General features: G+C 40.9%; 4 protein-coding genes and 2 pseudogenes across 10 annotated transcripts in view; 5 read left to right on the top strand and 1 right to left on the bottom strand.

The window, feature by feature from the left end:
* Nucleotides 1–13,999, top strand: part of RNASE12 (ribonuclease A family member 12 (inactive)) — a 22,592-nt gene extending 8,593 nt beyond the window's left edge. Inside the window, exons 2-4 of one of the 7 annotated variants that reach the window (XM_070378289.1) lie at nucleotides 1,544–1,650; nucleotides 10,829–11,141; nucleotides 13,346–13,999. In XM_070378289.1, the coding sequence (XP_070234390.1) occupies nucleotides 13,384–13,821 (438 nt within the window). In that variant the 5' untranslated portion in view covers nucleotides 1,544–1,650; nucleotides 10,829–11,141; nucleotides 13,346–13,383 and the 3' untranslated portion in view covers nucleotides 13,822–13,999. The other 6 variants (XM_070378290.1, XM_070378292.1, XM_070378293.1 and 3 more) reach the window with 6 other exon arrangements.
* Nucleotides 14,000–18,986: 4,987 nt separating this feature from the next.
* RNASE11 (ribonuclease A family member 11 (inactive)) lies at nucleotides 18,987–19,681 on the top strand. Its single transcript, XM_005901896.2, has one exon. It carries the CDS (start codon nucleotides 18,991–18,993, stop codon nucleotides 19,585–19,587), a length of 597 nt encoding a protein of 198 aa, XP_005901958.2. The 5' UTR covers nucleotides 18,987–18,990; the 3' UTR covers nucleotides 19,588–19,681.
* A 9,134-nt stretch (nucleotides 19,682–28,815) lies between these two features.
* Nucleotides 28,816–29,118, bottom strand: LOC102274025 (V-type proton ATPase subunit e 1 pseudogene; annotated as a pseudogene).
* A 7,937-nt stretch (nucleotides 29,119–37,055) lies between these two features.
* On the top strand, nucleotides 37,056–37,675 carry LOC138989588 (inactive ribonuclease-like protein 9; annotated as a pseudogene).
* An 11,331-nt stretch (nucleotides 37,676–49,006) lies between these two features.
* LOC102274310 (inactive ribonuclease-like protein 9) lies at nucleotides 49,007–49,633 on the top strand. The gene has a single exon (XM_005901897.3). The coding sequence runs from the start codon at nucleotides 49,007–49,009 to the stop codon at nucleotides 49,631–49,633; it is 627 nt and encodes a 208-aa protein (XP_005901959.2).
* Nucleotides 49,634–65,013: 15,380 nt separating this feature from the next.
* Nucleotides 65,014–65,848, top strand: LOC138989548 (inactive ribonuclease-like protein 9). The gene has a single exon (XM_070378541.1). It carries the CDS (start codon nucleotides 65,014–65,016, stop codon nucleotides 65,644–65,646), a length of 633 nt encoding a protein of 210 aa, XP_070234642.1. The 3' UTR covers nucleotides 65,647–65,848.
* Nucleotides 65,849–72,089: the final 6,241 nt, after the last annotated feature.

Genomic DNA, 72,089 nt, shown 5'->3' with positions numbered 1-72,089 from the left:
GGTGCTGTAGGGGAAGGACGGGTTAATGCTCCTTCCTCAATGTGGACTCAAGGGAAACTGTTCAGGGCTCAGCCTGGGACACACATGAGGAGTCAGGTACATTGTGCTCAAAGCTTTCTCAGAAGTAGGCATCAGAAAGGCTTACCAAGTAGCTATTAGATACAGTTAGGGCAGTCTCCCCTCAACCTGACCTCCCTTGGCCTACCACTTGGTGGCTGTCATTTCAGGAAGACAAAAAAATTATCAAAAAAAAAAAATTGGTTTGCCCCCAAGGGAGTACAGTCCCTCCCACTGCCTGTGTGCATACCCTGGGGCTGTGCCTGCAAGGGTGAGAGGTTAATAGCCTCTGATTCAGAACATGTCCTGCCCAAATCAGCAGCAGCTTGTTTTTGGACATGGGCAAGCTCCAGTCTTACTCACCTGGATGGAGACAGGTGAGGTAGTGGGAGGGCAGTTGGAAGAGGGCCCAGAGGCTTGTGAAGGTATTGAATGAATGCCTTCCTGTATTCCTACTGGCATGAATCCTGCCAGTAACAGCTTATCTAGGAAACAGCTTTGGAGTTGCCAAAGGTAGCCAATCAACCCTTCCAGAATAGGGGTGGCTTCATGCCTTTTTTTTTTTTTGGCAATAGTGTTTTCTGATTTAGGGAAATATATTTATGATCAGAATGCCAATTCCTTAAGCCATTTCACAGGCTATTCCATCTCACTCCTGAATCAGAGTTCTGCTCCCCACTTTTGGGACTGTTGCCTGGGATCTAGCCTCCTGTTTCTGCATAGCTCACCCTGACTCCTCAGGTGGCACTCATGGTAAAGAACCTGCCTGCCAATGCAGGAGACTGTAAGAGATGCAGGTTTGATCCCTGGATTGGGAAGATCCCCTGGAGAAAGGAAAGGCAACCCACTCCAGTATTCTTGCCTGGAGGAGACTCCAGACAGGAAAGAGGAGGCCCGCAGAGTCAAACACGGACCACACACGCACGTGTAGCACCCTGACTCCAGCCTGGGAGGCAGAAAACACATGGCTACTCCCCCAGCCTGGAGGGAAATAGAAGTGGTGGCCAGAGAATCCTCATCTTCAGAGGATAGCTTCCGGGGTCATTTAAACGTAGTTCAGAGCCTTTATTTGCAAAAGTAAAAGGAACACTTGGCAGCAGCGCGATTCGAACCTACGCCCCCAAAGTGACTGGAGCCTTAATCCAGCGCCTTAGACCACTCGGCCATGCTACCCCGTGGGACAGTCATTGTCCGTGGGGAGGGTGACTTGAGGAATATACTTTGTACGGTCCGCTCGCCTCCGCTTCCCTCCACAGCCTGTGGTTCATATATTTATCGTTCAGAGGAGGCTGTTCGTGTCTCTTCCACCACCCCACCCCGCTCTTTTCTTCCTGATTTATTTTGCTTGCTTTCTTCTTTGAAGTCACAGTGCTTGAGATTTATGAAAAGAGTCTTATTGCACAAGAACGTCTGGAGAGGCTGTACAACCTTTGTTTACCTTATAGTCAAATTCTTCCTTTATTTTTCTCTACCACCTCTATTTTAGAGATGAAGGAACTGTGACTCTGAGAAGTGACATAGCTGAGAAGTGACACAGAAGAAGAAAAAGATCTGAAATCTTTCATCCATTCCATAAACCTTTTTTGATCTCCTGTGAGTACCAGGCAGTGTGCTAGATAGAGCAAGCAAGTACATTGTTCTGGCTCTCCAGAAGCACACTGCATGGGGGAGAGAAAGCCGAAGACATTCTTTGCCACACCACATGGTAGTCACTACTGCTAAGCTGTGTACAGGAAGCTGGGAGGAAAGCTTTGTATGGCACTCAAGGATAAGACAAAGTGGTTAATTCAAAAAATTACTGGAGGAACTGATAAAGTCCCGTGCCCTTTGCTTGGCAGTCAAGAGATATTGATTGATAGGTGGGCTTATGTCAAATGCCTGAGAGTTGGTGGGAACCAGCAGAAATTGCAAGCTCCACTTCCAAGGTTGGAAAGAAGCTTGAGCTGTTTGACTGTTGCCCACATCAGAGTAGTAGGTGAAAATGGTTTGGGAGGGCTGCTTGGTGAAAATGAGCAGTGAAGAAAGAAAACAGATTCCAACTCAGAAGTACTTCCCACCTTCTGTCTTAAGAGTAATGCTAAAAGGTGGGCATCTGGGTGATAAAGAAATAGAGAGAGAGAGCTAGAGAATGGTGGAGGGTGGGGGTGAGGAGTACTTTCTGCTTTAAGCAAGCTTGCTAAATTCAAGGTATTCACTCTTTCTCTGCCAGTCATCCCTGCTTCCAAGGCAGACACACGTGTTCTTACTACTCCCTTCCTCCCTTCCTGATCCTGGAATCTCCCTCCCTGGTGGAACTCAGATCTCTCCAGTTTATCTTTAGGATCCCTATGAACCGTCTTGAACACAAGTAGTTAAGGACTATAACTGAGAAATACAGACTAATCCTTCTTCAGGATCAGGGAGGGAGCACTCTGAGGAGCTGGCTGCGTCATGTGATATGAGACAAGTGCCTACCCTTTGCCCTGTGGAAGCTGTGAACCCAGACATTGTGGTTTCCTATTAGGGTGTTGAGTAATCCACGTCATAATGGAAAACTCAGCTTAGTTGTGGGGTGGGTGCCACTCTACAAATTATGATGCTATTTACCAACTCGAGGCTCATCTAGTGTGGTGATCCTTAAATATCAGGGAGCATTATAATCACCGGAGATGGACTACTAATTACAAATGCAGAGTCCAGGGCCTCATCTCCAGAGATTTTGATTCTATGGGTCTAGGGTAAAGCCCAGGTTTCTGTATTTTTCATCAGTAGCCAAGGGACTCTGATGGATTTCCCTTAGAAACCACCACCTGCACCTCTTTTTTTTTTTTGAATCTGTGGGAGCCAGGTGGTGATAGACTAAGGAGTGGCTGAGGACTGACTGTGAGGTCATCAGCCCTTCCACAACATGCTCCCCACCTTCCTTCCATTCCCATTCTTTGGCATGGGCAATTTGTGCTTCCTCAGTTTTATGGTAAAGTACTCAGAAGATGCATCTTCAAGGGGGCCCCTTGCCTCTTCTTATGGAGTAATGAGCACCCCTCAGGCCGAGCTCCTCTGAAACTGTGGTCACCACTGTGGATGGGCATGGAGGCCCAGCACTTGAGGAAGAGGACATATAAAGTATGGGGTGATGAGGGGAGTAAGCATACCCCGTATCAGAGTGGCCAAGAAAAAGGACAATTTGAAAAGGATACCTGGTGAAGGGCCTGCTGATGGATGGCAGGACTAGTAGATGTACAAATCAGTGTTAAGGTATTTTTTCCCTTTTGTAATCAAAAATGTTCAGGAAGTCTGTTAGACTCCATATCCTTGTGTTTTTTGTGTATTAGTGAATATAGGGCAGGTCTGTGTCCAGGCTTTGGGAGAAGGGTGAAACAGGCCAGAAACAGCTGCAGCCCCATGGAGAAGCACTTGTGAGAAGCCAGGGATGAACCAAGAAGAAAACCGGAGCATCTGTTTTAACAAGAGATTAAAGTTCTCCCCAGAGATCTTCTTGAACATTTGTAGAAGGGAACTAGAATTCTAATAGTGATGAAGCATGGAGCTTGGATTATTGTTATACAAGGGAGGGCAATCTCCCAAATCTAAAATAGTGGGTCTATTTAGGTTACATTCCCTTTGGCTTATTATTTCCTTTGTTACCACTCAGATGCCTGGCTCCTAGTTTGCCATCTAGGTCTCCTCATCCCATGCACTTTTTCCCCAAGTGATCTTTCATAGAACCCTGTTCCTTTGACTGTTAATAGTGATGTCCTTCAAATGATGCTCCAAGCTCAAATCAATTTGAAAAATCTTGAATTAAATGAAACTAGTCAAGCTTCTCTAATGCTGAGCTTCTCAGAACCTCATGCTCTGTGAATCTTGTGACTGCAAAGGAAGGGATATAATGAACAGTGTTTCCTCTAACTTTAGAACAGGAAACTTTTTTCTTCAAGTACACTCATTAACATTTCACAGAACGACATTTGCCTGAAGGCAAGGTGGCCCTCCAGTGTTTTTTGTTTTGCTTTTTGTTCACACTAGGTGGCATGTGGGATATTGGTTTCCCAGCTAGGGATTGAACCCATGCTCCCTGCATTGTGAGCATGGAGTCTTAACCACTGAACCACCAGGAAGTCCTTCCAGTGTTTCTTCTCTCCTTCTCTCGTAGTAATAGGGAGCCAAAATTTTAGCTGGGCACATGCCCACCCAGAATAAACCCTAAGTTTCCCAGTGTCCCTTGGAGTTGGGTCTGACCAAGCTATTGCCAATGAGATATAACTGGAAATAGTGTGAGAGGCTTTGGGATGTGTCCTCAAAAGGCAGTGCATGCCCTTTCCCTACCTTTCTTCTCCCTGCCGGCTGGCTGGACTGCAGACTGGAAGGCTGTGTTCAGAGCAGCCTTCTGGACCATGACACAGAAACCACACAGTGAGAGAGAAGAAGCCAGCATCTTGGGACACTGCACTAATCCTAGGCTAACTACCTTAGGTTTTTCCCTGGTGGCTCAGAAGGTAAAGAGTCTGCCTGAAACGTGGGAGACCTAGGTTCAATCCCTGGGTCAGGAAGATCCCCTGCAGAAGGAAATTACAACCCAGTCCAGGATCTTGCCTGGAAAGTCCTGTAGGAGCTGGGCCAACTACAGTCCATGGGTCACAAAGAGTCAGACACGACTGAATGACTTCACTTTGTTTACACAAGAAATAAACATTCATTTTGTTTAGACTATTACTTTGGGCTTTCTATCATTAGCAGCCATTTGGGAAGCATGTAAAGGTGATCTTTTTAGACTTTTTTTCCCTCAAAACAAGTTGTGTATTAGAATGTACACAAAGTCTAGGGATTTACACATAAGCTAACAAAAATAATAAAAGATATTCCAAAAAGGATACTTGGAATAGGAGAGGGCCTTAGCTGATTAAATGGGCTTCCCTTGTAGTTCAGTTGGTAAAGAATCTGCCTGCAGTGCAGGAGACCTGGGTTCAATCCCTGGGTTGGAAGATCCCCTGGAGAAGGAAATGGCAACCCACTCCATATCCTTGCCTGGAAAATCTCATGGACAGAGGAGCCTGGTGGGTTGCTGTCCATGGGTTTGCAAAGAGTCAGGCACGACTGAGCGACTAACACTAACACTTAGCTGATTAAGAGTATTTAGAATCAATAAATATATTCTAACAAATATACTAATTATAATAAAAATTGTTCAAAAGTTTTCTTCTAAAGCTTACATCTCTCTCTATATATATTTCAGTTCAGTTCAGTTCAGTTCAATTCAGTCGCTCAGTCACGTCCTACTCTTTGCGTGCTGGACTGCAGCATGCCAGGCTTCCCTGTCCATCAACAGCTCCTGAAGCTTGCTCAAACTCATGTCCATTGAGTCAGTGATGCCATCCAACCAGCTCATCCTCTGTCATCCCCTTCTCCTCCTGCCTTCAATCTTTCCCAGCATCAGGGTCATTTCCAATGAGTCAGTTCTTTGTATCAGGTGGTCAAAGTATTGGAGTTTTAGCTTCAGCATCAGTCCTTCAAATGAATATTCAGGACTGATACATATATATCTTTGATCTCCTTCCCCTATCAGTAGGTCCAAGGGCTATATACAAATATGTATATATTTGAGTATAATAAACTGTTTTTCTTTCAGTAAACTTCATTTGTCAAAGACAAACACAGTACTGTAAACAGTCTCCAAGGGCATTGGCCCCAAGGCCCCACTCTTCAATCTTTCCCAGCATCAGGGTCTTTTCCAGTTAGTAGGCTCTGTACGGACAATTCCTCAGAATCCACAGGAATTCTGAGCTTCCGGAGTCCAGAATGGTTCAGAACATACACTCAGCTGCTTAAGCTCATCCAGTCAGTAAGGTGAGCAAAAAGTTCCCTCCAGTCCTCATGCCTCCTTCATCCATCATTCCGTTTCTTGGCACTCCTGAGACAAGCTTCCTGGGTTCTTAATGGGAGGGCATTTAAGCACCAGCCCTTGGTGCTACACCACAACACACTCTTAACTGTTGTGAGTCAAATCCAGGGAAGGGACCAAGGAGTTGGAAATGTTTTCCTTCCTGAAGGGAGCTTGTTCAGAGTACTGTGGACATGGAGCCTACTTGTAAGTGGCAGCAAACAGATCATAACAACAATGAAAATAAAAATGTAAATTACATAATATATTAGAAGGTATAAATGAAATAGAAAAGAAAAAAGTAGAACATGTAAGTGCGGGTCAAGCATGTGTAGGCTAGAATTTCAGGTGGGTTGGTCTGCGTGGGCCTCATTGGCAGACTTGAAGGAGGACAGTGAGCGAGCACAGCGTCTGTGAGGGACTGACATCATGCATCTGGTGGAGGGGGCGGCCAGAGCAAGCACCCCAGGCAGGAGCCCCCCGACCTATACAGAAAACACAGCTAGGACAGATATGGATGGGGTGCGAATTTGTCACTAATGTGGCTCTTATCAACTCCTGGTGATTTTGTCATTCTTTTCATATCCATTAGTCACTGTTCTTGTTTAGTCACTAAGTTGTGTCCAACTCTTTGGAATCCCATGAACTGCAGCATGTCAGAATCCCCTGTCCTTCACCATCTCCCAGAGCTTGCTCAAATTTATGTCCATTGAGTCAGTGATGCTATTTAACCATTTCATCCTCTGCTGCTCTCTTCTCCTTTTCCTTCAGTCTTTTCCAACGGGTTGGCTCTTCACATCAGGTGGCCAAAGTATTGGAGTTTCAGCTTCAGCATCAGTCCTTCCAATGAATATTCAGGACTGATTTCCTTTAGGATTGACTGGTTGGATCTCCTTGCAGTCCAAGGGACTCTCAAGAGTCTTCTCCAGCACTACAATTAGAAAGCATCCGTTCTTCAGTGCTCAACTTTCTTTATGGTCCAACTCTCATGTCCATACATGACTACTGGGAAAACCATGGCTTTGACTATATGGACCTTTGTCAGCAAAGAGATGTCTTTGGTTTTTAATAAGTTGTCTAGATTTGTATTAGTTATTATTCTTCTCTAAATAAGAACTTTCCTTTATCACATGAAAGATATTTGGCTACCCTGAAATATAATTCCTACAGGCTAGGCAGAGTAAATGTGCAGCTCTTGTATTTTAATTATCAATTTTCATATTAAGGATTGATTCAGACTCAGAGGGGAATAGTGATTTTTGTCTTTTCACTGATGTGTCCCAAGTGTCTAAAATAGTGTCTGGCACAGGTAAATAAATAACATGTGAATGATAAAATTTCCTTATGCTGCTGCTAAGTCACTTCAGTCGTGTCCGACTCTGTGCGACCCCATAGACGGCAGCCCACCAGGCTCCCCTGTCCCTGGGATTCCCCAGGCAAGAACACTGGAGTGGGTTGCCATTTCCTTCTGCAATGCATGAAAGCGAAAAGTGAAAGTGAAGTTGCTCAGTCGTGTCTGACTCCTAGCAACCGCATGGACTGCAGCCTACCAGGCTCCTCCGTCCATTGGGTTTTCCAGGCAAGAGTACAGGAGTGGGTTACCATTTCCTTCTTCCAAAATTTCCTTATAGTAGGTGACAAAAATCCCATATAAACAGTGACTGAGGAAACTAAGTCTTAGTACAACCATGAGTCAAGAATTCTGAGTGTGAAACCTGTACTCAAGGAGTTTTTTAAGGGAAGTTGATAAGAATGTTTGTCTCCTGGTTACTGCTATTGGCTAACAGATGTTTCTAAATGCCCCTGGGACCCTGGGAGGAAAAAAACCATAATAACAACCACGTTGAATTTCTCCCAGATTAGTAGGACAGAAGACCTAGAATTAGCTTTAATTTGATATAGAAACAATAAGGTGATGCAAATTTTCTTGCCTAAGTTTGTAGAATAAGATCTATACCTGTTAGGCAGCTAAATATTTGTTACTTACAATACTGCACTGATTTTTTAAGTGAATCAATTATCTGGAAGGGTCTTTTTTTTCCCCCTGATATCTTTCCAGACATTTTTGAAGAACATTCAAGAACATATTTGTTTTCACAAAAATGAAATCATACTTTGTACTTTATTATATAAATTTTCATTTAATTCATCAGACTTGATGGAAAAGAATGTAAAAAGGAATGTGTACGTATGTATAAATGAATCACTTTGCTGTACAGCAGTAACTAGAACAATATTGTAAATTATCCATGCGTGCGTGCTAAGTCGTTTCAGTCATGTCCAACTCTTTGTGACCCTATGGACTATAGCACTCGAGGCTCCTCTGTGTATGGCAAGAGTACTAGAGTGGGTTTCCATACCCTTCTTCCAGAGATGGAAACTGCATCTCTGATGTCTCCAACAGTGGTAGGTGGGTTCTTTACCACTAGCACCACCTGGGAAACCTGATTTAAAAAATATAATTTATCAGACTTACCTCAAATTTTTATTTTATTTATTTATTTAAAAAAAACTTTTAATTTTGTATTGGGGTACAGCCAATTAATAGTGTTGTGTTAGTTTTAGGTGAACAGCGAAGGGACTCAGCTATACATATACATGTATCCATTCTCCCCCAAAACCTCCTCTTGGGAGGGGTCTTGCTTTGGTTACAAGGTACTGATGGGAAGGTGGGGGCACAGAAGGACAGGTGGAATCCAGGAGACACAGAACAGCTGGCACCATGGAGAAGGGAGGCTCTCAAGTTAGAGGTGGAGAGAGATGGGGGAGTTAAAAGGGAACTTTGAGAGTTTTACAGCAGATGGAGATTTTAAAAACTAGTTTTGTATTATTGTTTGTGTGACAACTGAGGCTCTGTGCCAGGGAGGGCTCCCACACTCCCAGGGAAAGTCAAAGCAACCTCCAAACATCTGTTCCATCACATTTCCTCTGCAGGAGATAGCAAGTGAGCCTAGGTCTGTCTGGAACGTTCTTGGATCCTGTGGGGAAAACACCCTGGGCGTCTCTATACTCTCTATCCAAGAAAACTTCAGTGGTGTCTATAATACTGTTTGCTAAAAGTTGGTGCAATTGGATTTGCTTAGGGAGATTTTGGAGAATGGTGAGCTCTTTAGTCTGTCTGTTGACTGCTGCTTTACAGATCATCCCACATGGTGGCCAAAAACAACAACACTCATTCGACCCCAAATCTGGAGGTTGAACTTCACTAGGCAGTTCTTGCTTGAGGTCCTGTATGTGGTTTCATACACAGGGAACTGAAACGGGTGGAGCCGTCTGGGCATTTCCCTTGCTGTATGGCCTCCCCCCGTGTGGTGTCAAAAGTCAGACTTCTTTCTGCAGGACACCCAGAGTCAATGTCCTAGGAGAACCACAGCCCAGTGGACGCTTGTGACCTCGGCTGAGAGGTCATGTGATGCTACATGATGGAATCAGGCACAGAAGCCCACCCTTGTTCTCAGGAAAGGACAGACTCTACATCTTGCTAAGGGAGTGATAAGGTTCTGGAAGAGACTGTGGGATAGAAATATACTGTGGCCATTTTGGGGAGAAATACAATCTGCTACATGGCTTTAAGGTGAGCAAGGCGTTGGGCAACTGCAGAAGTCTTGCAAGGGTAGCCAACCACATCTGTGAGACATGAATAAGCTCCACAGTTTCCTGAGGGAGTTGGAGCAGCTGGAAGTCTCCCTCCATGTGTTCTCTCCTCTGGTGGCCTCTACACAGCCAAACGTCATACGTGGCAGCTGAAGGCATCCAGAGTAAGTGTTTGCTTACTCCACTGTCCCTTTGAGGCCATTGCCTTGTCACAGGGACAATGTGGGACATGGGTCAGTTTCTAGCCATCCTGGAGTAGAGCTCATTACTTTGACAGGATGAGTCATGAGAGGAAATACTTATGTTGTTTTACATCCTGGCACTAATATTAGTTTCCAGCAACTACCTGCCTCCTGCAGTCTTCTTCTGAGACAGACCTGAGACTTAGCAAAGGGAGAGTGGTGGGAACTTTAGGTTGAATGCAATCATCTGATAATCCCTTTCCTTCTTCCTCCCCTCCTCCTCCGTTTCCCCCTGCCCTTCCTCCCCGCTTCCTTCTTCTCCTCTTCCTCCTCCATCTCCATCCTTCCTTCTTTCCCTCTTTTCTTCTTCCCTCCCTTCCGTCTTCAGGTGCACAGAACTAAGTTGATCATATTCTGTTTACAGCCTCTCTGGTTTTATTCAATTTTATTACTTTTCCTTTTTATTCCTTATCCTTGCTTCTATTTCTCTCATTCTCATGGGCATCTGTCTTAGAGTATGTAATCCACGTTCTTCCATCCTATTTAGATATTGTATATCCTTGGAAAATATATTATTTTGGAGCATGCATGTTTTCAGTTTAAATCAACTGGCAGTGATTTTTCTTTTTTCACACAGCACCATGTTTTTGAGTTCTATACATGTTGCTATTTGTAAAACTAGTGCATTATTTGAAGCTGTTTTATACTATTTTATTTTATTTATCTAAAACATCTCTACCTGTCCATTTCTGTCATGCGGGACATTTAAGTTACCTTTAGCTCTTTTCTGCCACTTATCATGCCATGATGAACATCGTTGTACGTATTCCATCTGGAAGAACTCTGTTGGAGTCTATGCTCGGGATAAGATTACACGGTCTCATATTATACCCATTCATAATTTCACCAAATACTTCCGAATTACTTTCTAATATCACTACACCAGTTTTTCAAGCCTACTAACATTTTTTTCCAGCACTTGATGTTAGATTTTCTAGTTGTTGATAATCTGGTGGTTATAAACCACTTATCTCTTTATGTTAATTTCCATTTATTAGATTACCAACACAGTTAAGCATTGACTTCCTCTTCTGAAATCTACTTTTCATAACTGTTGACAATCTTTTCTCCTCTGGAGTGTTTGTGTCTTTTTATTGTCGATATGAAGGAAATCAGTCCTGAATATACATTGGAAGGACTGATGCTGAAACTGAAACTCCAATACTTTGGCTACCTGATGCAAAGAACTGACTCATTGGAAAAGACCCTGATGCTGGGAAAGATTGAAGGCAGATGGCATCACCGACTTGATGGACATGAGTTTGAGCAAGCTCTGGGAGTTGTTGATGGGCAGGGAAGCCTGGCATGCTGCAGTCCATGGGGTTGCAAAGAGTCAGACACGACTGAGCGACTGAACTGAACCACTGAAAGAAGGAATTCCTTATGTCTAGGTATTAATCTTTGGTTGGTTTTAGGCATTACAAATGTTTTCTCCATTTGGCTGCCAGCACTATAAAACATTTATACCCAGTCTCAACTCTATTGAGAAAGGGTAATACTCTGAAATAAGAGATAGGCCTAGTTGCTTTAGTTGAGGATAAATTTGTAACAAGAGTTGATTCCTTGCCTGTAAACTTAGTATCATATCTGTATTTTAGCAACTTGGAAATCCTGGCAGGAAACAGTGAACAAGTTACAATACATAGAGTTCTTTTTTATACAACAGAAATGTTTTTGCAAGATGTGCAAATCAAAATCTGTTAATTGAAAATTTCACCAACAATTGATTATGCCCTTATATCTTTGTGGCATTTTTGTAGTACATATGAAAACAGGACAGTTTGAATTGTGAAAGGACAGCCAAAGTGAAAATTTTGGGAAAGTAAATAAAAACCTCCTGTATGTTCATTTTCATGGTCTGGAATTATGCTTTTATTTTTATCGAATAGAAAGAGACACATTCTTTGAAGGCTTTTCCAGGACTGTCTATCTCCTAGATAAATTTTACCCCCCAAATAGCTTTCTACATGACAATCAGAAAGACATATACAGATACATATGAAGGAGACTGTGTAGCTGTCTTTCCAAAAGAGCAATCATTTCAGAGCAAAAAAGAGCAAAATTAAATCCATTTTCCCATTCCTATATCAAAGACTGTAAGATTTTGGCAACAAAAATAATTCTATTGTCTCAATACCTGAGCCACTATCTTTTACTTAACGCCCTTATCTACAAATTTTCCATGTAGGTGTCCAATGTATACTATAATTCAGTGGTTCTCAAATTTTGCTGCATATTAGAGTCACTGGGAAACTTTTAATATACTCAACACTCAGGTCTTACCCAACACTAACTGAGGCAGGATGCCTCAAGGTGGCATTTAAAAATGCCTCAGAGAGTCCTAAGTTCAGCAGAGTTTGGAAATCACGCTCTCTGAGAGCCTAGGGCTTTATCAAGACTCATGTTAATGTCCAGGAATTGTTTCTGCCCTGTCCTGGACACCACATGGGAATGAAATTTGCTGAAACTGGAATTCAAGGCTTAAGGATTGAGACGGTGAGATTTTTATTATTCTTGCCATATCGTATCTCTGCCTGAAACTTTCTGCAACTTATTTCTTCATTAACGAAATGGAAATAACAACTATTTCACAAGTTTGTAGTAAGGATTGATGAAAATTTGGAAAACAATTAGACTCAGGACTTTAATAAGTGTTGTGAAAAGTCACTGCTTGTTTAATGAGGACACATACAGGACCTGCCTTACCCAACTGTCCCTCTGAAAGTAACTTCTCTTCCTGAAGGCAGCCAAGCACACTCCCCTCCTACAGGCTCCTCCCTTTCTGCTCTTTCCACTTGGAACTGCCCACACTCAGCTGGCTCCCTACCAGTTATTGTCTGGGAACAGTGAGACACAAAGGACTTTCTGAGATCCATGATCACAAGGATATGTTGTCTATGAGAGTTACAGCAAAAAGGAAAGGTGAGAGGGTCTAGCACAAAGCCAAGTAAGATCAACAGAAGGAGAGGTTGGGAAGGAATTGGGAGGAAAGGATTAGTAGACAGTGCTAAAAAGCATATGGAATTGGGTAGGATCAAGGTTAAGACAATTATGGGAGAGAAAGTTGTTTAGTAATAAGAATAAAACAATCAGATATGGGGTACTTTTAATAGCTTCTGTATGTTCTGCTTTGTATTAAGCACTCTGATGGATTTAGGAGAAATAGGTGATGAGATACCAACTATTAAGAAGCTGTGGAGACCACCACCCCCACCAAAACCCAGGAATAATTAGAGAACTGTTCAATGCCAGCCTGAGAGCTGAAATGGTCAGAAAGGGCTTTCTTGGGGAGCTGTACCTCTAGCTGGACATTGCAGGGTTATCATGGTTTTTATTAACAGAGAGAAGGAAATAAAATATCAAAGGCTAGGGGAGAAAGTCCCTGGGTAGGAAGATCCCTGGAGTAGAAAATGGCAACCTATTCCAGTATTCTTGCCTGGAAAATTCCATGGACAGAGAAACCTGGTGGGCTACAGTCCATGGGGTTGCAGAGTTGAACATGACTGAGCAGGCATGCACAGGGGAGAAAGTCAGTGGATGGGGCTGGTGGAATCTGATCATTCTCTGGTATTTGCTGTCTTCTCTTCCTCTGTAGGAATTAGACCAAAACATGTGAAAGATCTCATAACCCTGATGATACTAATGGTGATAATCTTCCTGGTGCTTCTATTCTGGGAAAATGAGCTGGATGAGGAAGCAATGGCGGCAACTTTAGAGCAGTTGCATGTGGATTACCCTCAGAGTGACATTCCAATAAGGTACTGCAACCACATGATCATACAAAGAGTCATCAAGGAACCCAACAACACCTGCAAAAAAGAGCATTTCTTCATCCATGAGAGGCCTCGAAATATCAACAGTGTTTGCAGTTCTCCCAGGAGGGTGACTTGCCAAAACCATGCCCCCAGTCTCTGCTTCCTGAGTGAAATCAAGTTCAAAATGACAGTCTGTAAGCTCATTGAAGGCACCAGATATCCTGCCTGCAACTACCATGTTTTCGCCACAGAGGGGTTTATTGTTGTCACTTGTGATGACATGGGGCCAGCTAAAATCCAGAGATACACTGAATAATCTGAGACCATCATCAGAGTCTGCTGTTCTCTCGTCTCCTCTCTCAGAGGCACTGGTGCAGGTTTTCCTGCACCCTGTGGACATGGGGTCATGCCTCGAGTGAAATGCATTTATCCTTCCACTATTGCTGAGCTGGAATCTTTTTATTCCACTTCAATAAAAAAAAAAATCTACTGAATTAAACCATAAACTCTGTATGTGTTTTAATTCCGTCTCCTTTTTCTGTGGGTCATTTAGTGAGAACCCAGAGTGAATCCTATGCAGGCCTGAAATTAGGTAAGGGAAATAAGGTACTCATCTGACACCCAAAATTTGAGGAACACCAAAATCCCCAGAGTCATATAGACAAATAAAATTTTAAGGATCAATATAAAATCCCTGATGAGCAAAATATCTGAATTTTAAACTAAGACCCATTCTGACAGGGTTGGATTTAGGATGAGGTAGGATACATGAGATAACAGTATAGGATCAGATCCTGTTAAAATTTTTATATTTATTCAGCAGAGTTTATTTTGCATTAAATTTATTTGTTTGTTTCTTTGTTTTTTATTGGAGTATAGTTGATTTACAATGTTGTGGTCCTTTCTGCTGTATAGAAAAGTGACTCAGTTATACATATATTCTTTTCCGTTAAGGTTTATCCTAGGATATTGAATATCATTTCCTATACCATAGGAGAGTCCCTTGGACTGCAAGGAGATCAAACCAGTCAATCCTAAAGGAAATCAGTCTTGAATATTCATTGGAAGTACTGATGCCGAAGCTGAAGCTCCAACACTTTGGCCACCTGATGAGAAGAACTGACTCCTTGGAAAAGACCCTGATTCTGGGAAAGATTGAAGGCAGGAGAAGGGGACGACAGAGGATGAGATGGTTGGATGGCATCACTGACTCGATAGACATGAGTTTGAGCAAGCTCCGGGAGTTGGGAATGGACAGGGAGGCCTGGCGTGCTGCAGTCCATGGGGTTGCAGAGAACCAGACATGACTGAGCAACTGAACTGATACTGTAGGACCTTGTTGTTATCCATTCTAAATGTATATAATAGCTTGCAACTGCTAACCTCAAGCTCCCAATCCATCCCTTCCTCGTCCCCTCCCTCTGGCAACCACAAGTTTGTTCTTTATGTCTGTGAGTGTGTTTCTGATTCATGTGTGCGTGCTCAATTGCTTCAGTTGTTTTGGGCTCTTTGTGACCCTAAGGACTGTAACTCACCAGGCTCCTCTGTCCATGGGATTCTCCAGGTAAGAAAAGGGAGTGGGTTACCATGCCCTTCTCCAGGGGATCTTCCTGACCCAGAGATCGGACCCTTGTCCCTTACATCTCCTGCATTGGCAGATGGGTTCCTTACCACTGTTGCCACCTGTGAAGCCCATTTCTCTTCATAGATAGGTTCTTTTGTGTCATACACATTAAATTTATTTTTAAATGTTGCAATAAAATACTGTTTATCTTGATTATTGGGCTTTTAACAGTTTGTACCTGCAGAGTGAGTACTTCACTCATCTCACACTCATCCTAGACTTTATCCTAAATGTAGAGGGAGTAGGGGTCATCTCTTAAGGTCTTCTATAAGGATGATGTGTATAGCTCAAGCTGTACCTGCTCTTATTCAACAGTTGCCTCTGTGCCTTGAAAGAAAAAGAAAAGGAGATCAGAAGAAGCCTAATCGGTCAGAAACCGTTTCCCTTAAAGGCTAGAAAGAAATGGATAAAGATTTCCCAGGGAAGGATCAAGACTCTCAGGGTTCAGTCTATTTCCTCTTTGTATCCCCAGAAGGAACAGAGATTACTTTGACCCAGACTAATCATTCTTTCCCCTTTTAGTTCTTAGAACTGGACTGTTTGTTTAGTTCCTCCTCATTTGCTATGGACAGAGGGTCTTTAGAATGAGAGGGCAAAGGAAGAGAAGGAAGGGAAATAGAGACTCCTAATTCTGGGGATTTGATTAAGTTCTGTTCCTCTATATCAGTTTCCTCATCTGTAAAGTGAAGAGATAAAACTAGATAATCTTTAAGCATCTTTCCAGGTCTATTCAGAGAAGGCAATGGCAACCCACTCCAGTACTCTTGCCTGGAAAATCCCATGAACAGAGGAGCCTGGCGGGCTGCAGTCCTTGGGGTCGAAAAGAGTCGGACACGACTGAGCAACTTCACTTTCACTTTTCATGTTCATGCATTGGAGACAGAAATGGCAACCCACTCCAGTGTTCTTGCCTGGAGAATCCCAGGGATGGGAGAGCCTGGTGGGCTGCTGTCTGTGGGGTCGCACCGAGTCGGACACGACTGAAGCGACTTAGCAGCAGCAGCAGCAGCCACCAGGTCTATGACTCCACAATTCTATTTCTTAGGGAATCTAGAATCTTTTTGGAGTTGTCAGAGATAGGGAGTAGTAAGAAAAAAAGGGGTAATAGGCAAGTAAGGGCCAGGTTATGGGGTCACTAAATCTGAGCTATGACAGTTTAATCCTGTGAGAGCCAGACACTCATACACTGAGCTAAAGCAGACACAGGCAATACATAAGCTTTAGAGGGCCTGGTCTGTTCTTATCTTTTCAGTTGAGAGACTTCAAACAATTCAATTATTTATTTGTACGTAATTCAAGGTCAGATCAACCTATGCTATTTGGTAACTCTGTCATGGGTAAACATCAAGTTCTAACAGACTGGTGACATTTATGGAGGACAGGGAGTGACAATCATTTGTAAAGAACACTTGGCAACCTTGTAAGTAGAGGCTTACCTCTCAGGGGTAGCTCTTTTGCAGCTGAGTTCCATTACTCATTTCTCTGTGAGTAATGAATCCCATGGTCCTTGTCTTTATGAAAGCGTGGGTGTCACCAGGGAAGCAAAGCCCCCAGTGTCGGAACAGATGATGAGAAGGAATAGCTGACCCCTATCGTGTGACAGGTTGGGTCCTGGTAGCAGAATCATTTCCTGAGAAAATGTAGCTGAAATGGGGTTTTGCTTTTTGTTTTTTTGAACCGCTTTAGGCCTATGTTTCTATGTTCTGATTTCTGATTCCTTTTTCTCTCTCTCTCCCTCGGCTTAATTGTCCTTTCTTTCCTTCTTAGTACTTTTCCTTCCCTTCCTCCCCTAACCTCTTTCTTTCTATTTAAAAACAAAATCTTGCAGATAAATGCATTCCCATTAAAGTAAGTAACTAAGACTGTAAAATGGAATCTATCCTAGGAGTATTTTCATTTTCCAAGGATCAAATCCCACAAATGAATTGTGACATTTTAGACATTTGTAGTTTGAAAGGAGTCAGGGGCATAGTTTTTTAAAATGGGTACCAGCAACCCCAATCAAACCCAGGTGGCTGTGAATTCTTCCCTTGTAAAATGTTTTAGAAAAACTGGGCGTTTCTGTACTGCTCTTCTTGTTTACTTTTCTCCTTGTTGTCTCCTGTTTTCCAATTAGCCCCTCACTATTGATGTGATGGTAGAGGATATTTAGGAAGCAGTTCAAATTCTTCTTCCCTCCTCCCTTCAACCTGTACCAAGTCTCTGCTCAAGGCACACACATGAAAACATCCACTGAATTCTTAATAATCTATCAATAATCAATCGACCCGATTACTAAGGCTCATGTATTTTTGGTACTGGGTCTTTGCTCTAATTTCACGCACAGGACAGAATAGGGTGTACTCACAGGAGGGCGGGTCACACTGATTTGACTGGAACAGGTCTGTATACCAAAATAATCGGTGATCATCCTTGAGAGGCAGGTTGGGATCAGATCAAACAGAATTTTGACCAAGTGGACTCAGAAGATTAGATTACCTTGTAGAGACAATGAGAAATATCTCAATGTTCTTGAAATAGTGTCACTGCAAGTGTGTTTTTAGAAAAGTAGCATATTGAAGGAATTGGAGAGGCAAGGACTAGTGATTAGGAGGTAATACAGTAGATACAAGTATAAGGGAAGGAGGCTTTTAGAGGTGGGAGAGAAAAAAAGAGGGAAAAAATGGAGATGGTCATTCTAGAGCAAGAGAAAGAATTATTACCCCAAATAACCATTCCTTCTGGGATTCTTATTGTGAATTTTCCAGCACTGACCTCAAATAAAGGACTTTCTACAGTAGTCAAACCGTGTTATGTTGTTGGCAAACCTTATGAGAAACTAGGACATATATAGTTCATTCGTCCTGTAGAGAATGAAAAGAAACAAAGGCTATTTTCCAGGCTCAAGAAATTTCCAGCTTTAATAAAAAGGAGAAAAACTGTACCAACTAACTTCAAAAATTAAAAAAAAAAATGTATAAAATCAAGCACAATATTATCTATTCTGTAGGGTTTCAAAAACAACAGCAAAAATTACTCTGGGTTGAAGTAGAAATAAACAAGGAAGATTTCACAAGAGAAGAAGCAATGATACTGCCCAAGGGCACTGGGATTCTGACAGCCAAGTGGACACTGCATTCAGTTCTCCGAGCATCACTGGTTCCACTTTGTCTCCTCCTTCTATCTCAGACAATTCTGCCTTCTCCTTCTTGCACCCCCTTCCGTTGTTAGACCCAGTAAGAGAAACTCCCAGGAAATGAATACAATTTCACTTCTTGCCTTGCAACAAGCTGGAATCTTTCTCCACGCAATCAACTTGCCAAATGAACTGGTAAAGACAGAAATTCCATGACTGATAATCAGTGGGAAAAGAAATGAGAGATGGGAAAATATCATGGTGGTTTTTTCACGTGGCTGCCATGTGCCAGGTACTGTGTGAAGCTGGAGGATTCACAGCAATAGTGAGGAATATGTTAGGTGAGATTATTGGGACCCCCTGCAGAGATTACAGACTTTACCAGTGAGATTATAGATGAGGTGAAAAGAAAGAGCAATGACTACTTGGTTCTGAGTACTTTAGACATATTATCTTATATAATTCTCATATTTTCTTTTTTTCGCAAGAGGAAACTGAAGTTAATTACATGAGGTGGAATAAATTGCTTATTAGTGGATAAACAGGGGTTTGAAGTTGGATCTTCAGATTACACAGCTGATTGTCTTTCTCCTATCTTATTCTTTCATTAATAGGTGTAGATGTCTTAGCTTATGTGTAGGAGTCAACCCTGGGAATGTCATAAAGAAAAGAGAGCTACTCGTTTAATATTTTCTTCATTTTTATCTTTTAGTTTTTACTGCAGAAGAGTTTGCCCTAGATCTGAGATGGAGATCTTCTTTCTGCTGCTACTTGGCCTGGGGGTGATTTTTGCAGGAGTTTCAGAAAGTATAATGGAGATAATTAAAGAAGAATTTTTAGAGAAAGAGATGAAATATGACATGGCAAAAAGTTACCAGGAAAAACACACCATTGAGGTATTAATAAATTTGACTGTGTCATATAAAAATACCAGCCTCAGCATGTCCAAAGATGTGTCTTCCTCATTATTGACCTTTAGAAGATTACATTATAGCTTGCCCCCCAAATGCAATCCAGGTAATAACAAACATTACTGCAATGACATGACAGTCTGGAGAAAAGTTTCAGAAGCTAACGGGTCATTCAAGTTGAGCAATAACTTCATCCATGGCTCCGTGGAAGTGGTCGATGGGGTACCCAAAGCCCCCAGCTGCAAGTGTGGACAGACTTCAGGCATAAGCTGCTCTGAGACTCCAGAACTGAGGACCACTACATGCCAGTTCACTGTGGGCAAACAATCCCCCAGTTGCCAACACCATGGTGTTACTTCATTAAAGAAAATTTTGGTGGTGCTGACAAGTCATTCTCTGATGAGCTGGTTAGTTAGTGTCTCTAACTTGTAAATCCCACAGAACTTTTCATTATTGGTTGTTGCTTTCTACTATCCACATCTATCCTTTCAGCACTATAGGAAACTCTTAATTATTTATACCAACTGGAGAAATGAAACAAATCCACAATTGTAGATAATTCAATTGAAATGTATAACTGATGCTGGAGTGTAGATGCATTCTCTCTTTCTGTCTCCCACATACACATATGCACGTACAAACTTTCTCTGAACCAAACTGAATTCCATCCTAGCTCAGCTATAAAGCCAAGAAGTAGAGTTTACCCAACTTGACACAATTAAGGAGAGAAGGCTCCAAACCAGTACAGAGTATTGAAAGTTAACTGTACTGCCACTGAGATGATTCAGAGAAATAGTGAATGACAGGGGGATATTATTATCATTGCTTCTCTTCAAAGAAAATGTACGTTTATGCATGCACACGAGTGTGAGTGCCACCTATGTAGCCATGGGATCTGCCTGTGCCAAAAGAAAAGATCCTTTGGTTTAGCTGTTGCCTTCAGTCAACGGCTCCAGCCCTATCCAATCTCCATTCCTCCATCTTTTCCCCTTTCTATTTCACAAGTTGCTACAGAGAGAAAAAATAAAGCTCCTATTGTAATTTTTACTCAAGCATAGTTTGATTTCCAGGGGCCCTGGGAGAGGAATGGCAAGCTATGGAGGGATAAAGGAGGTAGAAAGAAGGGAAATAGCAAGTCTATGCCAAGTCTATTTGTAAATCTTTATGGTTCAACACTCTACATAAAATTGGACAGTTATCTTGTTCACAAATGTGTGTGTATGTGTTCTCGATTCCTCATCATACATCCCCCCTCTATGGTGAGACCCTTTTTTAATGTCCTAATTTTATTTTAAGGCAAGGAATAGTGACTTTATTCAGAAAGCTGGCAGACTGGGAAGACAGCAGACTGGTATACCCAAAAAACCATTTTCAATGTCCTAATTTTAAGTAAATGCATGTAAATAGAATGTTGTACGTCACTCTCTATATACATTTTCCTAATGTTTTTCATATCTGGTGCAGAATTCTCATTATACTGAAACTGCAAAACTCTGACAATCAACCAATATGCAACATTAGGGCAGATGTTTTTATATCTTTTAGCTGAATTTTCCTTGTCAGTATGATAGCTGCTTAAATAAACAATCACTATGGTCTTGGCCAAATACTGATAGTTATGTTATCAGCAATTATTTTTCACTTGGCAGCTGGAGAAGAAACTTATAGAAGTGCCTGGAGTTTGAGAGCCTCTTCTCTGTGGGAGGAGACTGCAAGCCCTGGAAGGGAGCCATATCACTGGGTTCCATTCTAGGGCTAGTTCCATGTAGCCAGGCTGGTGCCACCACTCACTCACCAAACATGAGATGGGCTCTGTCCGCGGTGGAGCAGTCTAGTAGGTCTCCTCTTGGCTCAAACTTGGTTCAAATTTGAGTAATTCTTTCCTACTATAGAGTTCAGCTCTGGGTGGTGGGCATACTAGCCCCAGAGACAATAACTATACTAGCTCTAAGAGAGTTTTTTGGTAATATGTAAGAAAAAGTAAGGTGTCTCTTGTGGCTCAGTGGTAAAGAATCTGCCTGCCAATGCAGGAGACATCAGTTCAATCCCTGGGTTGGGACGGTCTCCTGGAAAAAGGAAATGGCAAACCACTTCAGTATTTTTGCCTGGGAAATCCCATGGACAGAGGAGCCTGGTAGGCTACAGTTCATGACGTTGCAAAGAATCGAACATGACTAAGCGACTAAACAACAAGAGAAGGTAAATTCAGCCTAGTTCAGAATCTAGTACAGATTTCTTCCTTTACCAGGAAATAAGAACAATGACCCAGCAGAACAGATACCTCTTTCCAGGTCAGGAGCATTTTCTAAAGGGTCTTAATTAAGACCAAACCTTTCCAGTTCTCAGAAGAAATCAGGAGCTCTTGGTTCCAACTCTTTGGTGCTTTGATCTCCCAGAATCTACCTAATCATCAAACTATGAAGTCTGAAAGATGTCAAACGTGAAGGTGCCATAGACTGTTAGACCTTCCGAGTGCTAGCACTCCTCACCCTCAAAGTCAGTCATCCCTTCAACACAACAGCATCTGAAGATCCCTAATGGTGACAACAGGCAGGGGATTTCAGATTCTACAACACTGAGTTTTCATCATGTTCCTTTTCTGCTTCCAAACCACAGAGACCCCTGCTCCACTCCCACCCCCCTGCCCCCCGCCCTGTCTGTGGAAAAATCATCTTTCACAAAGCCAGTCCCTGGTACCAACAAGGTTGAGACTGCTGATGTAGATGACGATTTGTTCAAGGAATAGCCACAGAGAAAGGGGAGCAAAAGCCCATGTGCCCAAACAATTGTGTGAGGTAGAGTTATTTTGCCAACCTGGATTGTTCAACTTGGGTCTGATATATGAGAGAGAAATAAATATATCTTTTAAAATCCACTGTACTTTGAGATTCCATTCCATCCTCTTAGCTTTACCCTAACACATTTTAAAACTTAAGGAACTGATATTAAATACAAATCCTGGGCCTCAATCCAGAACAATTGAGTTCTGTATATTAGAGATAAGACTGGAGTTGGCTCTGATGACTTTAAGTGTGGGACCTCATGGGAGAGTTTGAGTAGGCCGTGGGGCTTGTCTTGCATAAGGTCAGACAGCAGGGCCAGGTAAGCTGGCAGAGCCCTGGGCGTGTGACAGCTGCAGGCTATGCGGCTGGCTTGTGCTGTCCTTGTCTCCCCAGCTCAGGCTGTTCCAAGAATCCCATGTTCTTCGTGATAGGACTGTAGGCTGAGCTCTTTGTCCTGTCACATTCAGTGCCCCTTCTGAGAGCTCTGCTGTGCCCGGGAGGCAGAATCTGTTAGTGGAAGTATTGGAGGAGCAAAGATGGGCTCTCAAAAGGCACCTCCACAAAGAGTAATGATTCTTACTTCCACCTTTCATCTTCTGTCCCTTCCTCATCTAACTTTCATGTTTTCTTCTGTTGATCAGATTGTGTCCTCAACTTTACATCTCCCTTTTATACTCTGTGTGTCTTCTGCTTATTTGGCTTCCAGGCTTTGCACCACTTAACTCTATGTTTTCTTCTTTGTGTGTCTTTATTCAAAGTCACTGTTCAGATAGAGAGTGACGAGTTGGACAGATTTCTAGAACCAGGCCGGCCACCCATAAGAGTTTTACTCAAAGGCCAATACTCAATCTGGCCTGGCTTCAACCCCAGTGGAGCAACCTGCTCATCCAAGGCTCATGTCATGGAACACATAGCCCTGAGTTGCCCAGGTGGAAAAGGACAAGAACAGCACGAATTGCTGAACTCACTCTGGGAACACATCCAGCCCCTTTAGAGGAGTGCCTCTGAATCACTCCTGTGTCTGCTTCAGAAATTCTCTCTTGTCTTCCTTTAGAAAATTCTGATATTTCTCAGCTGTCTTTATAAAAATCATATTCATTGTTAACATTTTTATGAGCTGCTTCCTTTGGGGCCTATTTACCAGGCTCTATGATAATAGCTAACTCATTTGAAAAGACTCTGATGCTGGGAAAGATTGAGGGCAGGAGGAGAAGGGGACAACAGAGGATGAGATGGTTGGATGGCATCACCAACTCAATGGACATGAGTTTGGGTAAACTCCGGGAGTTGGTGATGGACAGGGAGGCCTGGCGTGCTGCAGTCCACAAGGTCGCAAAGAGCTGGACATGACTGAGTGACTGAACTGAACTGAACTGATGATAATAGCTGAGCTTCCCAGGTGGCTCAGTGGTGAAGAATCTACCTGTCAATGCAGGAGACACAGGAGATGCAGTTTCAATCCCTGGGTGAGAAAGATCTCCTGGAGGAGGAAAGAGCAATCCACTCCAGTATTCTTGCCTGGGAAATCCCATGGACAGAGAAGTCTGGCAGGCTACAGTCCATGGGGTTTGCAGAGTCAGACACAATTGAGCACACACACATGATAATGGCTATGAACATCATTTAATGTGTGGCAAATTATATTGATGTAAATTTAATCACAATTCAAAATTACACTCATCATATTTTTTATATTTTCTAGTTTTAGTCCTCATGTCAGGCAGTCACCTGTAAATTAATTATAAAAGTGAAGGTATGTTCAGGTAGGCCTAGAGTGGCTGAGTAGACCTTTGGACCCAGTGGGGAGAAATGTGATGATATTATGTGAGATGGCCTGTTATGGAAGCACAGTAATAATAGAACAGTTAACGAGTGAAATGTATTTCCAGGCAAGCAATTGAGAAACATTCATACGTAAGGCATTATACCAGCTACTGTGGGAAAAGGGCATAATGAAAGAAATGTGTAGCCTGTACTGGATACAGGCTCATAAGATTGTACCTTAAGAGAGGAACATGTCTCTGTTGCTTGAAGTGATCAATGCAGGCACTTGTAAAAGAAGACTTAAAATCTTGAACTTGTTGGACAACCCATTAAAATAGCTAAAAAATGAATAAAGAGAAAACAGTACTAGGAGTGGGAAGACACATATGAAAAGAGTGGGTGGAAATATAGTTGTTGATAGATGAATGCTAGAATAAATAACTTGAATGATTTTTTTCCTCATAAGATTGCAGAAGGCTGAATGGCTCTCAAAGATATCCAGGTCCTAATCTATTAAACTGGTGAACGGGGCTTCCCTGGTGGCTCAGTGGTAAAGAATCCACCTGCCAATGCAGAAGACAAGGGTTTTACCCCTGATCTAGGATGATCCCACATGCCAGGGAACAACGAAGCCTGTGGGCCACAACCATTAAGCCTGTGCTGTACAGCCTGAGAACCACAACTACTGAGCCCTCGCGCTGTAACCTCTGAAGCCTGTGTGCCCTAGAGCCTGTGCTCAGCAACAAGGGAAGCCTGAGCACTGCAGCTAGAGAGTAGTCCCCACTAGACGCCCACACAGCAATGAAGACCTAGTACAACCAATAAATAAATAAATAAAAATTATTAAAAAATAAACAATAGAAACTGTCTCTGCAGTGTTGGGCACTAACCCCATTTATGAGGGCTCCATCTTCATGTCCTAATCACTTGCCAAAGGCCCCATCTCCTAATGCCACCATATTAGGAATTAGGATTTCAACATATGAATGGGGGGGTTTACATAAAGATTTAAGTTATTTAGATGTCTTTTTTCTGTATCCCGTTCAGTGAGGTTTTGTCATACGGTCAGATTTGAAATGCGGTCAGATTCACGCTACAAAAATTCATGTGCAGGTTTTTATGTGAACATAGCTTTTCAGGTCAGCTGGGTAGATACCCAGAAGCATGAATGCTAGGTTGTATGGTGGGTCTCTCTTTAGCTTTGGAAGAAACTGTCAAACCATCTTCCATACTGGTACATTGTTTTGCATTTCTACTAGAAATGTCCCAATTGCTCCACAGCTTCACTTGTATCCCTTGAACTTTGACATCTCTTCTCATTATTCAGAACAGTGTTCAGTAGTGAGAAAATGAAGTAGCGAATGAATACACTGGATGTAATACACTCTGTTTTAATCTTTTTTTTTTTTCACTTTGTTTCCATAATCAAACAGTAATATTCACTGAAGGGCCAGGAGCTGGCGAAGCCTCTTTTTCTTTCTTCCCAAGGAAAAAGGATTAGGTAATCACCCCTTTGAGAGTAAAACATTTCCATTCCCTACTTTACTTTTTAACATATCTATTAGACTTTTGAATTGTGTGTCATGTTGACGCCCAATTGACATCTACTCATAATTTATATGACTTTCATAGTCGTTCCAAATATATAATTGTCTGAGACATGCTAATTCCTTTTATGATATATTTATATTTAAAGCTTATTTTTATTGAGTTTAAATTATAAAACAATGCATGTTCATTGTAAAAATTTCAAAGCAGGAGAAAGTAAATGTCCGGTTTCACTCTCACATCCACCCTGGTGTCTAATTTTAAAGTAGTCATTCTGATTACTGCTCATGTCATTGAGCTTTTAAACATTTTGAAAATTCCTCCTGGAGATAATCAGGTCAATATGTTTATTGTGTATAATTGTAGGCCTTTTCTTCCACATATACATAGATTGGTGCACTCCCAGATAGATTTTTTAAAAGCATAAATTGGATCATATACTTTTTAATTCTGAGACTTGTTTTTCCTATAAAAATATGTCCTGGTGCTCTTTCTACATCAATGGAAAGATCTATTCATTCACTGTGTTAAACTTATCACTTAAAAAATAATTTTAAGTCATAGGAAGCTGAATAATTGTACACATCCCCAGGTCCCTTTCATCCCAGCTTCCCCCAGTGGTAGCATGCTATGTAACTACAGTGCAATATGAAATAACAATACTGTTAACTAAACTATAGGCCTCATTCAGATGTCATCAATTTTTACATGCAATCAGTGTGAGTTTTAAGCCAGCTTTTTCACTCTCCTCCTTCACTCTTATCAAGAGGCTCTTTAGTTTCTCTTCACTTTCTGCCACTAGAGTGGTATCATCTGCATATCTGAGGTTGTTAACATTTCTGCAGTTTTGATTCCAGCTTGTAACTCACCCAGCCTGGCATTTCACATGATGTATTCTGCATATAAGTTAAATAAAAGGGTGATAATATACAGCCTTGTCATACTCCTTTTCCAATTTTGACCCAGTCTGTTGTTCCATATAAAGTTCCATGTAAGGGTCTAAACTAAGATCATGGCATCTGGTTCCATCACACCATGGCAAACAGAAGGAGGAAAAGTGGAAGCAGTGACAGATTTTCTCTTCCTGGGCTCCAAAATCATTGCAGATGGTGACTGCAACCACAAAATTAGAAGATGCTTGCTTCTTGGAAGAAAGGCTATGACAAACCTAGACAGTGCATTAAAAAGCAAAAACATCACTTTGCTGACAATCGTCCATATAGTCAAAGCTAGGATTTTTCCAGTAGTCATGTACAGATGTGGAAGTTGGACCATAAAGAAGGCTCAGTCCCAAAGAACTGATGCTTTCAAACTGTGGTGCCGAAGAAAACTCTTGAGAGTTCCTTGGACTTCAAGGATATCAAACCAGTCAATCCTAAAGGAAATCAACCCTAAATACTCATTGGAAGGACTGATGCTGAAGTTGAAGCTCCAACACTTTGGCCTCCTGATACAAAGAGCTGACTCATTGGAAAAGACCCTGGTGCTGAGAAAGACTGAAGGCAAGAGGAGAAGAGGGTGGCAGAAGATGAGATGGATGGATGGCTTCACTCATTCAATGGGACATGAACTTGGCAAACTCTGGGAGATGGTGAAGGACAGGGGAAACCTGGCGTGCTGTTGTTCATGGGGTCACAAAGAGTCAGACATGTCTGAGCAGCTGAATGACAGAAGTGTGAGTGTGGGTGTAGTTACATGCAACTTTATCTTGTGTATAGATTCATGTAATCACTATGATAGTCAAAATACAGAACTGTTCCTTTACCACCAAGGAGCTCTTCCACCTTGGTAACTACTGATTTGTTCTCCATGTCTATGATTCTTTAATTTTAAAGTAAAGGAATGCATATAGTGTGTAGCCTTTCTTTTTATGTTTTTAAATTAAATCTTTTATTTTGGGATTATTATAGATTCACATGCAGATGTAATAAATAATCAAGAGTAATCTATGTACTGTTTACCCACTTCTCCAATGATAATATTATGTAAAACTGTAGTACTATGTCAAAATTGGGATATTGACATTAACACAGTCAAGGTACAGAACATTTCTGTCACTGCAAATATCCCTCATGATCTCCTTTTTTAAGTACATTACACCTCCCCTCACCCTGGCAGCACACACGCACACATTCCCACGTCTTTTTTCCAGCTTTGTTGGGATATAATTGACATAAAATGTTGTGTAACTTTAAGGTACATTTAAGGTCCCTGAATATCTTTTCATGGCTTGTTAACTCATTTCTTTTTAGTACAGAATAATATTCCATTTTCTGGATGTAACTACAGTTTATTTATCCATTCATCTATTGAAGAACATCTTGATTTCTTCCAAGCTTTGGCAATTGTGAATGAAGCTGCTATAAATATCTGTGTGCATGTTTTTATGTAGATATCCATTTTCATCTCCTTTGGGCAAATACCAATGAGTACAACTGCTGGATCATATAATGAGTATGTTTAGTTTTGTAGGAAATGTCAAATGTCTTCTAAAACAATTGCCATTTTTCATTCCTACTGGCTACTCCTTTTCTTCTAAGGGATTCTTGCCCACAGTAGTAGATATAATAGTTATCTGAATTAAATTCGCCCCTTCCCATCCATTTTAACTCACTGATTCCTAAAATGTTGATGTTCAATCCTGCCATGTGTATGTCTTCTTTGGAAAAATGTCTATTTAGGTCCTCTGCCCCTTTTTTAATTGGGTTGTTTGTTTTTTCTATTGAGTTATATAAGTTCCTTATATATTTTGGATATTAATCCCTTATCAGAAATATCATTTACAAATATCTTCCCCATTTAATAGATTGTCTTTTCATTTTGTTGACAGTTTCCTTCACAGTTGAAAAACTTTAAAGTTTGGCCCCATTTGTTAACATTTGCAATATTTTTCGGATCAGTCTCTTCAGACAAGAGAAACAATAGCAATGACAAACCTAGACAGTGTCTTGCAGAGACATCGCTTTGTCAATACAGGTCCATATAGTCAAAGCTCTGGTTTTTCTAGAAGTCACGTACAGATGTGAGAGTTGGACGTAAAGAAGGCTGAGTGCCAAAGAACTGATGCTTTTTTCCCCTCATAGAAAGTAGAAAAATAATTTATTCCAAAAAATGGCAGAAATACGAAATTTATCCTGAAATTCATTCATACTTTGGTATAATAAACTATGATATAAGTTTGTGGGACAGATTTTCCCTTGAACATGTTCTCCTACTGACTGCCCCACTGGACACTTATTATCATGTAACAGTTTTTAAGCATTTTGCTGATTCTCATGTTGTGAGCAGGCAGGAGCCATCTTCAAATCCACAGAATTCCAAAGAGAGAGTAATGTTATTTCTCAGGAGAACAGCACTTTTGATCTCAGAAGAGTATACATAAATATTTTACAGACGCAGCATAGTTTAAACAGGCACATCATTCATCAAAGCATAAAAAGGGCAACAGGAAAAAAGTACTGCATTGTAGAATATGATATTCAAATGTGGGTGAAAATTCAAGGCAGCTGATGGCCACAGTGGGCGAGTCAAGGGATGTGGTCTGGGTATGGAGGTGTTTTTTCATCTAGAGGAGTTCTCTCCATGACCTCAATGACTCAGTACTGGTGAGCAAGCCAATTCCCAAAGGCCAATGATACTTTAGGTACCAGAATGTTTCATTTTCAACTGTGGTCCAAAGAGAGGGTTGAGTTGGGCCTGAATTGCAATCAGCCAAAAGAGATAGCAGCAAACGGAACAAGTCACCAACATAGTGACAACAACTCCCTGCTTGGGATCCTTAGGGATGAACCAGAGCATCTGGAAAGCTAATGATGCCCCAGAACACATTCATCATGGTAAGAGACACAGTGAGGCCAGTATATGCCATGGTTGCTGTGGAAGGTGCCAGCCCTGCCAAGTTACCTCACTTTAATCCCATCCTGAATTGATGCTTTTGAACTGTGGTGTTAGGGAAGACTCTTGAGAGTCCCTTGGGCTGCAAGGAGAACAAGCCAGTAAATTCTACAGGAAATCAACCTTGAATATTTACTGGGAGGACTGACGCTGAAGCTGAAGCTCCAATATTTTGGACACCTGATGTGAAGAGCCAACTCATTGGAAAAGACCCTGGTGCTGAGAAAGATGGAAGGCAAAAGGAGAAGGGGACAGCAGAAGATGAGATGGTTAGATAGCATCACTGGACATGAGTTTGAGCAATGGGGACCAGCACTGGAGCAGGAGATAGAGCAGGAGCCGCATGTGTGTCGGAGGGCACGCTGGGTAGGTCCTGGCAGGCTGGTCAGAATACTAGGCAGTTATCAATTTGGTGTCTCTGCACTGGGACTGAAAACAAGAGTCTTTGTTCTGACTCTTTTTAAAAAAACATTTCTTTACTCAATTATTTAGCTGCACTGGATCTTAGTTGCTGCACTCAGGACCTTCGATCTTCATAGCAGCATGCAGAATCTTTGAACATTGCAAGCTCAGAGTCTTAGCTACTGGATCACTAGGGAAGACTTTGTTCTCACTCTTCAATAGTGGAAACTCAGTTTCTTAGCAGGGGACCAAGTCCCACTGGTTTTCAAACCAGCTAAAGGGGTTCATCCTCTTAATGTCAGACCCCAGTGCTGGGGTGTCTAATATGATTCATTCTGTCACTCCTCTGAGAGGATCTTCAAGTTTGTGATATTTCCTTCCTATTCTGTGTCACTTACAGGTCTTGATGAGATTTGGTGCTGAAAGCTCAGCTTCTGTCTACACCAGTACCAAATCAAATCTCAGAGACAGTTTTGGTTGCCTTTTGGATAGCTTTATTACTTTGCCAGGCAGAGTGGAACACAGCTCCTGGCTTGAGAAACTATGTGTCCCCACCCAGGAGGAGTTGATGAAGAGTTTTATAACAACAGTCCCCAAGGATGGGATTGCTGACAAGCTTAGGGGGTGTGCAGGTCTCAGGTGGTTGGATCTTTTAATCCTGATGAGTTTCTCCTGTCTTCAGGTGGTTTCTTGGCTGCTCCTCCCTCTTGATTAGCAATCTGCCCTTTGGAACTCAGGGAAGGTCATGGAGGCCATGGAGTCTTGCCTATGAGAAATGGAAGACAAAGAGGCCTCTACATGGTCCCACTTGGTTTCAGATTGCATTTCCTCCTTCTACCAGACTCCATGCAGTCCTTTCTTTACAGCTTTGGTTGTAGAAGAACTGTTCTGCTAGTCTTCAAGTCATTTGCAGCAAAAGTTCCTCTCTACGTAGTTGTAGGTCTGATGTGTTCTAGTGGGAAGGTAAGTTTGTGGTCTTCCTATTTCACCATCTTGATCCTGTCTCTGGGGTTTTTACATTGTTCATGAATTTAACTTTTTGCACATAAATGAAAAGCGAAAATGAAGTCACTCAGTCATGTCTGACTCTTTGTGACCCATGGACTGTAGTTGGCCAGGCTCCTCTGTCCATGGGATTTTCCAGGGAAGAATACTGGAGTGGGTTGCCATTTCTTCCTCCAGGGGATCTTCCTGACCCAGGGATTGAACCCAGGTCTCCCACATTTCAGGCAGACTCTTTACCATCTGAGCCACCAGGTAATCCCTTCTGCACACAAGGAGTACATAAAAGAGCCTCTTGATGAAAGTGAAAGAGGAGAGTGAAAAAGTTGGCTTAAAGCTCAACATTCAGAAAACAAAGATCATGGCATCTGGTCCCATCACTTCATAGCAAATAGATGGAGAAACAGTGGAAACAGTGGCAGACTTTAATTTTGGGGGCTCCAAAATCACTGCAGATAGTGACCACAGCCATGAAATAAAAAGACGCTTACTCCTTGGAAGAAAAGTTATGACCAATCTAGACAGCATATTAAAAAGCAGAGATATTACTTTGCCAACAAAGGTCCATCTAGTCAAGGCTATGGTTTTTCCAGTGGTCATGTATGGATGTGAGAGATGGACCATAAAGAAAGCTTAGAAGCGAAGAATTGATGCTTTTGAACTGTGGTGTTGGAGAAGACTCTTAAGAGTCCCATGGACTACAAGGACGTCCAACCAGTCCATCCTAAAGGAAATCAGTCCTGACTGTTCATTGGAAGGACTGATGCTGAAGCTGAAACTCCAATACTTTGGCCACCTGATGCGAAGAGCTGACTTATTTGAAAAGACCCTGATGCTGGGAAAGATTGAGGGCAGGAGGAGAAGGGGATGACATAGGACAAAATGGTTGGATGGCATCACTGACTCAATGGACATGAGTTTGAATAAACTCTGGGAGTTGGTGATGGACAGTGAGGCCTGGTGTGCTGCAGTCCATGGGGTCGCAAAGAGTCAGACACGACTGAGTGACTGAACTGATTGACTGACTGAGTACATAAAACACTCATGGTTTTAGTATTTTATTCTGTATGTGTTCTGGGTCAATGTCAATTAATTGATTATTTCCTTCATGATGATTTGTGTTTTCTTGTTTCCTCTTATGCTTAGCGAGATCTTTGACTGGATGCCAGATACTGTGAATTTTACCTTGTTTGTTTACTTTGTATGGATATTTTTGTATTTCTATAAATGTTCTTGAACATTTTGCTGGGATACACATAAGCTATTTGGAATCATGTTGAACCTTTTGATTTGTTAGACAAGTACAGAGCAGTAAGTCTGAGTGTGAAAGTTGTTCAGTTGTGTCTGACTCTTTGTGACCCCATGCACTACACAGTCCATGGAATTCTCCAGGTCAGAATACTGGAGTGGGTAGCCTTTTCCTTCTCCAGGAGATCTTCCTAACCCAGGGATTGAACCCAGGTCTCCCACATTGCAGGAAGATTCTTTACCTTATAGGTAGTTCCTTATAGGAAGGTTCCACATTCTTTATAAGGTTTTTCCACATTCTATACACAGTTTCACATTCTTTACCTTATAGGTGGTTCTTGGCCACAAGGGAAGCCCAAGAATACTGGAGCCTATCCCTTCTCCAACGGATCTTCCTGACCCAGTAATCGAACTGGGATCTCCTGAATCGCAGGCGGATTCTTTACCAACTGAGCTATCAGTAGAGCCCAGTAACAATCTAGGGCTAATTATTTCCCTCTACTGAGGCAAAGCCTTCCTGAGCACTTGACCTAATGCCCATGAATTTTGACATTTTCCAGCCTGGCTAGTGGGAGTAAGTACTATTCCCTCTGGTCCTTATAGGTGGTTCTTTCCCAGCATCAGGTGATTTTCTCCCACACACATGATCAGGAATACTCTGCTGAATACCTGAGGGGAACGCTTCACAGATTTCCAAGTTTCTGTCTTGAGGCAGCTGTCTCATGTCAGGTACTTTGTCTTACGAACTCATGTTTCCTCAATCTCTTCACTTCCTCAGTTCCATCTCTTCCTAAGTGCACTGTCCCTTTATTTTGCCTGAAAGTTTTCTCAAGACAGTAAGTTGAATATATCACAGGGCTCACCATGTTCCTGTCTTTCAAGATCAGTGTATTTTGTTGCAAAATGTTCGGTGTCTTGAAAATAATTTTTCCCAGAATTTTGTCCATTTTTAAAATTGCTTAGGGTGGGAGGGTAGGTCAGATCCATGTTCAGTTCAGTTCAGTTCAGTCGCTCAGTCATGTCCGACTCTTTGAGACCCCCATGAATTGCAGCATGCCAGGCCTCCCTGTCCATCACCAACTCCCAGAGTTCACCCAAACTCATGTCCATTGAGTTGGTGATGCCATCCAGCCATCGCATCTTCTGTCGTCCCCTTCTCCTCCTGCCCCCAATCCCTCCCAGCATCAGTCATTTCCAATGAGTCAACTCTTTGCATGAGGTGGCCAAAGTATTGGAGTTTCAGCTTCAACATCAGTCCTTTCAATGAACACCCAGGACTGATCTCCTTTAGGATAGACTGGTTGGACCTCCTTGCAGTCCAAGGGACTCTCAAGAGTCTTCTCCAACACCACAGTTCAAAAGCCTCAATTCTTCAGCACTCACACTCAGCTTTCTTCACAGTCCAACTCTCACATCTACACATGACCACTGGGAAAACCATGGCCTTGACTAGACATACGTTTGTTGGCAAAGTAATGTCTCTGCTTTTTAATAAGCTATCTAGGTTGGTCATAACTTTCCTTCCAAGGAGTAAGCGTCTTTTAATTTCATGGTTGCAATTACCATCTGCAGTGATTTTGGAGCCCCCCAAAATAAAGTCTGCCACTGTTTCGACTGTTTCCCCATCTAATTCCCATGAAGTGATGGGACCAGATGCCATGATCTTTGTTTTCTGAATGTTGAGCTTTAAGCCAATTTTTTCACTCTCCTCTTTCACTTTCATCAAGAGGATTTTGAGCTCCCCTTCACTTTCTGCCATAAGATCCATGTTACTTCAACTCAATTGGAAGATTATATTAGTCCTCTTAAAAATTATTTTGAAGCCAAATCTAAAGTATTTTTATATACAACTGGTTCCCTACAAATTTTTGGAGCTATGTGATCTGTTTTGGCTTTTCTACTGGGAAAATAGTTATGTCATAGTACAGCTGCACTGATGATGAATATCTGCAGTTAGTGATGCAAAAGCTAGAAAATGGATGGGTTGAGTACAAATTTCACAGGACACAAAGATACTTCATTGAGGCAAAAATTGGCATTTTGTTTTTATTGCTGTAGAATATTGGGAAAGAAAGAAAGAAATTCTTTATTTCTATAACATGAGAAGGTGTCCCTAACACGAGACTTTGAGGGTTTTGATGGTTAAAATGTATGTTAATGGGTTTTATATTAAATTTAACTCTTTAGCTATCTGAAATGTGAGAACAAAGCCATACTGTGCTCAATACTCAGACAATTTTTCTTTCATTTCTACAGAGAATTTAATGATAAAGCAATCATATCATGTGGTTATTAAAGCAAAATTAAATTTTCACAACACTATGCCATCTTTATGGTTTGGGACATATTTCTTTTACTTTGATAATTTCTTTCAGACAATTTTTAGCAGAAAGAGAAACTATGATAATGTCAAGAAATATTGACATAAAAAATAATTACATTTTCTGTTTTAGAACAAATTCAGGTGATTTGATTTTCCTAATTGCGTATAAAAGAAAGAAGACACATAAATAAGAATCGAGGTAAACGCTGCCACTGTTGAGCTGAATTTTTGATGCAGATATACTGAGCTTAGAAAAGAAATTTGTATTTTTCTTGTATTTAAGTTTGGAAGGTAATTTCATATTATACATATTTAAAAATTGTTTTCTAAGCTAGTGTTGGTTTTTAAAATTCAATTTTGTTGGTTTCTGCCATTAGAAAATATTGTTATGCAATATGTTTCACTAAGATTTTCTGTGTACTCATGTATATGGGTATGTAATTCAGTCTATGTGTGTGTAAGGAAGTCTTTCAGTCTTTATCTTTAATTTCTTTACACTTGTATGCCTGTTTTGTGTAATGAAGATATTCCTTACTAATTCCAAAATTATGAAAAATATTATAATATACTTGCATCAGTATCTTTAGTGTTGTTTTCTAAATATTACTTTGATGTCTAGTCCACTGTACATTGGGGAGTGAGCTTTTGTGTGTGTTTGTGTGTATGCGTGTGTGTGGTGTGTGGAATGAACACTGGAACCTGTATTACTTTTTCTTGATATACAACACTTGTCTCATTGGATGTATTTTCCTTTTCTCAAGAAAATATGAGATTCTCTATCCTATCATATTTGATACTTTCATATTCCTGCTATTCCTAATCTGTCAAGGAGCAAATTATAAAATCAAAACAAACCAGTGGCAATGTCTTGGTCTGTACCTTATAAACTCACTTTGACATGACAGAGGAAAAAAATCTTTGAAATATTTTTTAGAATCATACAGTGAGCAACTAGGCAAGGCATGAGGAAGTATAGATTTGCAGGAAAATGCAATCAATTGAGAGATTTTTTTCATCTAAGACCTGGTTTGCATTCCATTTTGCTAAATAAGATGTTGAAATTACTGTACATTTGTGCTCTGAAGGTTGATTTTCAGTTACTGAAGGTCTTATTTTGTGTCTGTCCATTCTGTGTACCTCTGTAAGCTCAGATACTCAAGTCTTCACAGTGACCCTAAGGGGAAGACATGTGCTGAATTATGAGCCATGAGAATGACATTTCCCTCTAGGTTTTCTCAAACTATCGTGTTTTCACTCTGCTTATAGATATGAAGGTCTGAAGCATAAATATGGCCTCCTTATGTTTGTGAAAAGTAAATTTAAAGCTGCCAAAGGTGCGACTTTTCTTCCTGAACTGAATGGAGAGATACTCTGCAATTTACTCACAGAAGTATGTCTAATTATAAGGATTGAGTGTTTAGACTGTCTTTGCTCAACCATTTAAACCAAGGAACTGATGTTTCCTGATGCTGATAAAGGATGGGAGTTTTGCTGATATAAAAATGTGGCATTCTGAGAAACTGGCACTTAATATTGGATAACATGCCCAAACCAGCTCTTAAAGATACATGTCTTCAATGACACTTCCTCAGAATTATTTATTTTAACTTTGAGAATTTGACAACTTTCAAGATCACAATTAAAAATTAACCCTTCAGAAATAGCAGTTGAATAAGGTTTTGTTTAGGGCTCCCTCTCCCTCACCATGTAATCTTTTCCACTATTTGGGATCAGGTTGCAGATTTTGATTTTTCCTGACTCTTTCAAATAAACATTCGCTGCTTTTGTATTTGTATCCATTCCTTTGTGGAGAAGGCAATGGCAACCCACTCCAGTACTCTTGCCTGGAAAATGCCATAAACAGAGGAGCCTGGTAGGCTGCAGTCCATGGGATTACTAGGAGTCGGACATGATTTAGCGACTTCATTTTCACTTTTCACTTTCATGCATTGGAGAATAAAATGGCAACCTACTCCAGTGTTCTTGCCTGGAGAATCCCAGGGATGGGGGAGCCTGGTGGGCTGCCGTCTATGGGGTCACAGAGAGTTGGACACGACCGAAGCGACTTAACAACAGCAGCAGCACGGTGGAGTGAGCAGACATGGAGACACACACAGAGGAAAGGAAGGTCGTGACTGCAATCTCAGATGATGAGATTTATATCTTCAGAAGGGCACACAGGATGGGAAGAATTTAGGAGTAGAAAACCTGAGAAGAAACCATGAAGTCTAACTTAAAAAAAAGAAAGATGGGAAAAACACTCACAAGGTCAGTAATGCACCTTAGTGGAAGAGCTCTTCTGAGCGAGAAGAGGAGGCAGAGGAGACTACAACATGGACCAACAATTCCAGGCAATGAGGTGATGGCAACAGTATTTACACCAATTCACACAGCATTTGGTGCTCATGCGACATGATGGACCCTGTTTGATCCCTTGTGAAGGGCATTGATGGTCAGAAATGAGCAAGAGGAAGAAGTCATAAGATCAAGAATGGTCCTCAGAAGAGCAGGATGTTGGTGAGGGGAAGTAGGGATCAAGTACAGCTCTTTTCAGCACAAGTTCTTAACTCCAGGAAGAGAACAGACGCATTTACTTTGGAAGGAGGGAGCACATGAGCCTCCTCTCTGCCTCTCACCCCACTGCCCTCTCTGCCACTTGTCCTTCTTTACCTTTCCCTCCTGGCCTTCATCTCTCTCTTGCTCTCTTCCTCAGTTCTTCCTTGTTACCTTCTCTCTCTCTCCTCACCTTTTCCCCTCTCTCTCCCTTTCTCCTTTACTCTCCTTCTTCCTTCACCTTTCCTTCTCTTACCTACAGTCTTCTAGACTGATGTCCTCTAAGGTCACTTTTATTTTACAGGTATTAAAATAGATTGTGAGTTGTCGATTTTAAAATAGTCTAAAGTCTTGGAGCTCAGAATGGCAAGAGGTAGTAAAAATGGGTCCTGCACAGAAACAGAAGGTACAGCCTCACAGTGGACATAACTCCTTCTCTCTTGTATTCCCTTCAGGGAAATATGGGGACTCTGATCAACATGAAGCCCCTATTTCTGCTCTTCCTGCTGCTGAAGCCACTGCAGTTCATGAGGATATATGATGAATCTTTATCAGACGAACAACGAGAAAGATTAGAAAACTAGATGACTTATATGGTACAGGGCTTATGAGACCACTTGCCTAAGAAACATTCAAATCCCATGTCATTATTGATTCTGAAAGACCATAGTGATCCAGACCACTATAATGATGAAATGAGATGAAATGTGTTCACAATAGACTTTATTGTGTTAAAGAGCATTTCTTCCTCCAAGCATCATATGAGGACATTCAACAGATCTGTGACAACACATTGGTGCAATGTAGCAGTGGGATTAGGAAATGTCACAGGAGCTGGAATGTAATAGCCAGAGTGCATTGCATTTTAACAAGTGGGATCATGATGTCATTTTGTGAATACACTTCATCTTACAAGGAGTGATGGGTCTTTATCACTTGTCAATGGAGAAATGATGTTGGAGAAATTATTCCTGATTCTGTAATTGATATTATTAAATTGTAAAGTGTCATCCACCAAGATAGTATCCTCTCCCTACAGTTCTAGAAGTATATTCTCTAAGATGTTAAAGCAAGAAGATAGAACACTATCCTTACTGATAGGATAAGTCAAACTTGAGAATGGAAATTTTGATCCCATTCACTTTCATCATTCACTGCCTGTCTTTTTTCTCCTTAGACCAGGCAAAGTGGGCTGGGTTAAAAGATGGTGCTCTGAGATGTGGTTTCAAACAGGTCACAGAGTTTAGCACATTTTGAATGTGATTTGAGGATGAATGCCTGCAGGGGAAGGATAAACAGCACCAAGAGGAATTGGAAATGATTTCTGAGGTGTGCTCCAAAGTTGTATTCATGCGAATTGTGGTTCAATAGAAATAATGCAGTGCATTGACATAGTGAGGTGTCTTTGGTATGCTTATGTGGGGTTTCTAGGTTTGGACAGATCCTTCTCTGTGACACAATTTGAAACAAGAAGAATTGGGAAATGCCTGAGAAATTGTGAAATTCTTCCTCCTAGTGCTATATTTGTAGAATTTCCACTTGTTCTCTTCTTTCTATACAACACAATACTCATGGGAACAAGATAGTATAGATTCTAACAGGAGCCATGTCAACATAAATACCTAAATATTCAGAATAGCAAACTCCCCAAAGTATTCTTATTGTCCAGTGCTACTTTCATTGATTCCCACATTTTTGTTTTAGCTTAGACATCGCTGTTTACACAACTACACACAATTCCTCACTTTCTGGCAAAGTCACATTTATTCACTATTTCTTATCAGTTTCCTGTCACTGTGGCTTCATCTGAGAATATTTCACTTCCAAAAGAGGCTGGAGATCCAGTGTGAGAAAAGAAATCAATCTGTCCTGTTTCAGTAATAACTTCTTTCTCTTTGAAAAACTATTATCTTTTTATCATTATTCTCTATAACTTCCTGAAAATGGGATAAGACATAGTGAGGAGAGATGGAGTGCCTGTCTCTCTTGCATGTTTCATTACAATCCAGTCTGCATGTGTCTTCCATTCCCTATCTCTATCTTCAGACTCAGAGCTAATGTCCTCATTTATCAGTAAAGACCAACAGCCTAGGGCCCAAGGCTACCAGACCCCATTCAGTGACTAAGTAAAGGACACCAGAAAATCAAGCCTCTTGATACAAATTTTCATATGGAAACTCAAGACTTTTGATTGTAATGTCTAGTGAATGAGGACCCCACCACCCTTTTGAGAATCACCATGACATCCTCTAAAAGTCAACCTTCTATACATCAGCTGAAGAAGTTCTCCACGTAGTCTAGCTTAGGTATGTGCTGTGGACCATCTCATCTAGGCCATATTCACCTCAAAATCTTGAGGTTCTGCCACATACAACATTCTCCAACATACAAGAAATATATTTTTGAGAATATGGTGTAGTAACTAGTTATAGTAGTAACTAGGCAAGTAATTATCAAAATATATCTCTTTTTCTCAAGATGAAAGATCAGATCCTTACACATTCTATAATTAGAGCCATGGAAGTAGAACAATGATTATTTACACAGATTGTTCCTTTTATCTATTATAACAGACTGTTCTTATTGCATAAGAAACCAGATCTTGGCCCTGACCTACTAGATTTTCTAAGATAGGTAAAAACAGTAATTTACAGCTTTATGCATATTAAGATTGCAATAGATTATTGTCCTCTGCCCATTAGCAGTCTCTCCTTAATAAAACCACACTAATAAAGTGAACATTATCCTTTCCTTAATTCCCATGACAATTTATTTTTTAGGTTAAGAGCCCCTTGAGATAATGCACATTAATTTTACTTAACTGTGGTAAAGTTATTCCTGCTTTTGTGCTTGTTTATGTCCCTTGGCATAATGGCTTCAGGTTTCATCCTCACTGTAGCATAGGTAAGCATTTCCTTCCTTTTGAAGGCTGAATCATAAAACTAAGATCATGGCATCTGGTCCCATCACTTAATGGCAAATAGATGGGGAAACAGTGGAAACGGTGGCTGATTTTGTTTTTCTGGGTTCCAAAATCACTGCAGATGGTGACTGCAGCCATGAAATTAAAAGACACTTACTCCTTGGAAGGAAGGTTATGACCAACCTAGACAGCATATTATAAAGCAGAGACATTACTTTGTTGTCAGGAAGCATTTAACAGGAGGCTTCCTGTGTGCTGTTTTGAATCTGTCATGAATCCTCTGTCCCTTATTAATTCCTGAATATTCAGGAATTAAGAGGAGTTGGCAAACCACTCCTGGGGCTTAGGAATGCATGCATTTCCTTCTTTAGTTTTTCCATACAGTGATAAGTAACTATTTACGACCCTCTTCCTTTTTATGAACCATATGGTAAAAGTGATCATTTACAATTTTCTCTCTTTGATATGGATTGCCTTATGATAATTTGTAAGTCTGGACTTTTGATTTTTATCTCTGCTGAAAATAGCTACCTTGTAAGACAGTATATATACCCACACTGTGTTGAATAAAACACCTTTGCTCCATCAGAGCTTGGGTCCCCGCGTCTTTCTTTCTATTTTTCTCTCTCTCTCTCAGGCTAATTCTTTGGAGCACAGAAGCCCACTGAGCTCACTTTCTTGCCTGGGCTTCTAAGACCCTCTTGAGAAGGCACACTGTGCCTTCACCCCCGAGAGGGCGTCTGGTGCCTCTGTGTAGCAGTGCAAGCCCTGTGTCAAAGGGCTTTATTGGTTTTCTATGTAAACCAAGGAATATCAGCCTTTTCTCTCTCTTTTACTTTCTTATTGTTGACTCAACCACCAGCTTCTGGTCCATTAAAGGACCTCAACACTTTGTCAACAAAGGTCCGTCTAATCAAGGCTATGGTTTTTCCAGTAGTCATGTATGGATTTGAGAGTTGGACTATAAAGAAAACTGAGCACCAAAGAATTGATGCTTTTGAACTGTGGTGTTGGAGAAGACTCTTGAGAGACCCTTGGACTGCAAGGAGATCCAACCAGTCCATCCTAAAGGAGATCAGTCCTGGGTGTTCATTGGAAGGACTGAAGCTGAAACTCCAATACTTTGGCCACGTGATGCGAAGAGCGGACTCATTTGAGAAGACCCTGATGCTTGGAAAGATTGAGGGCAGGAGGAGAAGGGGATGATAGAGGATGAAATGGTTGGATGGCATCACCAACTCAATGGACATGGGTTTGGGTGAACTCCGGGAGTTGGTGATAGACAGGGAGGCTGGCGTGCTGCGGTTCATGGGGTCACAAAGAGTTGGACACAACTGAGCGACTGAACTGAACTGAACTGAATATTTGATTAAATGTATATGTCACATGTTGTTTACTCATCCTTCCACTGATGAACACGTCAATTATTTGTTTATTGTGAATAGTGCTGCTTTGAACATGCATGTACAAATATCTGTTCATGGTCTTGCTTTCAATTCTTCTGGGTATATACCAAGAAGTGAAATTTTAAATTAAATTTTTTTCAATTTAGAACCACTAACAGAACCACTGACTGTAACTGCCCACCCTGGCCCAGCATCATAGTAACCACTGCAGGAGTTATCTTAAACTAGAGGGTCTAGTAAGGAATGCGAAACCAACAAGCTACCATCAACCAGAAGAATTCAGGAAAAATCAAAAGGAGAGAAGAGATTCCTGTCCATAAGGCCCAGCAACCTCCCAGAATCCTTCTTGCTGGACTCCATCTTGACTGACACATGTTCCACCAGGAAGGATCCAAAGGTAAACCCAATTACCATAAAGCCCAACACTGTAATCCCATGGCAGAACATTTCTCCTGGGTTTCCTTACCCTACTACTCTCCATCCAGGCCCCTATTCCCAATAAAGTCTCTTGCTTTGACAGCACATGTGTCTCCTTGGACAATTCATTTCTACTTTGTCTCTGTCCATTCAGTGCATCTCTGTAAGCTCAGATACTCAGGTCATTACAGTGACCCTAAGGGGAAGACATGATTTGAGCTGAGCAACAACTGTGTTTCAGTGGAGCCATTGACCCTCTGGGACTTCCAAGTGGCACTGATGGTAAAGAATCCACCTGCCAATTTAGGAGACCTAAGAGACACAGGTTCAATCCCTGGGTTGGCATAATGCCCTGGAGTAAGAAATGGCAACCAATTTCGGTATTTGTGCCTGGAAAATTCCACAGATAGAGGAGCCTGGCAGGCTACAGTCCATGCAGCTGCAAAGAGTCGGACATGACTGAGCACACACACACACACACACACACACACACACGCATTGACCCTCTAATGACCCGTAAGGATCACATTGTTCTCCAGGTTTTCTCATTTTGACCCCATTCTTAGCTTGGTTATGGGTATGAAGGCCTGAAACATAAATATTGCTTCCATATGTTTGTAAAAGCATAAATTTAAATATGCCTAAGGTGAGATTTTTTCCCCCCTGAATTTAATGGAGAGATACTTTGGGATTTACTCACAAAGGTAAGTCTAATTCTAAAGACTGAGTGTTTAGAGTCTCTCTTTGTGCAACCATTCAAGCTAAGGAACTGACATTTCCTGATGCTGGTAAAGGGTAGGAGTTCACGGATATGAAAATGTGGTGTTCTGAGACATTGGCACTTAATATTGGATAACATGCCCAAATCAGCTCTTAAAGACACATTTCTTCAAAGACACTTCCTCAGATTTATTTATTTTAACTTTGAGAAACTGACAACTTTCAAGATCACAATAAGAAATAAACTGCTCAGAAACAGCAGTTGAATAAGGTTATGTTTGGGGCTCCCCTTCCCTCACTATGTAACCTTTATTTCAAATATTATTTAGGACCATGTTGTACATATCTTCTGTGTTTTGATTTTCCCCCGCCTTTTCAAATGGACATTTGCTACTTTTGTATTTGGTGTCCGTTCCTTTGTTTGTATTACAAGGGAGCAGCCTTTTGTCAGCAATTGCAGTTCTGCTGGTGTTTTACCTGTGTGGTTTTGCCTTCTCTTCTCAGAAAAAAGCATGAACTTCAGGTGGACCAAAAAGGGGAACTTACATTCCTGGATTTATTCACGTGACAAAGAAGCCCAATCAGAAAGGTTATTTTCTATGTTGGATGAATGTGAGAGAGGATGGCACATCTTTCAGTGACCCTACATAGTGTTATAAAGGTGGTAATGATTTACCCTGCTATTCTGTGGAGAGGCCCTGCCTGCACACGAACTTAGCATAGAAAGCAGAGTGGAGTGAGAGAGAAAACAAGAGTCTAGTGAAGGACTGGATTTCTTCATCCTGCTGTGTGTCCTGGGCGTCTGTCTCTGTGAGTCGGTACAGGTCCTCTTGGGTTTAAGTTAATTTTTTGCGCTCCTGCCCCTGGTCTGGCTAAAACCAGACATTCCCCTTGCTGTAATATTATGAATATTCTGCATCTGTAAAATTTCATTGATTAATATATTTGTATAGTCTGGAAAATAATCCATTCTAAGAATCTATAATTCAATGAATATAGAACACTGATCATCTCAAATATTAGCTCTTACAGTTACAATTGTAGTGGTGTTTTTGTTGTGTCCATGAATACATCCATGGCAACTTAAATTTCCCTTAAATTCTTGGACATTTATGTTTTCGAAGTTGAAATTTTTGTTCCTATGCAGTAAAACTTGCTGTCCATATTGCTATCTAACATATGGTACATAGAATTCAAGCTGTTGAAATTGGGGGAAAAGTATCAGATTAAAAAAAAATTTATTACACTTGCCAAAGTTTTCACTGTAACCAGAAATATAGGATTGTTCCCCTTGTCACACTCTCAGCAGCAATGAATTTGGAAACTGTAATAATTATTACCAGTTTGAAAGATACAAATTTCACTTTTATTCTGTGGTTGGGACTATAAAATTATTATATGATTATTGTCCATTGATGCTTCATATTAAGCTGTATTTACAAATCCTGCTTTTCTTCTTTAAAGAGATTTACACTGAAAACACTTAATGACCCCTCAGAGATATATATTCATGTACCTAAGGAGCCTTTGACTAGTCTCAGTTATTTTAAACTGTAAATAGAGAGTTCTGACCTGGGAGTCAGGACCCACACTTTAGGAGAAAATGCTCTAGACAGACAGCCCCTCTCAGGCCCCTCCCAGCCTATAATCTAAGCTGCTTTAACACTCCCAAACAAGTTTAAAAGTAAAGAGGAAAGCCTTGTGAATTTGTTTAAAGCATAAATTTCTGGGTCCATTCATAGACACAATAAAACGCTTTTTCACTCTCCTCATTCAACCTCATCAAAGAAACTCTTTAGTTTCCCTACGCTTTCTGCCATTAGAGTGGTATCATCTGCATATCTGAGATTGTTGATATTTCTCCCTGCAATCTTGATTCCAGCTTGGGTTTCTCTAGCTCATCATTTCACATTATGTACTCTGCATAGAAGTTAAATAAACAGGGTGATAATATACACCCTGGAGATACTCCTTTCCCAATTTTGAACCAGTCCATTCATTGTTCTATGTCTGTTTCTAACTGTTGCTTCTGACCTGCATACAGGTTTCTCAGGAGGCAGGTAAGGTAGTCTTGTATTCCCATCTCTTTAAGAATTTTCCACAGTTTGTTGTGATTTCACAGTCAAAGGCCTGAGCGTAGTCAAAGAAGCAAAAGCAGATGTTTTTCTGGAATTCCCTTGCTTTCTCTATGATCCAATGAATGTTGGCAATTTGATCTCTGGTTCCTTTGCATCTTCTAAACTCAGCTTGTGCGTATGATAAATTCTCGGTTCATGAACTCTGAAGCCTAGCTTGAAGGATTTTGAGCATTACCTTGCTAGCATGAGAAATGAGCACAATTTGAACAGTTTTCAATGTTAAAACTGAAAATTTTTAAATTTAAAAATTAAATTTACTATTTAAAAATAAAAAAAAAAGCTAGTTTGAACATTGTTTGACATTTACCTTCATTTGTTTGGAATGAAAACTAATCTTTTCCAGTCCTGTGAATCATTCAGAAAAAGAATTATCATACACATAAGTGAAAGTGTTAGTTGCTCAGTCTTGTCTGACTCTTTGTGACCCCATGGACTGTAGACTGCCAGGCTGTGTTTCCATGGAATTCTCCAGGCAAAGATTCTGAAGTGGGTAGCCATTCCCTTCTCCGGGGATTTTCCCTATCCAGGGATTGAATTGGGTCTCCTGTTTTGCAGGCAGATTCTTTACCATCTGAGCCACATGGGAAGCCCTGTTAAATACATAAACTAACTTTTTAAAATTAATTTATTTTTTAATTGAAAGATAATTGCTTTATAGAATCTTGTTGCTTTCTGCCAAATATCAACATGAATCAGCCATAGGTATACTTTTGTCCCCCTCCCTCTTGAACCTCACTCTCATCTCCCTCCCCATCCCACCTGTCTAGGTTGTTACAGAGCATAAGGTAAAATTTTAACTTAGAGATGAGTGAATGAACTTTATTCTCCAAAAAATCAGTACTGAAATTACATATAAACCGTGTGAAAAAAAAAAAATCACCACCTCTTATACTTCAGTATAAATTCCAGATGGATGAAAGGCTTAAACTTTCTGAAAATCCATAAAGACGTAAGATAGCATTTAAGTGAAAACACATATACTTGGGGGTGACTGAAGATTTTAAGAAGCCTGAAACCACAGCATGAATTCATAAACAAAGGATGAAGAGGTTAGAGGATATACAAAATGAAGGGCTGTCCTGGCCCTGGTGCTACAGGAGCCTCAACTCTGCTGCCCATGCTCACCGTGTCCTGCTCTTTCCAGCCCAAGATGGCACAGAGACCACAAATATTGATATCCATCTCCACCTTGGTCAGGGTCTCTGGGTTATTTTCAGTATTAGAAATAACTTGAATTGCCCCATTCGAAGACTTCTTTTCTACCAAGAACACAGTGGAGTAAACAAACAAAAAAACAGAAAACTGTTCTGCAGCAGCACAGCTAGGCTTTGAGGAAAATGGATCTGTTTTTTTTTTTTTTTTTTTATAGATCTCTAGGCAATGGCACCCCACTCCAGTACTCTTGCCTGGAAAATCCCATGGGTAGAGGAGCCTGGTAGGCTGCAGTCCATGGGGTCGCTAAGAGTCAGACACAACTGAGCGACTTCACTTTCACTTCTCACTTTCATGCATTGGAGAAGGAAATGGCAACCCACTCCAGTGTTCTTGCCTGGAAATCCTAGGGACGGGGGAGCCTGGTGGGCTGCCATCTATGGGGTCGCACAAAGTTGGACACGACTGAAACGACTTAGCAGCAGCAGCAGTGACTCAGAGACAAGTTTAGCACTGGCCACTTTGGTGGTCTGTGTGTTTCTGGTAGTCTCTTCTCCTAGAGTTACAAAGTCAACCTAGGGAAGGAGGTACATTCTAGCCTCAAGTGGGGAAGCGAGACTGAAGGAAGTCATACAATAGCACTGAGGAACAGAGATGTGAAAATCAGACTGACTTGTGAAAAAGGCTTGAACCAAGATTCTGCCAGACCTAAAGTAAAATTTGAAGCAATGTCCCTTCACAAAGAGATACTGTTTACTATCAAAACAAAAACAAAGCTATAAGAATACCTTTATCATAAGCTTGTTTGGATGATGATGTTTGTTTAGTGCTGAACTCAGGACTTGGCGTATACTTGCCTATGATCTTAGGCATTGTTATTTATGATTTTTATTTTTACTTTAAGGCAACCACAAGAATGTACTTAATTTAGCCATTCACCTTTGCTCTTCTCTTTTCCTGTTTCAAGCTCTGCCACTCTTACGGGAGGTCAGTATTCCCAGTATCAGGATATCTGCAGCCCCGTCCTTAACATATCCACTCTCTGAAGCTTTGACCATACAAAGAATAAATGAGGCAAAAGACCATGGGCAAAGATAGGCCAAGAAGACTGCTCTCTAGTGTACCTGAGGTACTTGCCTTCCCCTGGGAAGAAAGCCTCCTTGGAGAATTATTGCTCAATAGTCAGATCTGGACAGGGATTAAAAAGTGATCAATAGACCCAAGAATCCTCTATAAATGATACCACTTTCCACTCAATAGTAGACTGTGCCCTGATGTCTAGCACTTGGGCCTATTTTCTGGGCCACAGGTCACAACTGTGACCTGGACTGCAGTAAGCCAGGTCTCCCTGTCCCTTACCATCTCCTGGAGTTTGCCCAAGTTCATGTTCATTGTGTTGGTGATGCCATCCACCCATCTCATCCTCTGACACCCTCTTCTCCTGCTCTCACTCTTTTCTAGCATCAGGGACTTTTCCAATGAGTCATCTGTTCACGTCAGATGACCAAAATACTGGAGCTTCAGCTTCAGCATCAGTCCTTCCAGTGAATATTCAGGGTAGATCTCCCTTAAGATTGACTGCTTTGATCTCCTTGCTGTCCAAGGGACTTGCAGGAGTCTTTGCCAGCACCACAATTTGAAGGCATCAACTCTTTGGCATTTTGCCTTCTTTACAGTCCAACTCTCACAACCGTACATGACTACTGGAAAGACCATAGCCTTGACTATATGGACCTTTGTCAGCAGAGTAATGTCCCTGCTTTTGTCTCTAGGTTTGTCATCACTTTCCTGCCAAGAAGCAACTGTGTTCTGATTTCATGGCTGCAGTCACTGTCCGCAGTGATTTTGGAGTCCAAGAAGAGGAAATGTATCAGCTTCCACATTTCCCCTTCTATTTGGCATACAGTAATGGGGCCAGGTGCCATGATCTTAGTCTTTTGTTTTAATATTTAGTCTTAAGCTGGCGCTTTCACTCTCCTCCTTCACCCTCATCAAGAGGCTCTTTAGTTCCTCTTCACTTTCTGCCGTTAGAGTGGTATCATCTGCATATCTGAGATTGTTGATATTTCTCCCGCCTGTCTTGATTTCAGCTTGTAACTCATTCAACCCGGCATTTCTCATGATGCGCTCAGTGTATAGGTTAAACAAACGGAGTGACAGAAGACAGCCCTGTCTTACTCCTTTCTCGATCTTGAACCAATCAGTTGTGCCATACAAGGTTCTAACTGTTGCTTCTTGACCCCCATACAGGTTTCTCAGGAGACAGGTAAGATGGTTCCCTTAAGGAATGTTTTTCTTAAATTCCCTTAACATGATTAGCATGAAGCGTTATAAAGATGTGCCTCAGAAGTAGGTGCTATATTAAATATTTCCATTTCTTTTTAAGTAGGAGAATTCTTGAAAGAATATAAGGAACTACCCAGTTTCCCATATTTGTGTGGTAAAGACACTTGTTTATGTATATGACAGGTACTGGGGAAATATTAGTGCAGCCTCCAGTGGGGTGAATAGACATGGAGATGCACACATATGGAAGGAAAGTTGTGACTGTGAAGTCTGATGATGAGGGTACCATGATGGCAGATAGGCACACAGGATGGGAAGAATTTAGAGACAGGAAAACCTGAGAAGGAAACATGAAGTCTTCCTTAAAGAAAAGATTAAAAAAAGACTCACAAGGTCAGTAATGTACCTTAGTGAAAGAGTTCTTCTGAGTGGGGAGAGGTGGCCTAGGAGACTGTAATATGGACCCACAATTCCAGGCAATGAGGTGATGGTAATAGTATTTAGACCAATCCACACACATTTGGTGCTCATTTGACATGATGGATCTTGCTTGATCCCTTGTGCAAGGATACTGATGGTCAGAAATGAGCAAGAGGAGAAAGTCAGAAGATGAAGAATGAAGTGAAGTGAAATCACTCAGTAGTGTCTAACTCTTGTGACCCCATGGACTGTAGTCCATCAGGCTCCTCTGTCCATGGGATTCTCTAGGCAAGAATACTGGAGTGGGTTGCCATTTCCTTCTCCAGGGAATCTTCCCGATCCAGGAATCAAACCTGAGTATCCTGCATTGCAGGCAGATTCTTTACTGACTGAACTATGAGGGAAGCCCAAGATGAACAATGGTCCTCAGAAAAGCAAGATGTTGGTGAGGGGGAAAAGGGGATCATGTACAGCTCTTTAGAGCAAGTTCTTAACTCCAGGAAGAGAACAGATACATTTACTTCAGAAGGAGGGAGCGCATGAGCCTCTTCTCTGCCACCTGCCTCAGTGCCCTCTTGACCTCTTGTCCTCTTTCCTTTCCTTCCTTCATCTCTCTCTTGCTCTCTTCCTCAGTTCTTCCGTGTTTCCTTCTCTCTCTCTCTCTCTCTTCACTGTTGTCTCTCTCTGCCTTTCTCCTTTTCTCTCCATTTTCCTTCACCTTTCCCTCTCTTACCCTCAGTCTTCTAGATTGAGTATAGCTCTCCTAAGGTCACCTTGGAGTAAATATTTTACAGGTATTGAAATAGATCCTGAGTTGTCAATTTTTAAACGGTCCAAAGTCTTAGAGCTCAGAACAGCAAAAGGTGGTAGAAATGGGCCTGCATAGGAACAGAAGGCACAGCCTCACAGTAGACATAACTCCTTCTCTCTTATATTCCCTTCAGGGAAACATGGGGACTCTGATCAACGTGCAGCCCCTGTTTCTGCTCTTCTTGCTGCTGAAGCCACTGCAGTTTGTGAGGATAAATGATTCATATTTATCAGATGAACGACGAGAAGAATTAGAAGACTATATAGATGACTTACATGCTACAGGGCCTACCAAACCACCTACCAAGGAAGCATTCAAAACCCATGTTATTATTGATTCTGAAATGCCATTAACTGACGAAGATTACTGCAATCTAGAAATGAAGAGGAAACGTGTTCACAATAGGCTTTATTGTGCTAAAGAGCATTTCTTCCTCCAAGCGTCATATGAGGACATTGAAGAGATGTGTTATAACATATTTGTGAAATGTACAAATGGGATTAGGAAATGTCACAGGAGCCGGCAAATAATATCAGGAGTGCATTGTGTTTTAACAAGTGGGATCATGATGCCATTTTGTGAATACACGTCGTCTTTCAAGGAGGGATGGGTGTTTATCACTTGTCAATGGGAAGATGATATTGGAGAAATTATCCCTGTGTCTGTAATTGATATTTTGGCCATATGAAGAATCATCCACCAGGAAAATCTCTTTCCCTCCACCCCTCTAGAAGTACATTCTCTAAGATGTTAAAGCAAGAAGATAGAATCCTATCCTTACTGATCCTTACAAGTCAAACTTGAGAATGGAAAATTTGATCCCATTCACTTTCATCATTCACTGCCTGCCCTTTTTCTCCTAACACCAGGCAAAGGAAAGGTGGGCTGGATTAAGAGATAGTGCTCTGAGACATGGATTCAAACAGGTCACAGAGTTTAGCACACTTTGAATTTTTTATGTGGATGAATGCCTGCAGGGAAAGGATGACCAGCACCAAGAGGAATAGGAAATGTTTCCTGATAAATGAAAGTGAAAGCCCCTCAGTCGTGTCCAACTCTTCGTGACCCCATGGACTATACAGTCCGTGGAATTCTCCAGAATACTGGAGTGGGTAGCCTTTCCCTTCTCCAAGGGATCTTTCCAACCCAGGGATTGAACCCAGGTCTCTCACATTGCAGGCAGATTCTTTACCAGCTGAGCCACAACGGAAGCTCCAAAGTTGTATTCATGTGAATTTCTGGTTCAGTAGAAATAATAAAGTGCATTGATGTAGCTAGGGGTCTCTGGAATGCTTATGTGGGGTTTTTGGGTTTGACTGACCTTCCTCTGTGACACAACTTGAAACAAAAAGAATTGAAGGGACTTTCATGGTAGTCCAGTGGCTAAGATTCTAGGCTCCCAATACAGGGACCCTGGGTTCCAGTTCTGGTGTTGGAACTCGATCCCGCATGCCTAATCCAAGAGTTTACATGCCGCAAATGTAAACATGCTGCAAGCTCCATCTAAAAATTTGGATGCCACAAAGAAGATCAAGACCTCAAATGCTACAACAAAAACCTGGCACATTAAGTAAATAAATAATTTGTTCTAAAGAAGAGTTGGGAACCCCCTGTGACATTGTGAAATTCACATTCCTAGTTGGTATATTTGTAGAATTTTCACTTGTTCTCTTCTTTCCATGCAATACAATACTCATGGGGACAGGAAGATATAGATATAACAAGAACCATCTTAGCATAAATACCTAATATTCAGAATAGCAAGCTCCCCAAAGTAATTTTCAGCTGTCCAGTGCTGCTTTTGTGAATTCCCACATATTGGTTTCTTTTCTTTTCACTATTTATTAGATTATAGTTGATTTACTATATAAATGTTAGTTGCTTTCAGGTGTACAGAAAAGTAAATCTGTTATGCTTATACATAATATCCACTCCTTTTAAGATTCTTTTTGCATATAGGTCATTATAGAGTATTGAGTAGAGTTCCTTGTGTTACACAGTAGGTCCTTATTAGTTATCTACTTTTTATAGCAATGTGTATATGTCAATCCCAATCTTCTAATTTGTCCCTCCCACATCTTTGTTTTAGCTTAGCCATCACTGTTTATACAAATCCAAACTTTCTGGCATAGTCACATTCATTCACCATTTCTTTTTCTCACCTTGCTGTAGCTGTGGCTTCATCTGAGAAAATTCCACTTCTGAAAGTGGCTGGAGATCCAGGATGAGAAAAGAAATCTGTCTGTCCAGTTTTGGTAACAACTTCTCCCTCCCTTTGTAAAATTCCTTGATATTCTTTGATCATTATTCCCTATAACTTACTGAAAATGGAATAAAAAGGAGTGGGGAGAGATGGGAGGGAGAGTGCCTATCATTCTTACGCATTTCATTGCAATCCAATCTGCACATGTCATCCATCCGCATCTCCACAGGGACATCCATGGGACACGCCCATCTCCATGTCCCATTCCCTGTCCTTGTCTTTAGACTCAGAGCTAGGTCTTCATTTATCAACAAGGGCCTAGGGTTCAGTGCTGCCAGACCCCAATTCCGTGACTAAGAAAATCAAGCCTCTAGATAGCACTTTTACATGGAAACTCATAACTTTTAATTGTAATTTCTGAGTGAATGAGGATTCCATCAAACATTTGAGGTCACCATGATACCTTCCAAAACCACTTTTCTAGACATCAGTTGAAGAAATTCTCCACATAGGCTATCTTGGATATGTGCCCTGGACCATCTCATTTGCTTCATGTTCATCTCAAGTATCTTGGGGTTCTACAACATACAATAAATATATTTATTTTTTATGTAATCCTCATAATGTATTTCTTTTTCTCCAGGTAAATTATCAGATCATTACACATTCTGTAATTAAAGCCATGGAAATAAAACAATTATTATTTACACAGATTGTTCCTCTTATCTAATATTACATAAAAATCTAGATCTTGACTCCTACCCACTAGATTCCCTAAGATAATGCAGTTCGTGAGGATAGTTGATGAATGTTTATCAGATGAATACATTTACTTTCTGCTGTGTCTTTATACTAAACTTTTGAATAAGAAGAGGAATGAATGTGGATTGCTTCATGACATATTAACATTCTTTATTAATAATATAATTAAGATTAGGTAAAATCATAATTTTCAGCTTTATGCATATTAAGATTGCAAAAAATTATGGTCCTGTGCCCTTAGCACAGTATCCTCTCAATAAAACAAAACTACTAAGGTGAACATTATCCCATTACAATTTATTCTTTTTGTTAGTGTCCCTTGAGACGATGCACATTAATTTTACTTAAATGTGGTGAAATTACTTATCCTTTTGTGATGGTTTATTTTCCTTAGCATAATGACTTTACCTTTCATCCGCATTGTAGCATATGTTTGAATTTCCTTCCTTTTGAGGGCTAAATAATATTTGATTAAATGTACATAACACATGTTGTTTATTCTTCCATTTACTGATGAACACTTCCACCATTTGCCTATTGTAAACAGTGCTGCTTTGAACAGAGATGTACAAATATCTGTTCCAGTTCTTAGTTTCAACTCTTGTGGGTATATACCAGGGAGTGAAATTTTTAGATTTTTAGCTGTTTGAAACGTGAGAGTCAAACAACACTATGTTCAAGATACTGATAATTTATAACAGAATGAGAAACTGTAATGATGCCAATCAAAATACACACACACAGAAAGAAACTGAACTTTCTGTTTTAGTAACACAAATTCAGATAATTTAACTTTTTTAATTACATAAAATAGTTTGAATGTGAAAGTCACTCAGTCGTGTCTGACTCTTTATGACCCCATGGACTATACAGTCCATGGAATTCTCCAGGCCAGAATAGTGGAGTGGGTAGCCTTTCCCTTCTCCAGGAGATCTTCCCAACCTCAGGGATCGAACCCAGCTGCCCTGCATTGCAGGTGGATTCTTTACCAGTTGAGCCACCAGGGAAGCCAAATAGGTTGAAGGAACCTAAAATAACAACCAAGGTAAATTTTGCTGTCACCCTTGAGAGTTGAAATTTTGATACAGATATGTTGAATTTAGAAAAAAAAATTCACACTTTTCTTGCTTCTGAGTTTGAGATGCACTTTCACACTGCACATATTTTTAAATTAAATGTAATTTACTTTAAACCAGATGTAACTAGGTTTGTAAAAAAAAATTTTTTTTGGTGTCTTTTGCCATAGGCATTATTATTATTATGCGATTTGTTTCAGGCAAAGTTTTCTGTGCACTTGTGTTATATGGATATGTAATTCAGTCTCTGTGTGTAAGCAAGTCTTTCAATCATTTTCTTTATGCCTGTGCGCCTCTTTTGTATAATAAAGACATTCTTGGTAGTTTCCTGGTAGTCTAATGGCTAGGATTCCATGCTTTCACTGCCATGTCCTGGGTTTAATCCCCAATTGGAAAACTGAAATCCTGCCTGCTGGGCAGCAAGACCAAAAGAAAAGAAACGAAAAACAAACCTTATTCAATCCTAAGTATGAAAAAAATATGCTACTATACTTGTATCAATATCCTCAATGTTTTCTAAATATTACTTTGATCTCAAGTCCAACATACATTGGGGAGAGAGAGAGTGTGTGTGTGTATGGGCTACATGGAATGAACACTGGAACCTATGTGGTTTTTACTGATATGCAGCCAATTGTCTCACTAGATTTAGGTTTCTCTTCCCAGGAAAATCTATGGGATAATCTATCCCACCATATTCCATACGTCTATTTTTCTACTAATCCTAATCTGTCAGAAGGACCAGATAATGAAATCAGTCAAACCAGTGGCCATATCTTGGATATCTTAGTCATTTCCTTCTAAACTCACACTGAGGGACATTTCAGGTGCTCCAGGCTGGTGGCTCAGACAGTAAAGAGTTTGCTTGCAATGCGGGAGACTCAGGTTAGATCCCTGAGTCTGGAAGATACCCTGGAGAAGGAAATGGCAACCCGCTCCAAAATTCTTGCCTGGAAAATCCCATGGATGGAGGAGCCGGGTAGGCTACAGTCCATAGGGTCACAAAGAGGTGGACACGACTCAGTGACTTCACTTTCACTTTCAGTGGTTAAAACTCAGCACTTCCACTCCAGTGGGCACTGGTTCAATCCCTGATCAGGAATCTAGGATCCCACCTGTGCCTGGCATGTCCAAAACTAAATGAATACTTACATTGTCATCTGATGTGTAAAAGTCCTTTAAACTAAATAAATTCACATTGACATTACATGAAAATATAGTAGATATCAATGCAGCAAATCTTTAAACATTTTTGAAAAATCATACAAAAAGGGCTAAACAGGGCATGAGCAAGTATAAATTTGCAGAAAGCTACAATCGAGAGAGAATTCTGTCATCTGAGACCTAGTTTGACTCCATTTTTGCAACATAAGATGTTAAAATTACTCTATATTTGTGCTCTGAAGGTTGATTTTCAATTACTGAGACACTCTCACTTAGGATCTCTCTACTGTGTGCACTTCTGGAAGCTCCAGACACTCAAGCCATCACAGTGACCCTAAGGGGAAGAAATGTCTTGAATTCACCAAAAGGTGTGCATTTCAGTGAACCCATTGATCCTCTAATGGCCCATAAGGATCACACTGTTCTCCAGGTTTTCTCATACTGACCCCATTCTCAGTTTGGTCATAGATCTGAAGGTCTGAAGCATAGTTATTGCCTCTGCTGCTGCTGCTAAGTCGCTTCAGTCGTGTCCGACTCTGTGCGACCCCATAGACGGCAGCCCACCAGGCTCCCCCGTCCCTGGGATTCTCCAGGCAAGAATACTGGAGTGGGTTGCCATTTCCTTCTCCGATGCATGAATGTGAAAAGTGAAAGTGAAGTCGCTCAGTCAAGTCCGACTCTTAGCAACCCAAGGACTGCAGCCTACCAGGCTCCTCTGTCCATGGATTTTCCAGGCAAGAGTACTGGAGTGGGGTGCCATTGCCTTCTCCAATTATTGCCTCTATGTGATAGTAAAAAGTATAAATTTAAAGTTGCTTAAGGTGAGATTTTTCTTCCAAATTTAATAGAGAAATACTCTGGGGTTTACTCACAAAGGTAAGTCTAATTGTAAGGACTAAGTGTTTAGACTCTCTCTTGTGTTTAACTATCCAAACTGAGGAGTTGACATTACCCGATGCTGATAAAGGGTAGGAGTTCGCTGATACGAGAATGTGGCATTCTGAGAAATTGGCACTTAATATTGGATAACATGCTCAAACCAGCTTTTAAAGATACATTTCTTCAATGACGCTTCCTCAGAATTATTTTAATTTTGAGAAATTGACAGCTTTCAAGATCACTATAAGAAATTAACCCTTCAGAAAGAGCAGTTGAATAAGGTTATGTTTAGGGCTTCCCCTCCCTCACCATGTAATCTTTATTTCAAACATGATTTGGGACCGCGTTGCACATATCTTCTGTGTTTTGATTTTTTCCCTGCTTTTTTCAAATGGACATTTGCTACTTTTGTATTTGGTGTCCATTGCTTTGTTTGCCTTGTAGGGGAACAGCCTTTCTGTCAGCAATTGCGATTCTACTCGGGTTTTAACTTGGGGTTTTGCCTTTTCTTCTTAGAGGCGGACCTGAGCTTCAGGTGGACCAATCAGGGGCGTTCACGTTCATGGATTTATGCACGTGACAGAAATGAGGCCAATCAGAAAAGATATTTGTTATGTTGGATAACTGTCTCTGCTAGTCTGTGGAGAGGCCCTGCCTGTGCATGGAGCTAGCATAGAAAGCAGAGTGGAATGAGAGAGAAAACAAAGAGTGAAGGATTGGATTTCTTCATCCTACTGTGTGTCTCAGACATCTGTTTCTGTGAGTCAGTACAGGTCCTCCTGGCACTCCTGTCACTGGTTTTTTTTTTCCTCTCTTAATATATATATTTTATTGAAGCATAGTTGACTTAAAATGTTTCAGGTGCACAGCAAGACGACTCAGTTATACATATACACATATATTATTTTTAAAATTATTTTCTACTGTAAGTTATTCCAAGATATTGACTATAGTTCCCTGTGCTATACAGTAAACCTTGTTGGTCATTGCATATCTATTTTTTAAATTAGAAATCTGGCCTTGTGTTCATAGTAAGTCAAACAAGTGGAATCAAAATGTCATAAAATTTTTAGTTAGGCAAAAATTTATAAGTTTTCTAAAGTATATATTGTACGTATTATTTGTATATATGTATACAAAAGCTTTTCTACTAGTCTTCATAAAGGCTTGAGAAAGAACATTTAAAAAAAGAGTTATGATTTGAGAGAATAGCACTGAAACATGTATATTATCATATGTGAAACAGATTGCCAGTCCAGGTTCGATGCATGAGACAGGGTGCTCAGGGCTGGTGCACTGGGATGACCCAGAGGGATGGGATGGGGAGGGAGGTGGGAGGGAGGGTTCAGGATGGGGACACATGTACACCCGTGGCGGATTCATATAAATATATGGCAAAAATCACTACAATATTGTAAAATAATTAACCTTCTATTAAAATAAATAAATTACAAAAAAAAAAAAGAAAGAAAGAGACATGTGTACCCCAATGTTCATCACAGCACTGTTTACAATAGTCAGGACATTGAAGCAACCTAGATGTCCATCAGCAGATGAATGGATAAGAAAGCTGTGGTACATATACAGAATGGAATATTACTCAGCTATAAAAAGAATACATTTGAATCAGTTCTAATGAGGTGGATGAAACTGGAGCACATTATACAGAATGAAGTAAGTCAGAAATAAAAACACCAATATAGTATTTTAATGCATATATATGGAATTTAGAAAGATGGTAATGATGACCTTATATACGAGACAGCAAAAGAGACACAGATGTAAAGAATAGACTTTTGGACTCCGTAGGAGAAAGCGAGGGTGGGATGATTTGAGAGAATAGCATTGAAACATGTATATTGCCATATGTGAAATAGATCACTAGTCCAGGTTCGATGCATGAGACAGGGTGCTCAGGGCTGGTGCACTGGGATGACCCAGAAGGATGGGATGGGGAGGGAGGTGGGAGAGGGGTTCAGGATGGGGGACACATGAACACCCCTGGCTGATTCATGTGAATGTATGGCAAAAATGACCACAATATTGTAAAGTAATTAGCCTCCAATTAAAATAAATTAATTTTTTAAAAAGTTGGAGAAATTATAAAACATCAACTAAATGAAATGGGAGCACTGAATATGAAATAGAAAAAGTGAAATAAATTAGATAAAAGTAAAAGATCATCATATAGTCCAGTTGTCTTTAAACATGACTGCTCATTAGACACTTATCTGGAGCTCTGGAGAAAAAAAAGTAACACCTGGGCGTTTGTATTTTTCAAAAAACTTCAAGATAATTCTGATATGCATCTGGATTTTAAAAAGTGATTACAGGTTTTTCTGTTAAATCGTAGTTTTGGTGATACAGAGTTCTATTATTTTTCTGTTGATCAATTATGATACAATGGTATTGAGTAGTAGTTACATAATCACAATAGGAAATGTTTATCAGTTTTCACAATCTATATCCAGACAAAAATAAAAAGTAATAACAATTGCAAGCTATGATGGGAACGTAATTAACCTAACAATATAAAATAATTACATACAATTTGGGGGGTCAAACAGAATGATGTGCTAAGTGGAAGTGCGTACATGCACATATTTTCATCCTCCCATCTGGTCTATGTCTTTTGGTTGTTGTATTTAATCCATTTACATTTAGGGTAATTATTGATATCCCAGGGACGGCGGAGCCTGGTGGGCTGCCGTCTATGGGGTCGCACAGAGTCAGACACGACTGAAGCAACTTAGCATGATCCTATTACAGTTTTCTTAATTGTTTTGGGTTTATTTTGTGTTGGTTTTTTCCTTCTCTGCGTATCCTGCCTAGAGAAGTTCCTTTAGCATTTGTTGTAAAGCTGGTTTGGTGGTGCTGGATTCTCTTAACTTTTGCTTGTCTGGAAAGCTTTTGATTTCTCCAGCAAATCTGAGCAAGAGTCTTACTCAGTAGTAGAGTATTCTTGGTTGCACGTTCTTCCCTTTCATCATTTAAAATATATCCTGCCATTCCCTTCTGGCTGGTAGAGTTTCTGTTGAGAAATCAGCTAATAGGAGTTTCCTTGTATGCTGTTTTTTGTTTTCCCCTTGTTGCTTTTAATATTTTATCTTTGTTTTTAATTTTTGTCAGTTTGATTACTACGCATCTCAGTGTGTTCCTCCTTGGGTTTATCCTGCCTGGGATTCTCTGTGCTTCCTGGACTTGGTTGACTAGTTCCTTTCCCACGTTAAGGAAGTTTTTAGCTATTATGTCTTCAAATATTTTCTCAGGTCTTTTCTCTTGTCTCCTTCTGGGACCCCTATAATGTGAACGTTTGGTGTGTTTAATGTCCCAGAGGTCTCTTAGGTTATCTCGTTTCTTTTCATTCTTTTTTTCTATATTCTGTTCTGTGGCAGTGATTTCCACCATTCTGTCCTCCAGGTCATTTATCTGTTCTTCTGCCTCAGCTATTCTGCTATTGATTCCTTCTAGTGTATTATTCATCTTTATTTGCTTGTTCTTTAGTTCTTGTAAGTCTTTGATAAACATTTCTTGAATCTTTTCCACTGTTTTCCCAACTGTGTCCCAGTTATATCTGGGACATAACTTTCTCCTTTTCATCATGGTTAATTTTCTGTAATGTGGTTTTCATTTTAGTTGCTGTGGGACTGTGCTTTTTGCTTCTTCTGTCTGCTCTCTGATGGAGGAGGCTAAGCAGCCTGTATAAGCTTCCTGATGGGAGGGACTGGTAATGGGAAAAACTGGGTCTTGCTCTTGTGGGCAGGGCCTTGCTCAGTAAAGCTTTATCCAATAATCTACTAATGGGTGGGGTATCACTCCCTCCCTGGTAGTTGTTTGGCCTGAGGCTCTGTGGTAGGGTTAATGGCGACCTCCAAGAGGGTTTATACCAAGGGGGACCTTCCTGGCCTACTGCTGCCAGGGCCCCTGTCCCCGTGTTGAGCCCCTGTCATCCCACACCTCCCCAGGAGGCCCTCCAACATCAGCAGGTAGTTTTGGTTCTACCCTCCTGTGGAGTTACTGCTCCTTTCCTCTGGGTCTTGGTGCTCCTAAGATTTATTTTGTGCCCTCCAAGACTGGCGTCTCTGTTTCCCCCAGTTCTGTGGAAGTCATGTAATCAAATCCTGCTGACCTTGAAGGCCAGATTCCCTGGGGATCCCCAGTCTCTTTGTCAGATCCCCAGTCTCTTTGTCGGATCCCCAAACTGGGAAGCCTGACATGGGGCTCAGAACCTTCACAACAGAACTTTGGTATTATTGTTTCCCAGTTTGTGGATCAGTCACCTGACTGTTATGGGATTTGATTTTATCATATTGCACCCCTCCTACCATCTGGCTGCAGCTTCTTCTTCGTCTTTGGACCTGGGGTATCTTTTTTTGGTGTTCCAGTATCCTCCTGTCAATGACTGTTCAACAGCTAGTTGCAATTTTGGTGCTCTCACAGGAGGAGATGAGCGCATGTCCTACTCCACCATCTTGAACAGCCACAGTCCTGCCACTTGTAACCAGACATTCCCAGTGCTATATTATGAATATTCTGCATCAGTAAAATTTTATTGATTAAAATATTTGTATATTCTGGGAAGTAATCCATTCTAAGAATATATGATTCAATGAATATTGAACACTGATTATCTCAAATATTAGCTCTTATAGTTATGATTGTAGTGGCATTTTTGTCATGTCCATGAACATATCCAAGGTAATATAAACTTTCCCTAAATTCACTGACATTTATGTTTTCAAAGTTGAACTTTTTGTTCCTATGCAATAAAACTTGCTGTCCACATTGCTATCTAAATTATGATACTTAGAATTCTAGCTATTAAAATGGGGGGAAAGTAACAGATTTAAAAAATTTTTATTACACGTGTCAAAGTTTTCACTGTCACCAGAATATAAGATTTTCCCCCCTTATCACCCTCTCACCAGCAATAAGGTTGAAAGTATAATAATTACCAGTTTGAAAGATGCAAATTTAGTTTTTCTCTTCTGTGTTTGGGGCTATATAATTATTATATGATGACTGTCTATTAATGCCTCATATTAAATTCTATTTACAAATCCTGTTTTTCTTATTAAAGTGATTTACATTGAAAACACCACTGAATAATCCCTAGGAGATATATATTTATGTACCTAAGGAAATTTTGACTCATTTCAATTTTTAAAAATATTTTGGATAAAGAGTCCTGATCTGGGACTCAGTACCCACATTTTAGGAGGAGACACTCTAGATAGACAGCCTCTCTCAGGCCCTTCCCAGTCTATAAACCTAAGCTTCTTTAACACTCCCAAGCAAGTTTAAAAGAAAAGAGGAAAAGTGAGACCTAACCAGCTGTTTGTACACCCATGTTCAAAGCAGCATAATTCACATCAGCCAAAAGGTGAAAGGAATTCATCTCAATCTCTATCCAGAAACATTTACTGAAAAAGCCTAACACTTTTGCCACTTTAGGAGGATGTTTTCTTCATAGTAAGTACACTTTTATGTACAGTAAGAAATAGATTCTCAAACTCTAGTGGATTGAGTATCACCTCATGAATTTGTTTAAAGTGCCAATTTCTGGGTCCATTCACAGAGATCCTGATTAATCAGGTAGGATGAAAAACCATTGAGTATATATTACACAGGAAGTAAAGTGATTTTGCAGTGTGAGGTTACCAGAAGAAAACTTAAGAAACATTGCATGAGTGTACGTCACACTGTCTATTCTGTGCTCTCTGTTTCTATCTTTGTCTTCATCCTTGTCTGTCTGTCTGTGTCTTTCTCTGACCATTGATAGTTAATCTCTATTCCTACCTTCAGCCCTAATCTGCCACTAATTTACTTTCTGCTGTGTCCCTGCACTAAGTTTTTGAATAAGAAGAGAAATGAATGTGGATTGCTTCATTACATATTAACATTCTTTATTAATGATAATAAGTAAAAGCTTATAGTTGGCACATGAATAGCAAACATAGTCTCAAAATACAATATATTCAGAAAAAAAGAATTATTAAACACATAGGTAACTTTTAGAGATGAGACAATAAACATTATTCCCTTAAGAATTGGTGCTGAGATTACATAGAAACCATGTGAAAAAAAACCCACCTCCCATTATACTTCAAAATAAATTCCAGATGGATGAAAGGTTTAAATTTTTAAAAATCCATAAAGAAATAAGATAGAGTGAGTGAAAATGCATATACGTGGGGGTGAGCAAAGATTTTAAGAAGCCTGAAACCACAGCATGAATTCATAAACAAAGGATAAAGAGCTTAGAGGATATACAAAATGAAGTGCTATCCTGGCCCTGGTGCTAGAGGAGCCTCAACTCTGCTGCCCATGTTCACCCTGTCCTGCTCTCTCCAGCCCAAGATGGCACAGAGACTCCAGGGTCTCCTTTCTGGGAATGTGTGCAGAGGTTCCTGGTTTGTCCCAATGGGATCACTGTGCTGAAGGGACATCTTAAGGAGGCTGATGAGAGAGGGAAAGCAGGGGTGTGAGGAACGGCTTCTGAACGTGCTCACACACAGAGCGCCCTCTCCCACATCAACACTTAGGATCAGTTGTTTCTTGGCCCATTCTCTGATTTCCCATCTTCAGATTTCCTCTTCTCTCCACTTTGTGATGTGTGTCCCCAAATCGACCTGATTGGAGCACCACTTGTCTATTCACATGTCTACAAACTGGATCCACCCTGGAGTCAAATATTAATATCCATCTCCACCTTGGTCAGGGTTTCTGGGTTATCAATATTAGAAAATCACTCAGGTTGTCCCAGTGAAGGACTTCTCTTCTAGCAAGAGAACAGTGGAGTTAAAAACAAAACAAAACAAAACATTAAACTGTCCTGCAGCAGCACAGCTAGGCTTTGTGGAAAGTGGATCTGTTTTTTTCTTAACAGCTCTCTGCTGCTAAGTCACTTCAGTCGTGTCTGACTCTGTGTGACTCCATAGACGGCTCTCTAGTGGCTCAGAAATTATTTTGGTACTTGTCACTTTGGTGGTCTGTCTGTTTCTGGCAGTCTCTTATAGGATTACAAAGACAGCCTAGGGAAGGAGGTACACTCTAGCATCAGGTAAGGAAACTAGACCGAAAGAAGCCATAGAACAGCACTGAAGAACAGAAATGTGGAAATCAGGCTGACTTGTCACAAGGGCTTGAACCAAGATTCTGCCAGACCTACATGTACACACTGCTATATTTTAAATGGGTAACCAATAAAGACCTGTTGTATAGCACATGGAACTCTGTTCAATGTTATGTGCCAGCCTGGATGGGAGGGGTGTTTGGGGAAGAACGGTGGTGGTGGTGTTGGTTTAGTCGCTAAGTCGTTTCCAACTCTTGCAACCCCATGGACTGGGGCCTGCCAGGCTCCTCTGCCTATGGGATTCTTCAGGCAAGAATACTGGAGTGGGTTGCCATTTCCTTCTCCAGGGGATCTTCCCAACCCAGGAATCAAACCTGAGTCTCCTGCTTTGCAGGCAAATTCTGAGCAAATTTTACCGACTGAGCTATGAGGGAAGCCCTATGTGTATATATGGCTAAGTTCATTTGCTTTTTACCTGAAACTATCACTGCATTGTTAATTGGCTATACCCCAATACAAAATGTTTTTGGTGTTAAAAAAATAAAAATTAAAAAGCAAAACAAAAAACAAACAAAAGATTCTGCCAGACCTAAAGTAAGATTTCAGACAACAACACTTCACAAAGAGATCTTAAATACAATCAAAACAAAAACAATATTAAAAAGAATGTCTTTATCATAAGCTTGCTTGGCTGATGATGACCAGGAGGAGGAGGATGTAGAGTGCTTAACTTAGTGCTTGGCACATAATTGCCCGTGATCTTAGCCATTGTTATTTATGATTTTTATTTTTACTTAATGGCAACCTCAAAAATATACTTATCTCAGCTGTTCAACCTTGCTTTTCTGTTTTCCTACTCCAAGCTCTGACACTCTTAGGGGAGGTGAATATTCTCAGTATCGGGATCTCTCCAGCCCAGTCCTTAACACATCCACTCTCTGAAGTATTGATGATACAAATGAAACCGTTTACCTCAGACTGGGACTTGAACTCATGTGCTGGGACTCAAACCCAGCCAAAACCCAGTTTGGGGCTTGAACCCACGTGGCTGGGACTCAAACCTAGCCAAAACCCACGGTACCTGGTTTCAGGGCCTAAAGAAGTTCAGATTCTTGATGTCTCATCCCAGAAAGAATTCAGTGAGAGACTAAGTGATAGGTAAGAAATGGATTTACGCAGATTCAGAGAGAAGCATACTCCACAGACAGAATGTGGGCCATCACAGAGGGCAAGTGAGGCTGTGAAATGTGGCATGATTAGTTTTTATAGGCTGGGTAATTTCATATGCTAATGAGTAGGAGGATTATTCCAACTGTTTTGGGGAAGGGGTGGAGATTTCCAGGATTCTGGCCACCGGCCCACTCCTTGGTCTTTTGACGGTGCTTTGGAACTGTCCTGGCACCTCTGGGTGTGTCATTTCACTTGCTGATTGAAGATCAAGGTCTAGTCTTGTCTGCCATCTTGGTCCCATTTGATTCTAATTGGTTTATGTTGTGTCCTTGGGCTATGTCATTCTTTCAAAAGTTGTGCCCTGCCCCTTTCCCTCCTGTTACAAAAGGACTCAGTGAGGCAAGGAGGCCATGGGCAAAGATAGGTCAAGAAGCTGGCCCCTAGTGTACCGAAAGTACTTGCCTTTCCCTGGGAAGAAAGCCTCTTAGGAGAATTAATGCTTAACAGTCAGATTTGAAATAGAAATAAAAAATGATCAATAGACCCAGGAGTCCTCTATGAATGATGACACTTTCCACTACTGCGTCCTGATGTTTAGCACTTGGGTCTGTTTTCTGGCCACAGGTCACTACTGCCCAGGCTCCCTTAAGGAATGCTTTTCTTAAAATCCTTAACATAATTAGCAGAAAACATTATAATGACATGTCTCAGAAGCAGGTGCCAAACTAATATTTCCATTTCATTTTAAAGCCGTAGAATTCTTGAAAAATATGAGGCATCTACCCAGTTTCCCATATTTGTGTGACAAATATACTTCCTCATGTATATGACAAATATTGGGTAAATATTAGTGCTCCTCCAGTGGGGTGAATAGACATGGAGACGCACACATAGGAAGGAAAGTTGTGACTGTGAAGTCTCTGATGATGAGGGTACCATGATGGCAGATAGGCACACAGGATGGGAAGAATTTAGAGACAGAAAAACCTGAGAAGGAAACATGAAGTCTACTTTAAAGAAAAGATTGGAAAAAGACTCACAAGGTCAGTAATGCACCTGAGTGGAAGAGTTCTTCTCAGTGGGGAGAGGAGGCAGAGGAGACTGTAACATGGGCCCACATTTCCAGGCAATGAGGTGATGGTAATGGTATTTACACCAATCCACACATATTTCGTGCTCACGTGACATGATGGAGCTTGCTTGATCCCTTGTGAAGGGCACTGGTGTTTAGAAATGAGCAAGAGGAGAAAGTCAGAAGATGAAGAATGGTCCTCAGAAAAGCAGGATGTTAGTGAGGGGAAGTGGTGGGGTGGTCATGTGCAGCTCTTTCCAGGGCAAGTTCTAAACTCCAGGAAGAGAACTTCAGAGAACTTCTTTACTTCAGAAGGAGAGAGCGCATGAGCCTCCTCTCTGCCTCTTGCCCCACTGCCCTCTTGACCTCTTGTCTGCATTTACCCTACTCTCCTGGCCTTCATCTCTCTCTTGGTCTCTTCCTCAGTTCTTCCTTGTTACCTTCTCTCTCTGTTTCTCTTCACCGTGGTCTCTCTCCATCCCTTTCTCCTTTTCTCTCCTTCTTCCTTCACTTTTCCCTCTTACCCACAGTCTTCTAGACTAAGTATAGGTCCTCTAAGGTCACTTTGGAGTAAGTATTTTCCTGGTATTGAAATAGACTGAGATGTCAGTTTTAAAACTGTCCAAAGTCTTAGAGCTCAGAACAGCAGTAGGTGGTAGAATGGGCCATGCACAGGAACAGAAGGCACAGCCTCACAGTGAACATAACTCCTTCTCTCTTGTATTCCTTTCAGGGGAATATGGGGACTCTGATCAACATGCTGCCCCTGTTTCTGCTGTTCCTGCTCCTGAAGCCACTGCAATTCGAGCTGATAATTGATGGTTCTCTAACAGATAAAGAATTTGAAGAGCATTTAGATGGTACAAGTCCTACCAGAGCACCTACCAAGGAATTATTCAAAGCCCATGTCATTATTGATCGTAAAAGACCATTACATGATCCAACATACTGTAGTGATGAAATGAAGATAAAAAATATTCACCGTAGGCTTTATTGTGTTAAGGAACATTTCTTTCTTCAAGCATCGTACGAGGACATTGAAAAGATCTGTCATAACACGTTTATGTCCTGTGGCGAAGAAGTTGGGACTTGTTACTCGAGCCAGAAAAACATAAAAGCAGTGCATTGTGTTTTAACAAGTGGGATCAAGATGCCAGATTGTGAATACTCTTCTTCTTATGAGAAGGGATGGGTCTTTATCACTTGTCGATGGCAAAATGATATCAGAGAAATTATCCCTGAATCTGTGGTTGGTATGTTGACATCCACCAGGAAAGTACCTTCCCCCTACCGTTCTTAAAGTATATTCTGAAAGATGTTAGAGCTAGAAGATAGAAGCTTATCCTTACTGATCCTTACAAGCAAATTTGAGAATGGAAATTTTGATCTCATTTGCTTTAATCATCCACCACCTGCCCTTTTTCTCCTTACATCAGACAAAAGAAAGGTGGGCAGGGCTGAGATATAGTGCTCTGAGATGTGATTTCAAACAAGTCCTACAGTTCAGCACGTTTTGAATGTGTTGTGAGGGTGAAAGCCTGAAGGGAAAGGATGACCAGCAGCAGCCGTTAGGAAACGGTTGCCGAGGTGCGCTCCACAGCTGTATTCATGGAATGTCTGGTTCACTAGAAGTAATAAAGTGCAGCACTGTAGCTAGGTGTCTCTGGTGTGTTTATGTGGGGTTTCTGGGTTTGGACTGATCTTCCTTGTGACACAGTTTGAATCAAAAGAGTTGGAGGGACTTCCGTGGTGGTCCAGTGCCTACGACTCCAGGCTCCCAGTACAGGGGGCTAGGGTTCCATTCCTCGTTATGGAATGAGCTCCTAAATGCCAAAACTAAGAGTTTACATGCTGCAAATATAAACATAAAAATGCCCCAACTAAAAATTCAGCATGCCACAGAGATCGAAGATCCTGCGAGCTGCAACTAAAACCTAGTGAAGCCAAATAAATAAGTAAATTATTATTTTTTAAAAAAGAAGAAGCATTGGGACTGCCCTGAGACATTACGAACTTCATCTTCCTAGTGCTGTATTTATAGAACTTCCAGTTGTTTTCTTCTTTCCATGCAACACCATACTCATGGGATCTTGAAGATATGGACATAACAGGAGCCATCTTAGCATCCCCTGGTGGTTAAGCTGGTAAAGAATCTGCCTGCAATGTGGGAGGCCTGGGTTCAATCCCTGGTTTGGGAAGATCCCCTGGAGAAGGGGATGGCTACCCACTCCAGTATTCTGGCCTGGAGAATTCCACGGACTGTATAGTCCGTGTGGTCACAAAGAGTTGGACACGACTGAGTGACTTTCACTTGCCTATCTTAGCATCAACATCTAAATATTCAGAATAGCAAACTCCTCAAAGTACTTTTCAATTGTCCAATGCTACTTCTATGGATTTCCACATTTTTGGCTTTTTTTCTTTTCTTTGTTTTTTTTTTTTTTTTTAAATTAGTTATTGGATTATAGTTGATTTACAATGTTATGTTAGATTCAGGTGTACAGAAAAATGAATCTTGTATACTTATACATAATATCCACTTCTTTTAAGGTTCTTTCCCCATAAAGGTCATTACAGAGTATTGAGTAGAGTTCCCCGTGTTATACAGTAGGGCCTTATTAGTTATCTATTTTTTATGGTAATGCGTATATATCAATCCCAATTTTCCAATTTATCCCTCCCACATTTTTTTTTTTTTAGCTTAGTTATCACTGTTCACAAAACAATTCCAAACTTTCTGGCATGGTCACTTTCATTCACCATTTCTTTTCCTCACCTTCCTGTAGCTGTAGCTTCATCTGAGAAAATTCCACTTCCAAAAGTCTGGAGATCCAGTGTGAGAGAAGAATTCTATCTGTCCAGTTTTGGTAACAATTTCTATCTCTCTTTGTAAAATTCCTTGTTGTTTGATGATTATTCCCCGTAACTTACTGAAAATGGGATAAGGAGGATTGAAGAGGGGAATGGGAGCGGGAGTGCCTGTCACTATTGCACACTGCATTTCAATCCAATCCATGCGTGTCTTCCATCCCCTTCCTTGTCTTCAGACTCAGAGCTAGGTCCTCACTTATCAATAAGGCCCTGGGCCCAGGGCTGACAGAACCCATTCAGTGACTAAGAAAATCAAGCCTTTAGATACCATTCTTCACATGGAAACTCCTGGCTTTTTATTGTAATATCTGAGTGAATGAGGTTTCCATCAAACTTTTGAGAATCACCATGACTTCCTCTAAAAGCCAACCATCTAGACATCAGCTGAAGAAGTTCTCCACATAGACTAGCATGGGTACGTGCTCTGGACCATCTCATCTGGGCCATGTTCATCTCGAGTATATTGGAGTTCTACAACATACAATAAATATATTTATGAGAGTATGGTTTAGTATAGTAATTAAGGCCTGAAATCATCATAATGTATTCGTATCCCTTTTTCTCCAGATAAATGATCATATCCATACATATTCTATAATTAGAGCCATGGAACTAGAACAATGATTATTTACACAAATTGTTCCTCTTACCTAATATTGCATAAGAAATCAAGTCACTACCCAGTGACTTCCCTAGAATAAGTCAAAACAGTAATTTCTAGCTTTATGCATATTAAGATTGCAAAAGATTATTGTCCTCTGCCCATTAGTACTCTCTCTTTAATAAAACCAAACTAATAAGGTGAGCATTATCAATTTCTAAATTCCCACTGCAATGTATTCTTTATGTAGGTGTCCCTTGAGATAATGCACATTCATTTTACTTAACTATGGTAAAAACTATTTATCCTTTTGTGCTGGCTTATTTCCCTTAGAGTAATGTCTTCAAGTTTCACCCATACCGTAGCATATGTTAGAATTTCCTTGCTTTTGAAGGCTGAATAATATGCCATTAAAGGAGATCCAACCAGTCCATTCTGAAGGAGATCAGCCCTGGGATTTCTTTGGAAGGAATGATGCTAAAGCTGAAACTCCAGTACTTTGACCACCTCATGCGAAGAGTTGACTCATTGGACAAGACTCTGATGCTGGGAGGGATTGGGGGCAAGAGGAGAAGGGGACGACAGAGGATGAGATGGCTGGATGGCATCACTGACTCGATGGACGTGAGTCTGGGTGAACTCCGGGAGTTGGTGATGGACAGGGAGGCCTGGCGTGCTGCGATTCATGGGGTCGCAAAGTCGGACACGACTGAGCGACTGAACTGAAAGGTACATACCACATATTGTTTATTCTTCCATTCACTGGTGAACACGTCCACCATTTGTGAATAGTGCTGCTTTGAACATAGATGTGCAAATATCTGTTCTAGTTCTTGGTGTCAGTTTTTCTGTGTATATACCAGGAAGTGAAATTTTTAATTTATTAGCTGTTTGAAATGTGAGAATCAAGCAACACTATTTTCAATATTCAGAGCAATTATAACAGGGTTAGAAACTGTAATGATGCCAATCAGGGCAACACACACACAGAAAGAAACTGAACTTCCTGTTTTACTAGGACAAATTCTGATAATTTGAGTTTTCTAATTATGTAAAAGAGCTGGAAGACACCTAAAATAAGAACTGAGGGAAGTTTTTTGCTGCACCCTTGAGAGCTGGAATTTTGATGCAGACACTTGAATTTAGGAAAAAGAAAAATTTCACACTTTTCTTGCACCTGAGTTTGAAAAGCATTTTCACATTGCACATATTTTTAAATTTATTTTTATAAGAAGTTGCTGGTTTTTGAAAAATTTGTGGTGTCTTTTGCTATTAGGAATTATTATTATGTGATTTGTTTTAGGTAAGGTTTTCTTTGTAGTCGTGTATATGAGCATGCAGTTCAGTCTCTGTGTGTAAGCAAGTCTTTCAATCATTTACTTTATGTCTGTGCTCCTCTTCTGGGTAATAAAGACATTCCTGGAAGTTTTCTGGTAGTCAAGTGGTTACGATTCCATGTTTTCACTGCTATGTACCAAACTCAATCCCTGGTTGGGAAACTGAGATCCTGACTGGACATGGCCGAAGAAAGAATCTCTGAGCTTGAGCATACCTCAGTAGAAGCATTTAAAACTGAAAAGCAAAAAGAACAAAGACTGAAAGAGGAACAATAGTTACCAGGGACTTGGGGAAAAGGGAAGATGTGAAGTTATTGCTTAATCAGTACAGAGCTTCAGTATGGGATGATCAAAAAGATTTGAGAAATGGATAGTGGTGACAGTTATACAATAATGTGAATGTCCTCAATGCCACTAAACTGTATAGTTACAGACTCTTAAAATGTTGAGTTTTATTATGTATATTTTACCACAATAAAAATAATGGGAAAAATTTAATATAAAAGACAAGGCAGGGACTTCCCTGGTGGTCCAGTGGTTAAAAATCTGCCTGCCAATGCAGGGCACAAAGATTCGATCTCTGGCTGGATTCAGAAAACAAAGGTCGCAGCATCCGGTCCCATCACTTCACAGCCAATAGATGGGGAAACAATGGAAACAGTGACAGATTTTATTTTCTTGGGCTCCAAAATCACTGCAGATGGTGACTGCAGCCATGAAATTAAAAGATGCTTACTCCTTGGAAGAAAAGCTATGACCAACCTAGACAGTATATTAAAAAGCAGAGACACTACTTTGCCAACAAAGGTCTGTCTAGTCAAAGCTATGGTTTTTCCAGTAGTCATGTATGGATGTGAGAACTGGACTATAAAGAAAGCTGAGCGCTGAAGAATTGATGCCTTTGAACTGTGGTGTTGGAGAAGACTCTTGAGAGTCCCTTGGACTGCAAGGAGATCAAACAGTCAATCCTGAAGGAAATCAGTCCTGAATGTTCATTGGATGGACTGATGCTGAAGCTGAAACTCCAATACTTTGACCACCTGATGCAAAGAACTGACTCATTGGGAAAGATCCTGATGCTGGGAAAGATTGAAGGCAAGAGAAGGAGACAACAGAGGACGAGATGGATGGATGGCATCACCGACTCAATGGACATGAGTTTGAGCAAGCTCTGGGAGTTGTTGATAGACAGGGAAGCCTGGCATGCTATAGTCCATGGGGTTGCAGAGTCGGACACGACTGAGTAACTGAACTGAACTGAACTGGGCTTCCCTGGTGACTCAGACGGTAAAGAATCTGCCTGAAATGCAGGAGAACAAGGTTTGATCCCTAAGTGGGGAAGATCCCCTGGAGAAGGAAATGGCAACCCACTCCAGTATTCTTGCCTGGAGAATTCCATGGGCAGAGGAGCCTGATGGGCTACAATTCATAGGGTCACAAAAAGTCGGAGACGACTGAGCAACTAACACTTTCACTTTTTCCATCGGGAACTAAGATCCTACATGCTACGGAGCAACTAAGCCCACATGCCACAACTACCAAGCTGGCGCTCTAGAGCCCATGAGCCGCCCAGTGCCCTAGAGTCCGTACTACACATCAAGAGAAGCTAATGCAATGAGACATCTGTGCACAGCAACTAGAACAGTTTGCTTGCTACAACTAGAGAGAGCCCACAGGTAGCAACGAAGACACAGCACAGCCAAAAATAAATAAACATTTAAAAATACATGTATATTAAAAAAGAAAAAGGAAGGGATTTTTTTTTTTAAAGGAAGATATATCCTCTGTCTCACCATGATGTAATGGGTTAAAGCAAAACTCCTGGTATGAATCTAGCCTCTCTTGGCACTCTAGGACTGTTAGGTAGCCAGTCAGAAGAGTAGGTCCCACCCCATCCTGGACAGTTTGTCTTTCTCTCTCCCACCTGGACACTAGTGCTTGGAACATACCTAGAGATCCTCCCTCTTGTGGTCAAGGACCACAGCAAGATTTCCAGCCACATCAGGACTAAGCAAGATAAAACCACCAGCACAAGTTGGTGCAAGTGGACCAAGACTTAAAAGATGATTCAAGGTAATCTGAGATTCATTATGTCATATCTGTAGTAAATTAGCATTGTGGTTTTTGCCCCCCATCCAACCCCCTTGGGTTTCGCTTGAGTGCTTATGGGTGAGGACCTGCACAGGAGGAGAAAATTATATAACCTAAAGCTGTCAAAAAATTTGACAATGCAGGACACAAGGAGGAACCACCACTCTAAAAAACTCAACCCTACCCTATTGCAAGCCTGCTTCTGGTTTCCAAACAATCTGCTCTCATCCTTTCTTCAGAGTGTGCTTTTCCCTCTGCTTAATAAAACTCTTGCTACTTAAAACTGCTGTATACCTCTAGACTGAATTCTTTTCCTTTGAGAAGGGCAAAAACTGAGGAGATGCCCGTTTTGCCAGTGACAGGACTACATTCAGATCAGCCCTCATAATTCTGTATCTCTGAGCCTTTGGCAGCTTTCCTGGTGGTATCTTCCCACCCTTGGTGATCAATGGAAAGAAGAGTTAGGATTCCCTCTTCCCGTGCACTGCCTACACTGTACTAGGCAAGAACCTTTAAGTGACTACCATTGGTCCCAGTTAATGCCTCCACTCCCTGTATACTTCCTGAAGCTAGAATAGCAGTGAACATCTCAGAGTAAATGTCAAAACATCAGACACATATTGCTGATTTTTCTACAGAAATAATTACATCGGTTTATATTGTCATCGATAGTATATAAGCCTCTTTTTTCAAGAATGCCTTCAAAACTGGTTTTGTTTTTTGTTTGTATCAATCTCTGTTAATTTGACAAGTGACACATTGTGCCTCCTTCATTGATTTTATCTACACACATAGGATTTTTGACCCGATGACTACAGCTCTTTCAGCCAACCCTAAATGGCT

Source organism: Bos mutus, chromosome 10, assembly GCF_027580195.1.
Source record: "Bos mutus isolate GX-2022 chromosome 10, NWIPB_WYAK_1.1, whole genome shotgun sequence".
Lineage (NCBI taxonomy): Eukaryota > Metazoa > Chordata > Mammalia > Artiodactyla > Bovidae > Bos > Bos mutus.
The sequence above is the reverse complement of the archived record's forward strand: the minus strand, read 5'-3'. Positions and strand labels throughout refer to the sequence as shown.

Excerpts from the sequence above, each read along its gene's own strand:
- LOC138989548 (XM_070378541.1), top strand. The coding sequence starts at position 65,014 with ATGCACAGGAACAGAAGGCACAGCCTCACAGTGAACATAACTCCTTCT.
- RNASE11 (XM_005901896.2), top strand. The coding sequence starts at position 18,991 with ATGGAGATCTTCTTTCTGCTGCTACTTGGCCTGGGGGTGATTTTTGCA.
- LOC102274310 (XM_005901897.3), top strand. The coding sequence starts at position 49,007 with ATGGGCCTGCATAGGAACAGAAGGCACAGCCTCACAGTAGACATAACT.